The sequence below is a fragment of the Myotis lucifugus genome, unplaced genomic scaffold, assembly GCF_000147115.1.
Source record: "Myotis lucifugus unplaced genomic scaffold, Myoluc2.0 scaffold_1329, whole genome shotgun sequence".
Taxonomy (NCBI): domain Eukaryota; kingdom Metazoa; phylum Chordata; class Mammalia; order Chiroptera; family Vespertilionidae; genus Myotis; species Myotis lucifugus.
The window spans coordinates 1-59,750 of NW_005872377.1; the positions used below are offsets into that span (position 1 = coordinate 1).

Here is a 59,750-nt window from a genome sequence, read left to right on the forward strand (position 1 = left end):
AACAAAGAAACAGAATTTCCGGAGGTATGGAGGCCCAGAAATCAGGATTTTAAAAAGATTCCCAGGTGATTCTAATGTGCAGCCAAGGTTGAGAACCATTGCTCTATGGCAGCCGTGGGCAAACTACGGCCCGCGGGCCGAATCCGGCCGTTTGAAATGAATAAAACTAAAAAAAAAAAAATAGACCGTACCCTTTTATGTAATGATGTTTACTTTGAATTTATATTAGTTCACACAAACACTCCATCCATGCTTTTGTTCCGGCCCTCAGGTCTAGTTTAAGAACCCATTGTGGCCCTCGAGTCAAAAAGTTTGCCCACCCCTGCTCTATGGTGATTCCTCCACCTGAAGCCAAATGTGTCCTTCACAACTTCCTGTCCTTAGGCCAATTCACCTGCGCCCCGCCTCTCACCTTTGCCACAGTACCTTCAGGTGGATGGCAGACCAGGCCAGTCCTTGTATAAGTTGCCTCCATATGAGAAGGAAATTCATTTTCCAGGTGGTTGGCCAGAGTTAAGTCAAACCTGTACCCATGTTATGAAGTTAACAGACAGATGTGAATTGAACCCTAAACATTGTCTGCTTCACTGGGAAGCTAAGATTATCTCACCCCACAGTGATTATGAATTTGAAATTTATTAAGCTTCCATGAAAGTTTGGAATTCACACAAATATCACTAATAAGAAGGCATATGAGATCTCTATAATTTCAATAGGGGAGAGAAGGATCAAAGGTCTGTATAGTCTCTACCACATCCAGCGATCCTGAACTTCTCAAGTGATTACTCCATCTGACAGAGCAGTTGTTTGATTTGTTTAAATTGTCTCGGTTCAGTTGGGCCAGATTGGTAAAGTCACTGAACATGGAGCTGTGAAGACATATAAACAGTTGGCTCTCACCAGTCAGTGTAAGCTGGCTCCAGCACACCCCCGAGAAATGATGGCAAATTGGGGATTTGACTTTTGACTTAGAAATCCTTTTTTTAAAAAGATCTCTACTGTCTGAAGAAAGTCACTGTGCATGTGTGTATACAAATGTATGTACTTACCCATCTCTTTATCTAGTTATCTCAGTTTTAAGCAGTTTTCTAAATTTAACTCTGTCATTTATGAACTGTTTACAAAGGCATGGAGGACTTAATATGCAAACATTTTCTCATTTACTTCACATTCAGTTATAATTCATTGCATGCCTTCTGACTTTTTTGTGTAGTAGTTTTCCATTTTTATTTTTCCAGTATCATTTTTTTTTACTTCTATAACCATAGCTCTCTGCTCCATGAAGTGATTTCTCTCTGTCCTTTTTCCAGTTTTAATAACAAGTATGAGTAACAAGCTCATGAATGGGCTGCTCTTCACTGAATCTGGAGGCCACACTCTCACTGCTGGGCTGTAAAATAGATTCAGTCCATTTCCCTTTCTATTTATTTGCCAACTTTTCCTCATTTGGGTCACTTCAAGTCAAGTGACTCATTTCTTACCAAGATTCAGATCTGAGGCTACATTCAGTGCAGAATAGATAATTCCTTGAAAACACCAAGAGTAAAATCCGCCCCCCATCTTGGCTCGCTTTTCCCTTAATTTAAGTGTCCTCAACTATAGCCTTCATGTGATGAGAGTAAAAAACACCTACTTATAAAGGAATGAGGAATGTCTGTTGAGCTGATTGGTATTTTCATTTCCATTGAGGGCCCCCCCCCTTTTTTTTTTCATGAAACCACTAGTTCTGCTGGTTTTTAAAAATCAAATAGGTATGTGAGAGATAGTGGATTTAGTCTGTTTTGCTAGCACCTGCTCCTCAGCATAATTTCTACATGCCCTGACAACTGTTTCAGTGATAAACAAATACACTATCATTAACTGAGACTTGCCCACCCTGCTCAGCTCAGTAGGGTTCCCATCATCGTATTAGCTGCCCCCAAATGATACTTTTTAAAGCAAGAACACTCAAGGCAAATGTTGGATTGGGGGTTTGCTTTTCTCATCTTAGCCCTAACAGATTGAGCTTTATGAGTGCCGAGGGACACAAAACGTAGAACGCTGCTGTGCTGCTTTAGATCTTGGGGTTTGGTTCAGTCTGGGTCTAGAGGACAGCTTTGCATTCCTTTCATTAATAAATCCCATGGCACTCCTCGCCTCCTGCAGTGAAAGCTCTTCCTTTTTGGCCCGGGGTTCTTGATTGTTTGGGAAGAAGGTGTTTCCAGTGTCTGCGTTTTGACTGCCAGGCCACTGGGCTGAATGTTTGTCCCAGGACATCCACACCCCGGCCTGCAGGATAGTAAGGTCCACACGTCACTTGTCACCTAGAAAGCTGGACACAAAGTGTAAGAGAAGGTGTGAAATCCCTGCACCTGAGAGGTGGGGGGTGCTGGCTGCTTACAGTTTCCATGAGGGAGATTCACTGAGGGAATGACAGCCCACTTTCCCCACTGCAAGGATCTGTGACTTCAGTCAGGGATTTGTTAAACTGCACGACATGCAGAGTATTAGTGCTGGTTTGTTTAGAGAAATGCGAAAGCAATACTGAAGAAAAACACAATTCCCAGACCTACACGAGGTAATGGCCATGAAGATGGCATTTAAATTATCTGAAAACATACAATTAAGCAAAGATTTATGCAATGCAAACCACATAGGTGCTGAAGGCACTCAGGCCCAGCTGGACTTGGGATGAGGCCAATTGATTCATTGAGGGGAGAATTTGTAAGGTTTTTTGGTTGGTTTTTATTGAAGTAACATTGGCTAATAACATTATATAAATTGAAGGTGTACAACATTATTTGATATCTGTATATTCTATTGTGGATCACCACCAAAAGTCTAGTGTCCATCCATTACCATATATTTGCCCCTCTTTACCCATTTCATTGTCTCTCAACTACTTCCTCTTGGGTAACCTCCATTCTGTTGTCTGTATCTATGAGTTTTTTCTTGTGTTGTTTTGTTCATATTTTTTAAATCATTTTTTTTATTTTTCAATTACAATTGATATTATATTATATTATATTATATTAGGAATATACCCCTAGTGATTAGATCTTATATAACTTACTAAGTGATCATCCCAATAAATCTCATACCTATCTGAAACCATAGTTATAGGATATTATTGACTATATTCCCTATATTGTACTTTATATCTCCATGAGTATTCTGTTACTACCAATTTATACTTCTTAATCCCTTCACCATTTTCACTCAACACCCCTCCCATCTGGCAATCATCAAAATGTATCTATGAGTCTTTCTGTTCTGCTTGTTCATTTATTCATATTTTTAGATTCAATTGTTGATATATATATATTTATTGCCATTTTCTTGTTCTTTTTTTTTATTCTTCTTAAAGCAGACCTTTAAAATTTCATGTAATACTGGTTTAGTGGTGGTGAATTTCTTTATCTTTTACTTGTCTGGAAAGCTCTTTATTTCTCCTTAAATTTTAAATGATAGCCTTGCTGGGTAAAATAGTCTTGGTTGTAGGTCCTTGCTTTTCATCACTTGGAATATATTTTTTTGCCAATCCCTTCTGTCCTGCAAAGTTTTTGTTGAAAAATCAGCTGTCAGCCTTATGTGATCTCCCTTATAGGAACTAACTGCTTTTCTCTTGCTGCTTTTAAGATTCTCTCTTTGTCTTTAACCTTTGGCATTTTAATTGTGATGTGTCTTAGTGTGGATTTCTTTGGATTCATCTTGTTTAGAACTCTGCAATTCCTGGACTTGTAAGTCTATTTCCTTCACCAGGTTAGAGAAGTTTTCCACTTATTTTTTCAAGTAGGTTTTCAATTTCTTGTGTTCGTTCTTCTCCTTCCAGCACTCCCATGATGTGAATGTTGGTACACTTTAAGTTGTCTCAGAGGCTCCTTATACTATCCTTATTTTTTTGGGGGGGGAGGGGGGACTCTTTTTTCTTCTTTCTGTTTTGATTGAGTGTTTTTGCTTCCTTATATTCCAAAATCATGGTTTTGGTTCTCAGCTTCATCTACTCTACTCTTAGTTCCCTATAAATTATTTTTCATTTCAGTTAGTGTATCCTTCATTTCTGACTGGTTCTATTTTATGGTTTCTATGTCCTTTTTTATGCTATTGAAGGTCTCTCTACATTTATCTACTCTTCCCCTAAGTTAATTAAGCATTCTTGTAACCAGTGTTTTGAACTCTGCATCTAGTAGATTGCTTGTCTCCATTTTGTTTAGTTATTTTTATGGAGTTTTGTTCTGTTCTTTAATTTGGGACATTTCTTTGTCTCCTCATTTTGGCAGCTTCCCTGTGTTTGTTTCTATGTATTAGGCAGAGCTGCTAGATCTCCCAGGCTTGGTAGAGTGGCCTAATATAATGTGTGTCCTATAGGGTCCAGTGGCACAGCCTCCTCATCCACCTGTTCTGAGCACTCCAGGTGCTCCCCCTTCCCCCCAAGTGGGCTATGCACACCCTCCTATTGTAGTTGAACTTTGATTGCTATTGGCATGTCAGTGGGAGGGATTTGCCCCCAAGCCAATCTGCTGCAAGGATTGGCTGAGACCCCTGACCACCATGGAGTGTCAGCTGTGCAGGGGCCCACACCATACAGCAGGACTTACTTCAGTGGGCTTTGGTGCCTGCTGAGTCTGCCCCTTGAGTGTGTTGCTTATAGAGGTATTTGGTGATGCTTTGATGTGGTTTGAAGCTGTCCACCAGGTGTGTTGGCTCTGTGGCCTCCCAGGAGGTGTGGGTCAAGGTCAGCCACTACCTGTGTTCTGCCTGGATCACCTGGCATGAGCTACAAAATGATCTGTAGATGGCTGCTACTTTTGCTGTGCTTGGAGGTACCCAGGAGAGGCCAAGCTGTGAACCAAGACCGGCTTCCCCTAGTGCCACATGAGAGACCACTTAGCAAGAGGTACGAGGTATACCAAGGCCAGGTGCTGCTTATTTAAGAGATTTTAGGAAAGTCTGAAGCATGAACCAAGACAGGTAATTCATATGGAAAAGCCACTGGAAACAACTTGGGTGGGCCCATGTGTTGGTGGGGCAGGCTCTTAGGGAATCACTAAGGCAAGGCGAACAGTGTTAGCCAGGTTGATGGAGACTCATATATGTCACCCACCTGCCTGCTCTGTGTAGGGATAGCTCTTTAAAGGGACAATGGCCTCTGTCAGTACTTCTATCTGGAAGAAAGCTGCTCACCTCCACCCCCAGCTCTCACCTTGATGCCAGACACTTCAGTTCCTCCCCGTATGTCCCCTATGCCTTTCAAGCTGCTCCCCCAGTGCTGGAACTCAGAGGGAGTGCACCTGAGTAAGTCTGTGCACAGGCCCTTTAAGAGGAATGCCTAGGACTCCAGCAGTCCTCCATCTCACTCAGCCACAATCCCCACTGATTTTATAGTCAGAAGTCATAGGACTTCTCTTCCTGGCTCTAGAACCCTGGGCTGCGGGGCCTGGTGTGGGGTTGGAACCTCTCGATCCTCAGGGAGGACCTCCGCAGCTGATATAGCCCTCCCATTTTTTATCTGCCACACATGGGTGTGGGGCCAGCCCTTTCACATCTTCCCCATTCCTACCTGTCTCAGCGTGGTTGCTTCTTTATATCCTTAGTTGTAGGATTTTTGTTCAACTAGATTTCAGGCAGTTCTGAATGATGGTTGTTCTATATTTTAGTTGTGTGTGTGTGTGTGTTTTTTACGTGGTTGTGGAAGGATATGAGTACCGTATTTACCTATTCCACCATCATCTTGACTGGATTAATATTTTACATTTTTGTTTCATATTTTACGTCTGAGTGAAATCATGAAGTTTTTGTCCTTTTCTGTCTGACTTATTTCACTTAGCATACCACCCTCAAGAGCCACCTATGCTGTTACAGATGTTAATATTTTATCTTTTTTTATGGCTGAAGAGTATGCCATTATGTGTGTGAGTGGTGAGGATATGTGTGTGTGTGGCATTTTCTTTATCCATTCATTCTTTGAATGATACATAAAAAATATAAGAGATAACAAGTGTTGGCAAGGATGTGGATAAAAAGGAACCCTTGTGCACTGTTGTTGGGAATGTAAAGTGATATAACCACTGTGGAAAACAGTATGGAGCTTCCTCAAAAAATTAAGACTAGAACTCCCATATGATCTAGCAATTCCTTTTAAACCACTTTCAGACCACCTTATTTAAAATGCCATCAATCTCTCCCATATGCCCTTTTTCCTATTCCTTGCTTTATTTTTCTCCATAGCATTTATCACCTTCTAACATATTAAAATATCTTCCCTCTGGAATATACGTTCCATTAGGGCAGAGATTTTTATCTGTTTTGTTCACTATTGCATCCAGTGTCTGGTACACAGTAGGTTCTCCATACTTAATTTTTACATAAATGAATAAATGGGATGTAGGAAGAAAGAAGCATAGTCCCCTAGCTGGTTTGGCTCAGTAGATAGAGCGTCGGCCTGTGGACTGTAGGGTCCCAGGTTTGATTCCAGCCACAAGGGCACACTCCCCGGTTGCAGGCTTGATCCCCAGTGGGGGGCGTGCAGGAGGCAGCTGATCAATGATTCTCTCTCATCATTGATGTTTCTATCTCTCACTCTCTCTCCCTTCCTCTCTGAACTCAATAAAAATATATTAAAATTTAAAAAAGAAAGAAGCTTAGTGAAGTGGGCAATGTTTGGGATCTAAGTAACTCTGGTGGGAAATCCAGCAAAATGGGGGCTGGCCCCTGTGTGAGTGGGTGGATGATAGGGTTCATTGGGCTACAGTTTCCTCACTGGGAAGATGGATGTTGGCAGAGATGACAGTTGATACTCCTCCTGGTCCCGAGGTTCCAAGAACCTGCATGGTCAGAGGATGCTAGCTGTTGAGCATCTCAGAATCTACTTTGAGCCACCAAGAGCTGTTACTATGGCAGTAAAGAATGACTGTGGATTTCTGAACCATGGGTCAAGCTGATATTTGTAAAAAGAATTGGTTTGCCAATGTACTCCAACAAGGTTATTTTTAAAAGGGGGTAAAGAGGGTAGAAATAAATTAAATATTTATTACCATTTAATCAGTCCTTCTTTCATGTCCTTCCTTTCCACTCACTTATCTCACCCAACTCCTGCAGACTTGAAGCACCAGCAAGTGTTCGGGTCCCCTGATGAAGGAACCATTAGAGACTGGCTTCTGAGGCTCCTATTTCCGCTCACTAGAACTTCAGAAGAAAACTCAGTAGGGACAACCAGCTGGTTTTGGTTTCCAGCTTACAGTGAGCAAGGCCCCTGTATGTCCCATAGTTGCCTTGACATTGTAAAGCTACCTTCTTCCTGCAGCCTATCCCATTCCAAAAATCCCATCCCCAAGGGGGGATGATTTCTCTGAGGGGCTCAAAGACCTTACCAGCCAAATCTCCAAGACAGTCCTGACCTCTCACAGAGATAATGAGTATTTATTAGAATGGAATTAACTTGCTGCTCAAATATGTCATCATAGAATAGAAAGAGAGAAATTACAGCCTGTAGTAATAGTTAACTTACTGGAACTGAGTTCTATTGTTTTTTTCTGTCAACATTTGAAATAATGTTTCTTCCCCCCTTTATTTTGACAGAACACTCCTACAAGTCTAACCTGTCAGCTGTCTATGGTTTATCTTGTTAGGCATCCTTAATCTTGCTTTGTTCTGCTTTCCGTTTCTGGAAGTCAATAAGCTTGGAGAAGCAACGTGTGATAAATCTGGGTTCAACTCCCAACCCAGCCACTCACTGGCTTGTGTACTCAATCTCTTTGACCATCACTTTCCTAAAATCTATAAAATTAGGGCTAGTTCCTACTTTGCAGGATTATTAAAGGAATTGTAAGTAACCAGGAGAGGGAGCCTTGCACATACCAGGTCCTTAGTTAATGGCAGTCTTCCTCAGCAATTCCCCCTTTGTATTTGCAGAAATAGGAAACTCTCACCCACTAGCCAAATGTCCATTGGCCTTCCTCCAAATACCTGTGAAGTCCAAGTGTCCCTCTCAATGAGACAGCAGATTCTGATGGCCCACGCTGGAGCTGAAGGTTCAGGAGTCCTTTTAATGAAAAGGTTCAGTGCCTACTCATAGAAGGACATTGTTTGGCAGTGCCAGATAATGAAGTGGTCAGGGTTGCTGAGAGAATCATCAGGCTTGTTGAGAGCTCTCTGTGCCCATAGAATAACACGAATAGGAAGAGGGCCAAGAGGAAGGGGCCAGCGGGGAGAGACAAATGTGAGAGATGTGATGGTTCAGCTCCCCAGTGAGCAAGATTTCTTTCCTCAGAATTGAAAGCATTTGTGTACAGTTCATATAATAAAGGATTCATTATTATAAAAACCACAAGGAGAAAATAATGGCGTTCTTCTGAGACGGTATGTGTACTGGCAGACACTCTTAGTTCTGAGTGGCATCATTACATCTGGCTTTTGCCTACAATTCCTTTTTAGTAGGGAGGGTACGAATTATAAACGTTAAACAAGTAATACACACTTTTTAAACATTAAAACCAACCCAAAAAACCATAAACTATATCCTTAGTACATGTGCACCTTATTACTATAAGCTTAGAATGAATGCTGAAGATTTCAAACTCATAAAACTCTCTTCTAAATATTTTTTTTCTGATTTGAGCACATCTCTCTGAATACAGAGATGCTGTGAGGCTTTATTTTGCACAGAAAGCTGTTTCATTAACAATTCTTGTCCTGCTTTTGCTTTTATGATTCTCCACATTGTTTGGGAAACTTGGCATAATAAGGCATCCAGGGCTGGGAGTTGTATTTGGGGATCTAAATTACTCATTAATAAAAAACAACAACATTTTTTAACTAACTAAATTCATATCTCATCATTTAGTAAATGACCTTTATAATAAGGAAAAACTTAATAAAGTGTTTTATGTGTTTAACTTTGTTCTAGTGCTATTGTGTAACATCCAAATAACTAACCAGGATGTTAACTCTTAACGTTTTGTTGCTTTTGAGGGCATTCTAATTATAGAAATGTATTTGAATCATCAGCTTTACTGTTATAGCCAAATCATTCTCATGGGTTTATGGGAATATATGCCACCAGGCAGTAGATTAATAACTATGAAAAAACCACATGAAAAGGTCACTGCAAATCTCAGATCAAAACCTGTGTTTTTCTGGATTTTGTAGTTTACCAGCTTACTGAAGTTTATCTTTGGTAACATGATCTTTATGGCAACATCACTGAGTTCTAGACACTTGTGATAATTCAAACAGCCAGAAGTGCCCCACACTTGCCCGTAATGCCAGCCTTAGCGTAACAAGCATGTGTCCGTTTGAACAGATAAGTCTTCCTTTGGTGATGTACACGGCAGAAAAATACGATAGTGAAGGAAACTCTTTTGTTCTCCTAAAAGGTTGGAAAAACAGACTGGATTGGAGCCTGGACCACAGCACTTGGGAGGGCTCTTTATGGAGAACCACAGCAGAAAGGAATGCTCCTTGCTGGGGAATTCTTCTGGCCATCTGCACTGTCATTCCTCATTCCTGCAGTGTTTCAATTATTCTCTCCAACCAGCTAACAGTCCCTGATCTGTGCGCCCCCCCCCCCACCACCAGTCTTCTTATCTAAACCTGGGCTAGAAACAGGGCCACAGGGGACTTTGAGTTCGGGCACTGGGGACCGTATTGTCAGCTACTCTGGACTTCCGTAGAACACACAAGGAGTTAACCAGAGTGATTTTGGCTTCACTTGGCCCCGAACTTTTTTTGTATAATAAAGACTTGGACACGGGAAAATACATTCAGAATGTGAGCCAAGAATTAAGTTCAATGGGAGGTAGTTCAAGAGGGATAACCAGTGGAAAGGCATGGAACCTTCAGGCACATTCTGCCTGTGGCCTGCTGAATTACAAATGTGCTGTTTGGGCCAGGGTTTTTTTATAACCTAGATCTCTTGGTGGTAAGGGGCAAAACTGCTTCACTTCCTGCACTAGAATCTTACCCGCAGCACTCGGCAGATCCTTTCCCTTGCCCTTCCTACCCCACCCCCTCCAGCAGCAACAGAGTCCCCAGTCTCTGGAAAGTAATGCTAAGAAAACAAACACTACAAAGGCTGCTAACAGGGGGATATCTCTCTTGAATGTTTTTTTGTGACCATCTAGGTTCAAGGAGGAGGAGTCCCCCAGCTACATGAGCCAGCAGGGTCTCTTTGTAGTAGGCATTCCTACATCGCCCCAGCGGAGGGCAGAGAGGGAAAGATAAAACAGAATTCTTATTAAAAATAAGTCTGGGAGGGGGGAGAAAAAACAAGACAGAAAAAGTGTGTCAAGTGGAAAGGGAGGTCAGATGGTGCCATCTGATATTGATTAAATGCTGATACAGTCAGCAATGCGAAGTGCACATTGTGAGGAAGTGACTGTTCTTCAGAATGTGAAGCAGTGACAGCTGGCTGGGAGTGGATGTGCACACATGCCGCGTGTACAAGACGTCCAGTGGAAACACAGAGTGAGCGCACACGGCCGGGAGAGAGGAGGACACCCCTGCATTGGGGGTAGCTTCTGATTCTGCTGTACCTCACCGGCCTCACTTTCCCCATCAGTAACACAATGTCGCTTAACCAGATGCCCTCGAAGCAACCTTCTGGTCCCAGACCTTATTCTCTACCATAATCTCTGCTCTGATTAAATCTCCTGAGGTTCTTCTGATAGAACATAAGAAATAGCGCTGGAGAGGTGTAAAGAACCCACCACGGTCCTAAAATCCAAAAGGAATGAAACACCCCCATCAACCATAAAATTACCTCCCAGCCTTTCCACACTCCCGTGGCATCCCTATGTCTGATATCCTTCTGGGTTTTATAGTTGCTACTGAATCAAGTTTATGGTTTCTGAACGTGAAATGTGGTATGTTCATGGGTCTACCTGTACTTCTCCCTCTCCCAATTCCAAAAATATATTCACTCTAACTGGATGTGAGAGGTCGGTTTCATTTTAAACTGCCAGGTTAGGAAGAGCCTAAGAGCTGATGGGTGTGTGTGTATTCATCCTTAAGTGCAGGATAAGCTGTTGAAAGTTTTTGTTGTTGTTTTCAGCATTGTCATGGGGATAGCGGTATTTCAGTACAGGTGAGGCTGATTCCAGTGGGAGTGAGAGGGGAAGCTTCTGCTGAGATGGAAGAATCTCACCCTAGGATGGTGGCAGTGGAAATGGAGAGGAAAGACTGACCAGAGAGAGGCACCATAGTGTAGTGGAGAGGTCATGGCTTTTGGAGTCAGACCCAGGTTTGAATCCTGGCTGTAATGTCTATGGAATGTTATTTCGGCCCTCACTACCATTCCTCCTTGAAGGGTTATTATGTGGATTAAAGACACTGTATGTCAAGTACCTGATACAATGTAAGCAGTGAGTGAACATCAGTTAGCTGTAGATGAGATGATCATGATAAAAATATCCCACAGAAAGATTAGCAGGGCCCCGTGACTGATTGAATTAGAGATTAAGTAAAAGAGAAGACTTCAGGGTATCTTTGAGTTTAAGCACCTGGAGGGATAAGAGATTGGTAGTTTTTAGAATGGATGGAAATAAGAAAGTTAGGTGAAAGTTTGAGATATGGTTTTGCAGGGCTAGTACCAAGGTTGGTTTTGGACATGAGAGGTGGTGCTGAGACCTCCAGGTGGCAATTAAAAGAGGATGGAAAGGAAAATATGTAAAAGAAATGGGAAAACTGCAATGCAAAGAAGCTGATTTACTCTAGATTTGTTTGAACAATGAGTCTGATTTTATAGCTTCACCTTCTAGGAATTGGTTAACCAAAGGTTGATCCAGCGTGGTCATCTTCTAAACTAGACCTTTGCTCCTCGAAGTGTGTTTCTCTAACCAGGCATCACCTGGATCTCATGTAGAATCTTACCTCCTACCTCAGACCTGCTGAATCAGGCTGCATTGAACAGCGGGATTCATAAGCACCTTACGGTTTGAGAAGCACTGTCCTACAGTACAGTCCTCAGGCCAGCAGTATCAGCATCCCCTGGGAACGTGTTAGAAGTCCAGATTCTCAGGTGCCTTCTCAGACTCCTGCATTAGAAATGCTGTGTTTTAAGGAACTGCTCACGTGAGTCTGATGCACCCGAGTTTGAGAGTCACTGCTCTGAGTCCTGGGACAGATTGAGCACCCCCCCCCCCCCCCCCCGCCCCTCCTGTTGGGTCTCTGGCCCAGAACAACGGCGGGATTGGTTAAACCCTGAAAGTTAAATTTGAATCATTGTTCTATGCTGTTTCTCTCATCATTTTGCATTAAACACAGCTGAAGAACTCTTTTCACTGAAGCAGGGCACTATGGGTAAAATTACAAACCCAAGGAGAGAAACTTCGGTTGTGGCTTAATCCTCACGACCTATCTATCAAAAGTTATTGAGCACAGTTATGGAAGACGAGCCCTTTATGTGCGGTTGCTCCTGGGGGACGCTGTTAGTAGACACATAGGAAAACAGGTCGGGGAAAGAAGGAATCTGCTGGTGCTCCTTACAATGTGATTTTCACATTAAAATGTCCACAGTCTTTGTCTTCTGTGTTTCTAATCAATCCGATGGAAAGTTCCCTGTTACGGGTTTCTGGAGTCACTTGCAGAAGTGATGATGGTTTCTCATTTAGATTAGAATATTTTTCAAAAAGTTGAACTGTGAGCAGTCAAAATTTACCTCTTCTCATCAAAAAGATCTTTTTCTAGTTATTTCATAATTCATATTTAAATAACTGATAACTTACATAAGGGTCTGTGTCTATTTACTGTATATGTGTAATATATAAAAATGGTTATATATTGAGCATTTTAATCTTAAAATTACCTATTTTTCTGTTATAGGTTATAGTACCTTTAGAGCTAGTGGCATGATAGTACACCAGTTCAAGGGCAGGGGTGGGATCATAATTTGTAGTGCTTGCCAATTTCCATGGTGTAAATACTCCCTCCAAGACTGATTTCAAGCTACCAAGAGTTTAACAATCAGCTCCTCAAATTCCTAAAAATTTAGCAAGAGTAAACCAATAGCAACTAGTTCTAGCGTACCACTGAAACAAACATCTTCAGAAGACAAGTCACTTTTTTTTTTGGTTGGTTGAGTTTGAATTGCTGTAGGTATTTGGGTATTTTAAATCTTTTGTCATGTAGAGAAATTATAATCATAATTATCAGAGTGGAATTTGGTTCAAAACTATTCTATGAGACAAAGTTATGTGTTATTTTCAAGTTATATTAAATAGTTATAACAGCATGGTAATATTTAAAGTGCTTGTAGTGCTAAAGAGGTATGTTTAATTTTAAAATACCACTCATCCTGATTAATATTATTAATCATAATATTTAAACCAGAATGTACAAAGATACTTTTCTAAATGATGTTTTTGGCCATTATTATTAAAATTTGACTTCTCTTACAGGTATTCAGGAAGGAACACAATGTACCAAATGTAAAAACAACTGGGCACTGAAGTTTTCTATCATATTATTATACATTTTGTGTGCCTTGCTAACAATCACAGTGGCCATTCTGGGATACAAAGGTAAGTATTCTTTCCTTTTTCTTCCAAATAGTAAGTTTTCCTTCATTAACATGATAAAAACCCATGTTTACCAGTATGAAGTATTTCATGAGTACAACTCAGATGCAAAACTAAGCAACATCCTAAGTTCCTCCTGTGTGTCTTCAGCTTCTTGTAGCTGTGGGATCTGGAAGGAGACAGTAGTAATTCCTTTTGACTCATTTTAGCAATAACAATGATGTCCCTCTCTGAATTATAAAGATTTTTCCTCTTTGTTGTTTTTTCCTACCTATTTCCAGCTACTCCCTCTTCCTCTATCAGTTTCATCTTATCTCTGAATCCTGTGGGAACTCTGGAGTCAGCACACAGGAAAACTATATTGAAGAGGAGAAGCCAAACACAAGATCTCCAGAGATATGACTTATTTCACCCAGGGACTGGCCAACTAATTCCCCTTTTCTCTCCTCAGCACATTTACTGTGGTCACTGTTGTTTGTATAGCGCCATAAAAATCTTGCCCTGTAGAAATTAAACACCGAGACAGCACCACCCCTCAATTATACTTTATGGGACGTTAGGCAGCCTTTCAATGTGCCTGATTTAAGGTCACTGGAGGCTTTTTGCTTGAATCTTCCAGACCTGCAGACAAAGTGGGTTTCCCCTTCCCAAACCCCATACCCAGTCCAGACACCACAGGTAGGTGTCATGACACAGAACCATGAAGTACATAAACGCTTTTATAGAAAACAGCCATGGAAGCCTTCCTGTCAAAGACACGTGAGACAGATATGGGGTCTGCTGATCTTCAAAACCTTCACTCATCTACCATCTCAGCCTTTCCTCAGGAGTGACAGGTTAACAGGGAGAATCCCACACATTCCCTCTCATTTCCTTGGCCTGTAGACTTGGCCTAGGAAGAGAAAGATTAAATGTAAACTCTCTCCAATTTGTACTTCTCCCACCTCTCTCCCAGTGTTTAGTGGTTTCCTGAGAAAACAGTGTATTGGAAGGAGAATGGGTTTTGGTCCTAGATCAATTATTGATTTTGCCATTTGTGATACAATTATGAGTGTTTATGAATGCTGACTGTCGTGCCAAGCATAATGCTAAGTCCTCTGCATAGCTGTGTAACCTGGGTATGAATCGTAACCTCTTAGAGTTTCCGATTTCTTATATGTAAACCGGCAATTATAATGCCACCTTTTAAGGTGACTGGGATGAGCAAAGGTGATGTAATTAAACCACCTGTCTATAGTCAGTCCCAATAGATAAGTGGCTGTATTCCTCTGTTCCTTCTTTCTTTATGACTGCATTTATACAGCTGTAGCCATTAATATGGTACAATATGTTAAAAATACTTAGTGTAGTCAGAAGTCCCCACTTCTAGGGACATATTCATGGAAAAGTTGGGTGCTTCCTGTAGTATGTTGACTGATGAATTTGAGCAATGGCAATTTGGAAAATCACCAGCTCATTGTATCCATTTGTGATGAGTTACTCTACCCTAGGATTAACCAAGTGATTAAGTGCAAGGGCTGGATGAGGTGAAGGAGGAGACCAAGAGGGGGGCAGGAGGGTTTTTATGTCCTAAGTAATTCAGACTGTCCTCCTTACTAGGTTATTTATTCCTCACTTCTCCATGACTTTTGCCAGCAAACCCAGATAAAGGAGGAATTTGGAATCAAACAGCCATTTAATGAATCTTTAGGGCTCAGTACTGTGTGATATGAAAGTAAACATTTTCTGCTTGAAAGGGAGATGAGAAAGGTTTGAAGAGCTTGTCACCATATGATATTTTGTAATTTTTACTTCTGCAAGGAAATACGGTCTAGGGTCTTTATGCCTTCAGAATTACATAGGAAGATCCAAAGGAGAGGCTTTCTTCTTCTTTTTCTCTTTTCTTTTTAAAGCACACGCATTTTCTGCATTATAACATTGGAAAGCCCTTGTCAGCTCTGGTTTGCTTTGTGTGTTGGTCCATTTGCCTGGAAAACCTTTTCTCTGCTCTCCACCTAAATGGCTCCTTCCTCCCCTTCATGTCTCACACATCCTGCGAGAAGCCCCTGAGGGCTGAGTTAGGTGCCCTCCTGTTTGTTCCTATAGCATCTTTTATTTACTTTAGCCCCTGCCACCCTGTATCATTATGGCCAGTGGGCTTGTCTGTCTTGCCACCCAAACTGTAAGTTCCATGAAGAAAAGAGACTACCTTTTATTTGATATACCTCCCACCAGCACCTAGCCTCATGGTACTTCATAGGAACCCGATAAAGTTTACTGAATGAATTAATGAGAGCATCGACAGTGAATGAATTGTGGAGCAGAGCTGACTTCTGTTAAGGCAATCAGTCAATGCCCAAGGACCTCTAAGCCAGTCTGCTCTTAGGGAATTGCGGCAATTTGAAGCCCTACCTAGAAACCTGAAACCCTGGAGACTGGCTTGGCCTGCTCTGGAGGCTGTGGTCTGACCAGGATGAAGGGGGAAGAGACTGAGGGAGCGAGAGAAGTGGAGGCAAAGTGACCACCGTCTGGCTGGTCTTTTACCTCCTTCAAGGCCCTTATCCCTCAGGCCTCTACTGACAAAAATAAGATAAAACAACATGCGATTCTGGTTTCCAAGCACAGCCTTGATGAACTAAAATGTTGATATTTTCCAGATGTGTTTTCTCTTGTACAGTGAATCCTCTTTCTTGCTGATAAGATGCTGGTGACTCCACACTGTAAAAGGCAGAAAGATAAGACTCGGTTTTCCTTTCAGAGATCTCCCTTTGAAGTCTAGAGAAACTCATTTTTTTAAAAAAGAAAGAAAGAAAAAATATTCAGTGAAAGCAGATATTTCTCTGAAGGAGGATTTGAAAAGAAAGAAAATAGAAACTCCTTATTTGTCAGAGTTAGCAAAGGCAACTCCATGGTTTCCTCAAAATGTTCTTTACTTCTTCTGTATGTCACTTACACAGCTGCCAATTAGGACGTCACTTAAGTTCCTTCTAGAGAATCTGCTGAGCCAGTCAGAGGACTGCTGAGTCACCCAGACAGGTCTGCACAGTGACTGTGACCATGAGGCTCGTCAGCTGCTTTCCAGAAAGCAAGTTCTTGGACGGTTACAGCATGGTCCTCTGCCCTGGGCTTTCTATCACCCATCAATGGAGCTTCTGTGGCAGAAGCCAGCTCTTAAGTTCATAGGTCATGTTTCTTTCAGAACATTCCCTGAATCCTATTCATTTGTCCTGCCCAGAAGGCATCCATCTGAAGGTAACAACGAGATAAAGAAAGAGGACAGAAATCTGAGTCTCTCTCAGTAAGGCTCTCCTTTAATTCAATATTCCTATTGTAGAATGTCTACCTTGCTAAGCGCTGCCCAAGTAGCAGTGACAAAGTAGACTTTAGAGTCTAGGATAATACCCTACAACCAGATTTTCTTTAGAGTCTAGGATAATAACCTACAACCAGATTTTCTTTATTTTTGTAATGAAACTGAAATAGTGTTGTTGGTATTACTGGGAAGTCACAGGTACCAGTGTGGGGGGTGGGAGGGGGTTTCCCCTCAGTACCACAGTCAGTTTGGTGTAGGGGGTTTCCCCTCAGTACCACAGTCAGTTTGGTGTAAACTCTCATGAGCACCAGGCAGGAGCTGTGCTCTGCTCTTGTTCCCTGTCCCTCAGACTGGGCCATGAGCTTGTCTTCTCACTGTCTACACTATGTCACATACATAGCGATGCTTAGTAAACATCTGAGGATGATGACTATAAAGAGAAGACAAACAAGACATAATCTTTCCCTTCCAGGGATTTTTCTTGGAGAAAACCATATTTAGGGAAAAGAAATACTAAATCAGAGGCAATGTGGACTTACAGAGAAAGCAGGGATTGTGGAGTTAGATCTCCTAGCCACTTAGTCACTTACTCGCTGTGTGACTCTGGGCAAGTCACTGAATATATCTGAGCCTCAATTTCTTCATCTGTAAAATAGAAGTTGTGGATTAACTGCAGAGATGGTGCAGTGCATCTTGCAAAGGATAGGCACTCAGTAAATGGAGGCTGTTATTATTGCCATTCAGATAAAAAAAAATCAATTGGTGTGGTATGGAATCAAATAACCAAGGAAGGCTTAGCACAATGGGGTGACAAGATTTGGAGTGGACCTTAAAAGATGGGTGAAATCAAGACAAGGGAAAAGGAGGTTAGTGGCCCAAGCCAAAGGATGATACTATAATCCTTTTGTAGAAAAGGTATTATTGTCAGATTATCCTAGACAATTAGGCTTTGGGTACTTGAAGAAGGACAACTCTCCAGCTATAACACTAAAGGCCTGATGATCTGAAGAAAAATTCTCTGTCAAGAAACAATCTCCCATAAAGGGGAGCCCATGAAAAATCAGACTGCTGGTAACCCTTCTATGCTTCATGTTTGTTTTCCTCCTATGAGAACAGTCTACAAGCTGAGGTCTACAGCTCTAGACTCAGAGTTTCTAGGGTGAGAAAGGATGGCTCTGCCATTCTTAGACTTTGTGCTACCGAGTTGGGAGTAAAAACCAACGAAAATGCTGTGTGCTGTTACAGCAAGTGTTGGTTCTGGATCTCCATCAGCATAGTATTTTTATGCAGAAGCAAGCTGCCAGCTTTGCAACTCCAGAGTTTGTAGGAGCTTTATACCCAGATCTTGTTTTTAAACATAGGCACATGCCCCGGTGCATGGAACCAGTTCATTAGCACTTGTGCGCAGAGCAAGTCACTTCCTTGCTGGACCGAAGAGAAAATTAACAGGTTTTGTTTTTAATGAATATATATTTTTATGCTACAGAAATCTGCATTATCTGTCTGTGACAGTTCTGTGTTTCTTAAAACTAAAATGGAAGTAAAATTGGAGAGGCTAGAAAATGACTGCCTGTCAGCATATTTAGAGGTTTCTTTGGCTTCCAGGAAAAAAGGGCAGGACTTAAGATCCTGTGTGTGGTTTGAGGACAGACGGAGGCATATGTTTTGATTTGAGGATCAGAACTGAACCTAAACTTATAAACATTCCCTATTTTATTTTTTAACAGTTTAGCTTTGCTAAAATGCAGAGGAAACATTTTGTTGTTCAGAGTTTCCAGGGATTAGGAGTATGGATGCCCATCAGGCAACCCTAAGGTGCAGATTATCATAACTATACCTCTCTGTCCATATAGTCATTTAAAAAAACAATAATTATTCAACTAGATGTCATACTCATTGCCAGTGCTGAGGCTTTCGGGGTTTGGGTGGTTTGTACATTTGTTTGCATGACCTCCAGCTCAGCGGGTTTTTCACAGGCCTCAGCAGTCAGCAGGCAGAAACTCATTTATTTAAATAAATGGCATAAGTAAATATGAGTTGGACACCTATAAGTACCGCACATTGAGCTAAGAGCTGGAGATAAAACTGAATACAAATGCTCCTGCCTTAAAGGATCTTGCAGTAAACAAGCCAGGACAACACAGTCAAGTAAGTTCTGTAATAAACAAGGGACTGCTGGCCAAGAAAATTCAGCAGAGCTCTCCCACAGGCAGTGAGCTGAGTCTTGAAGAGCAAGTAGGTCTTAGCTTGGTGAAGAGGCCAGGGAAGAACATTCTAGGTGGAAAGAAGGACACGTGGGAAGGCTAGGGTGAGAAAGAGCATTTTGGTGCAGTGTACACATGTCATTATGGCCAGACTGTAGAAGCTTAAGGGACAGCTCAACAGGCTTCTCCAGGGAAGGTGCCAGGAGCCAGGGAGCCGCTTCACGTTAGGTCATTCAGACACATGGGACTGTACTTCCACTTCCTGATAGACACCAGGAGAATCCTCTCACACAATCATGTGTGGGTGGAAACTTGATGAATAAAATGAACTAGACCCATTGGCTCACAATTAATATACAAAGGATAGTCATGCTTAAAAAAATAAAGTTTTTTTAAAATACATTTTTATTGATTTTAGAGAGGAAGGGAGAGGGATAGAAAGATAGAAACATCAATGATGAGAATCATTGATCGGCTGCCTCCTGCATGCCCCCTACTGGGGATCAAGCCCGCAACCCAGGCATATGCCCTTGGCCAGAATCGAACCTGGGACCCTTCAGTCCGCAGGCCGACGCTCTATCCACTGAGCAAACCGGCTAGGGCTAAAGTTGTTATTTTAAAAAGCTATTGAGGGCAAGAAGGATGGACTTCATCTTAACTTGCTAGACGTTGGATCTCACAAGTGTCCCTTACAGAGAAATCCTTTCTTATTAGACGTTACAGAAAGATAAACTTGTATTCATAACCATAGAGAGTTACTGCTTCCTGAGAAAGAATAATAACAGGAGCTTTTATTTAACACTGCATCACTAACTCCCTATCATGTGTCATGAAGAGAATGCTTTTTAAAAGGTCTTCTTTGTAAACTTGGGCATCTAAATGGGAATTGATAAAGTACAGATTCACTCGTCACTAAAGGGAAGCAGATTTTCAGGTCTCAGTGGTGGAACTCAAGACAGAAAGTGGCAAAAACTCTGGATTTTGCATCTCGTCTATAAAGACTTTGTATATAAATGAGCTAGGTGTTCTTTGCCATGAAATCTCCTACTACTTGAGTCCTACCTGCCAGAGGTGGTTGGGAGTATGATGAGTAATGATCCCAGTGTTATGGAAATTAAAGGTGCTCCTCGACTTATGAAGATCAAGTTACATCCGGATAAGCCCATCAAAAGTTGGAAATGCATTTAATACGCCTTATCTACTTTACACCTGCTCAGACCACTTACATCAGCTTACACTTGGGCAAAATCCTCTAGCACAATGAATACACTGTGCAGTATTGGTTGTTTACCCTGGAGATTTCATGGCTGGCTGGGAGCTATAGCAGTATCATGAGATATCTTATCACATATTGCTGGCCCAGGAAAGACCAAAATTCTAAGTACAGTTTCTACTGAGTGCATACACTTTTGCACCATCATAGAGTCAGAGACCATCTATATAGGAAACAATCTAGGTAGAGGACTTGTATAATACATAAAAATTTACAAATCAGTTTCAAACAACTTCTAAAACTACTACAGCAATACCGAAGCATGAGAAGAATTAAAATCATACAATTCTCAGGCATACCAGTAAATTGCCACTGGGTTTTAAGATAAGTAACTGACTTATTTTTCTGAAAGAATGGCTTTTTCCACATACAGTATTTGATTTCATTTATACTCTTTGTTTCAGTCTGTTTTCTTTATTCCGTAATGAAATGCTCTTGTCAAAACTGAAAAATAAAATTTAAGCAGATATGTGTACTAATGAATTGATTTCCAAATCTTAGTTGTAGAGAAAATGGACAATGTTACAGGAGGCATGGAGACATCTCGCCAAACCTATGATGACAAGCTCACAGCAGTGGAAAGCGACCTGAAAAAATTAGGTAATCTGTTTGAGAGTGAACCACAAAGTCAAATCCCCTGACTCTACTTTGTATAAATGACTACAGCTTTTTAGAATGATGCTACTATAAACTCACATTCACCCGAAAGGACATGAAATTTTTGTGTTGTGTGTTGAATCTTTCCTCATGATTTAATTCAGACTTTTAATTTTAAAAATAAGGACCAATTTTGGAGTTGAATCCCCCAAAGAACACTATTATGTGCCCAAAATATCTGAAGGCCAATCCTGATCAGAAAGAACCACAAATACAAAGCTCATTTATAAAATGCTCAGTAAATTCCTATTTGAATCATAGAAGAATCTCTGCATTGAAAATTACAGGGATTGATTTTAAAAATAAATGATTCTAACCTATTGTATCCTTTTATTTTTGTTTTCATTTTTTAAAAAGAGATTTTGGTGACTTTAACAAACATTATGTTATTCCCTTCTGACACACTGCCTGATGGTCTAGAGCAGTGGTTCTCAACCTGTGGGTCGCTACCCCTTTGGGGGGTCGAACGACCCTTTCACAGGGGTCGCCTAAGACCATCGGAAAGCACATATAATTACATATTGTTTTTGTGATTAATCACTATGCTTTAATTATGTTCAATTTGTAACAATGAAATTGGGGGTCACCACAACATGAGGAACTATATTAAAGGGTCGTGGCATTAAGAAGGTTGAGAACCACTGGTCTAGAGTCAGGTAAATACTCATTCCCTTTTTGAAAAAAGAAGTTAGTCTTGGTCTCAGCACCCTTTCCAGTTCCCCAAGACCCAATTTTAATTTTTGTGGTTACACTTGAGACCCATATAATTTTATTTACCAATGTCACCCCAATACATTTAATTTTAAAAATAGATATGTGGATTTTATAATGCAGAGCAGTCTGCGTATACCACAGATTTCATATCTAAACCACAAGGCATACTAGTTAAGTCTCTTTAGAATCTTTGACCTCACCTGAACACTTCTCTGTATCACCAATCTAACAAACATATCTTATTCCAGGGGACCAAACTGGGAAGAAAGCTATAAGCACCAATTCAGAACTCTCCACCTTCAGATCAGACATTCTGGATCTTCAACAACAGCTTCGTGACATTACAGAAAAGACCAGCAAGAACAAAGATAGGCTGGAGAAGTTACAGGCAAGTGGGGATGCAATGGTGGACAGGCAGAGTCAACTGAAAGAAACTTTGGAGAATAACTCTTTCTTCATCACCACTGTAAACAAAACCCTGCAGGCGTATAATGGCTATGTTACGAATCTGCAACAAGATACCAGCGTGCTGCAGGGCAATCTGCAGAGTCAAATGTATTCTCATAATGTGGTCATTATGAACCTCAACAACCTAAACTTGACCCAAGTGCAGCAGAGGAGCCTCATCACTAACCTGCAGCAGTCTGTGGATGACACGAGCCAGGCTATCCAACGAATCAAAAACGACTTCCAAAATCTGCAGCAGGTTTTTCTTCAAGCCAAGAAGGACACGGATTGGTTGAAGGAGAAAGTCCACAGCTTGCAGATGCTGGCTGCCAATAACTCTGCCTTGGCCAAAGCCAACAATGACACCCTGGAGGATATGAACAGCCAGCTCAGCTCATTCACAGGTCAGATGGACAACATCACCACGGCCTCACAAGCCAACGAGCAGAACCTGAAAGACCTGCAGGACATACACAAGGACGCGGAGAACAGAACAGCCATCAAGTTCAGCCAACTGGAGGAACGCTTCCAGCTCTTTGAAACAGATATTGTAAACATCATTAGCAACATCAGTTACACAGCCCACCACCTGCGGACGCTGACCAGCAATCTGAATGAAGTCAGGACCACTTGCACAGATACCCTGACCAAACACACGGATGACCTGACCTCCTTGAATAACACACTGGCCAATATCCGTTTGGATTCTGTTTCTCTCAGGATGCAACAAGATATGATGAGATCGAGATTAGACACTGAAGTAGCGAACTTATCAGTGATTATGGAAGAAATGAAGCTCGTGGACTCCAAACACGGTCAGCTCATCAAGAATTTCACAATACTACAAGGTGAGTGAAAATTCTGAATTTATTTTTGTACCAGTTATCTATTGCTGTACAACAAATTACTCGAAAACTTGGCAATTTAAAACAAGGAACATTTATTTTCTCATAGTTTCTGAGGATCAGGAATTCAAGAGCACCTTGACCAAGTGGTTCTGGGTCGGTATCTGTCATGAGGTTGTAGTCAAGGTATTGGCCAGGGCTGCGGTTGTCTGAAGCCATGACTGGGCCTGGAGAACCTGCTTCCAAGATGGCTCACATGACACTTGGGAGGAGGCCTTAGTTCCTCACTATGGAAAATGCTTGAGTGTCCCCACATGGTAGCTGGTTGCCTCCAGAGCAAGTAATCCAAGAGAAAGAAAAAAGCCACAATTTTTTTTATGATCTAGCCTCAGAAGTCACTGACCATCACTTCTCCCATATTCCATTCTTTAGGAATGAGTGACTCAGCCCAACCTTCACTCGGGGGGTGGGGTGGCGAATTAAATTCCATGTCTTGAGAAGTGGTGTAACTAAGAACTTGTGGACAATGTTCAAAGGTGCTCCATCAAATATTTGAGTAGAAGATTGGTTAATTTGGATTTTATTAGTGCCTAGCTATTTCAATGATATTATAAACTGGACTTCTTTGGAAGCAAGATTAATTCTTTTAGGTCACACAGTTATCATTAAGAGATTCCTATTTCCAGTGACAGAAACATGCATGGATGGCCATCCCAGCAAAGATTTGAGAAGAGATTATTAAGAGGATAATTTGTGAGCTTTCAAGGATGCAGCAATCATTAGAATGCAATCACTAAGAAGGCAGGCGAACCTAACATTTCTTCACATTAATAGGCTTATTAGCTTGATTAGAGTAGTGCAATGAAAAATAGCATGCCTGTATTTCACCAAGAACAAGATAGAGGCTCCGCCCTCTCTATGGAGCACCCAGCGCCTTTCCCCATACCCTTCCTTCAGGGGCGTTTTCCTTGCCTCTCTCTCTTCCAAGCTCCAAGGGCTCTTCTGTTGCCTCTGTAACTTGTTTCCTGAGCCCATTTCTTCTACTGCTCACTCCTACCTCTTACAAAAACAAGTAACAAGATGGAGAAATAGGTGCTGGATTACAGCACCGTTAGATGGCTTTATTAGTTGTATTTTCTGTGCTACATAGCAAATTACTACAAACTCAGAAGCTTGTAACACCCATTTCTTATCTCAGTGTCCGTGGGTTCGGTATCTGGTTAGGTGGGTCCTTTGCTTAGGGTCTGACCAGGCTGCAGTCTCATGGAGGAGCTACAGTTTCATCCAAGGCTTACCTGGGGAAAGATCCATTTCCACACTCCCTCAGGTTCTTGGCAGAATTTATCTCCAAGTCAGATTGAGGTTCCTGGGTGTTTTTTTGGGGGGGAGGGGTGCATCAGCCAGAGACCACTCTCAGTGCCTAGAGGCCACCACATTCCATGTGACTACCCGAAAACATTGCAGTTTCTTCAAAGCCAGCAACAGTGTCTGTCTCCCTCCAGTCTGCTCAGATGGAGTCTTAAACAGTGTAACCTAGTCAGGGGAGTGACATCCCATCACCTTTGCCATATTCTGTTGATTAGAAGCAAGTCACAGGTTCCACATTCAAGGGGGAGGGATTACATAAGGGCACAAGTCATTGGGGGTCACCCCAGGGTATGTCTGCCACACTGGTTGAATGAATATAAAGAGTGATAGTTAATGGGCCCCTGTGCGCCTAGAGGCAGGTCTGGATGGCAGATGGCAGGGTCCTGTTCAACAGCTTTGTCAGTGACTAGTGTGAGGATGTGGATGACCTGGTAATCCAATACTTGTTGACATGAAACTGTATATACTAACTAATGGATGATAGAATCATAATTCAAAATGATCTGGAAGGACGGAACTGTAAAACAATGCCAGCAAAATGAAATAGGGAACATGTGTAAAGTTCTGCTTGTAGATGGAACCAAACACAAATGTTAATGGGTAGCATGGCTTAGAGGAAGTATGCATGGAAAGCAAGGGGGTTTTCACTGACAGTAAGCAACAAATATGTCTATCAGGGAAGCTAATGTGATCTTTGACTATATTAAATAAATGTGATATCCAGAATGAGGGAGATGAAACTCCATTCAGTATGGCAAGACCACCCCTGGAGGATATGGTATACTTTGCAGAGCCCCTTTTAAGAGGGACATTCATAGACCAGCATGCTTAGAAAAGGAACCATGAGCTGTAAGGAAGGATTGAGGGACCTGGGAATTTTAATCTATAAGAGAGGCTGCTTAATGGGGAACAAGGCAGCTATCTGCATGATTTAAAAGGCTAGCATGTGGAAGGGATTTTTTTCTTTTAAAAAGATATGTTTTTATTGATTTCTGAGAGAGGAAGGAAGAGGGAGAGAGAAAACATAGATCGGCTGCCTTCTGCTTGCCCCCACTGGGGATGGAGCCTGTAACCTGGGCATGCGCCCTGACCGGGAATCGAACTGGTGACCTCCTGGTGCATGGGTCGATGCTCAACCACTGAGCAACACAGGCTGGGCATGTGAAAGGGGTTTTAAATGACATCCGAGGAGCTCCAGAGGGTGAAACCAAAATTAGTGGGTATTCACTAAAGGAAGACAAATGTTGGTTTTATATGATGTTCCTTATAAAAATTGGTGATGCCTGAAAATGTAATTGTTTCTCTGAGCAACAGGAGTGCCTGAACTCTAGAGGGGCTGGACAATTGTAGGTGGGAGTCATATGAATAAGGGGTGGGCTTTCAAATGATAGGAAAGTTCTTCCATGTTTGATCTATTTGTTTTTCTAAATTCAGAATGAGGGAACATCTCAGCAGATGTGCAACCTCATAAAATATGAGTTTTCTAAATAGCTCTTGGAATTGTAATACCTTTAGACAATTCGGTCATGGTATCTGGATATTTATTTTCTACTTATAAATTTCATAGTTTTATTATTCCATTAGTTTGTTAGCTTGTCTTCTACAAGGAAACTTCTGGCATATTTAATAGCATGACTTGTCAGCTAAGGAGGTATAGAAAAGCTCCTAGTTGAATAGTCAGACCCTAGCTTTAAATTAGCTAATGTTTCTGTTATTTTGATTATTTTTATCAGCTAATAGTAAGTATGAGTGTACTGAGTGCTTTATACAAATATCCCTCACAATGCACACTCAGGGGGGAAGTTCACATCACATCCTGAGCTATTCCTCTGCAAGCTGTGGAACTGTGTAAGTTGCATCCTCCTAGTACATCTGCTCTTCTGAGCGAGGTATGAGAGTTAGTGGGTGAGAACAGGAGCTCTGGAATCGGATAGACCTAGGTACAAGTACCAAGTTCCTCATCCTCTCTGTGCCTCTATTTCTCCACCTGTGTCTACCTTTTAGACTCATGAGGACTTAATGCAATAATGTCAATAAAGCACTGACCGGGGGCTAGCTAATATTCATACCCAAGTTCAGTTCCTATCCAAGATTCCCCTTCTACTGTAGCACCAGCCAACATATCACAGCAGAAAACAGTAGTTTTATGTGCACAAAGAATAAAATTGTACAGACAGGGTTAACATTGATTTGGGTCCAATTACTCCTGGCTCTCTGGTGCCCAGCCCTGGAATCAGTCTCAGGTGTCACCAACAGCCAGCTTTCACTCATTTTTAAATCCATGTTTATTGAGTGTCTGTGATATGCCAGTCACACTGCTGAGCACTTGGATCAATTGTCTGCTTTCCTTGTTACATCTCTTTACGCTAAGAATTATCAGCACTCCCATTGCAGGGGAGGGAACGGAGGCCCAGAGAGCCTGAGTAACTTACCTAAGGTCAAGGAGCTAGTAAATGGCAGACTGTGCTAAACTCAAGTCTGTCTAGCTCCCAGGCCCTTGCCTCCAATGACACCTGCTGCCCTGCGATGACTCAGAACAGATGACCTATTCAGGGAGGTTGAGATGCAAGAGTTTATTTTCAGGAGAGCAATTGATTAAGGCTTCAGTAAGGGATTGGCATTTGAGCTAAACCTTGGAAGACGCACAGGAAGGCTGCAGGACAGGGGACAAAGCAAAGTGGACCAGGCAGGAGGCCTCGGTTCCTCTCCTGGCCGACCCCACCACTTCTCGATACACTTCCTCAGAAGACTGCTTGTCTGGGATCCTGGAGAACAGGCTTTGAAGGCATAGAAGCAGACTGGCCAATTGGTGAGGAGCAGTTTAAATGTCCCTCCTCTATAGACAGGGAGCTCCCATGACTCTCCAGAAGCCTGTCTTAAACATGAGGTTGAGAAGCAATTTATTCTTCAGAATAATTGCCAAATGATACCTATTAAATTTCCTTTTATTTTTTAATATATATTTTTGTTGATTTCAGAGAGGAAGTGAGAGGGAGAGATAGACACATCAATGATGAGAAAGAATCATTGATTGGCTGCCTCCTGCACGCCCCCCTACTGGGGATTGAGCCCACAACCTGGGCATGTGCCCTTGACCAGCATCTAACCCAGACCCTTCAGTCCACAGGCCAACGCTCTATCCACTGAGCCAAACCAGCTAGGGCAAATTTCCTTTTAATTTGTGCATTCCATTTCACCTCAGTGAGGCAGAATGACTTTTTCATGTTGTAGGTGTTTAATACATGTTTGATTAATTTAATTACAAAGTAGATTTTTAAGTGAGAAGATAAGTCAGATTATATTACTTTTCCTCTGTTCTTCCAACCTTACCACTCATGGTTCTAAAATTGAGTCTCTAAGATTTTTGCTGGCACTAAGAACTAAAGTGGTTTCTCTGCCTTCTGTTAAGCACCAGCAGTCATGTTGGAAAACCAATTGGAAAGTTATCTCAGGGATAGGCCTGCAGTTTGGTTGCAAAACAGAAACAGCACAGTGATTTAAAGTCTCTGTCCTCTTTGAACTGCTTGGTTCCAGGATTCGGGTGTTCCAGGCTCCCAGCTGGAGTCTGGGGAACACGAGGAGGTTTTGCTGGTAGTGCAAACATGGGCTGCTCAGGGTTCATATTCAGGCATTTCGGGAGCTTGTGATGGCTTTACCAGCAGCATGGGTATCCTGGCATTTCAGATCCTGAGCCAGGGAGCCACCCACTTGGCCTTGAAAGCAAATCTCAGCTTTGCTCCTGTGTGGGACATCACACATGCCTCCCTATGTAGCGCAACCCTTCTCTCGACTGAGCTCAAGTTATTACTGCACAAGCTCATAAATACTCCCACATCATTTATCCCAGTGTTTTCGGTTTTAAGGCACTAAAGGTAGCTTATATTTTATTTCATTTTATTTTCACTTCAACCACCACCCAATAAAAGTTTCAAGTAAGACCTAAAAACCTGGGATCATCCAGATGCTAATAAAACAATACTAGCATCCCAGGTCCTGGAGGAAGATATATCCCTGGCATTAATAATCTTTTAACGGGGATCCAGCACTGACTTTTAACATGGGTTTGGCTCTTTTTCTCAGTCATTTCTTTAAAGGAAACAGCAAATTTTTAAGTTTTAATGAGCCAAGTATTATCTTAATGAGCAAAGTATATGAATGATTAATCCCCTTATGTATGGGACACCTACAGTACATTTTCAAAGCCCAGCCTCTGAAGGCAGACCCAGCTTCCTGCTGTAGCTCTGTGATGGGTTCCCTAAGGCTGAGCAGCTGTGGATGGAGACAATGGTGACCATGTGCGCACTAGGATTTTACCCACAGCCATAAATATTAAACCTTATCTTAGATAAACTATCTGTGATGGATATAGTGCTTCAAACAAAAAAATCGGTTTTTATTCTGAGCTTGATTTGAACAAAGAGCTTGGCGCCTCTGGCCCCGAGTTTTCCTCAGATGTGCTGTGGGAATGATATGTCATAACGGTCAGGTGGCATATGGATGTGCAAGTGCCTTGAAAACTGTCATTCACTATACAGAATCTTGGCGTATTTGAATGAAGTTCCCTATCAACCCTGAGAACTTAAGACAGTCCTATGTAAAGTGAGCTGCTTTATGAGATGAGTAGGTATTTGCCTCCCCACCCTGCCCCCTGCCTTTTTCAGGAAGAATTGCTATTTCCTTTTTTTGGTAGAAAAAAAGTCTTTTTTTTCTTCTCTTCCCTGCCAATTCAGTGGTCCACCTATTTTTCCCCTCTAGCCCACCTTCCCTATTTGCATTATTAGAATAACAATCCGGAAAAAGTGAAACTGACCCTCCCTAGGCCTGGCTCCGAGAGCACTTTCCCACCAAGACCTCCTGTCTCTCTGAGCTGGTCCATGATGAGCAAGGCTCACCCTAAGGACAGCAGTGTCGCTGCAGCACCGGTGAAAAGGACAGGAACGCCAGGTGGGATGCAACAGGAAGAGCCTCTCTCTGGTTATCAGGACAGTACCTCTCAACACTTGATAGCATTTTTCTTTCTAAATCAACTATTTAGGTACCACAATACCTTTTGTGGTGCTTGTCATATAACAGCTCATTAATAAATATTTGTCCAATAAGTGAATAAAAGAGGAAGTAAGTGGGAGGGAATCTTGATCCCAAGCTGCCCAGTGGAATAGGAGAACCCAGTTCGATGGTGTGAGTCGTGTTGATGCTGCTGCATGAAGATGTCCCTTCCCCACAGCATCAGTGGGTACTAGAAAGTCCTGTGCCAATAAGAGCTACTCTAAATGCTTGGAGAGGGAGGGGTGGGCTTAGAAAGAAACATTTCTGTTAAAAAGAAAAAAATTCTGTCAACAATAGTATGGTAAAACAGTAAGCAATCCTTAATGTATATATTTTGTATGTCTAGATTTTTTTAAATTGGAAGTTTTATAAAAGGGTGAAATTTTCACTATCACTTACAATGGATTTCATGTTGTACCATTTATATTTTTATGTTTTAGGTCCTCCTGGTCCCAGGGGTCCGAAAGGTGACAGAGGCGCGCAGGGCCCCCCTGGTCCCACTGGCAACAAGGGACAGAAGGGAGAGAAAGGGGAGCCTGGTCCGCCCGGCCCTGCTGGTGAGAGGGGCCCAATTGGGCCGGTCGGCCCCCCTGGAGAGCGAGGCAGCAAAGGCTCCAAAGGCTCTCAGGGCGCCAAAGGCTCCCGTGGGTCTCCAGGGAAGCCCGGCCCTCAAGGACCCAGTGGGGACCCAGGCCCACAAGGCCCACCAGGCAAGGACGGACTCCCCGGCCCCCAGGGCCCTCCTGGCTTCCAGGGACTGCAAGGCACCGTGGGGGAGCCCGGGGTGCCTGGACCGCGGGGGCTGCCGGGCTTGCCTGGGGTGCCAGGCATGCCAGGCCCTAAGGGCCCCCCTGGCCCTCCAGGCCCATCAGGAGCAGCAGTGCCCCTGGCCCTGCAGAACGAGCCAACCACAGCACCTGAGGCCAATGGTAAGTCTGAGCCCTCCCTGGCACCAGGGGACGGGCAGTGTGTGTGCTCATGGCTGCGCTGGCCCCAGTGTGCCCTCCATGCTCCCCCCACACTCGTGGGGGAGGCACTGGGCTCTGCTGCTCTCACAGGCGCGTGTAAACATGACAGGTTCTCTAGCCCTTGTTTATTTAACTGAGTTGGCCCTCAGGGACAAACTTGTCCCCAGACATTTCCTTCGTGAAAGTCCAAGGCTGGCCACTCCTGACCCATCCTGTCCTCACTTTATGCCCTTCACCTGGGGACAGACGTCCCTCACTTAACATGCAGGTGGAACTTTGTGTTACTGAAGCCCAGATTTCATGGCTTCTGAGAAGGTATTATGGTGACTTCTAGCCCTTTTCATAATTAAACCTTTGGTAAATTCTTAAATGCTGGGTTTGCACCCAAGCCTATTTTTCTCTCCTTGGACCCACACCCAATTTCACTTGATTTCCTTCAGTACCACTCGGGTCATCTTTGCTGTTCTGTGAGCCCGATTAGGTTCCGGGTTCTCCCATGCAGTTGTCTATAGGTTCCATATGACTCCAGACTGACGGTGACCATCTGTGCCTGCACTGCCTTTGGTTGTTGTTTCTGTCATTGTAAGGACTAATCTGGATGCAGAAGAACAAAGCACAGATATTTTCCAGATTATGTAGTTTTAACCATAATTGCAGCTCCCTGTACTTGTCTTTGCTCCCAGCATGTCCGGGCTCCACACACGGACACAGGGGGCTGCTCCAGGCCTGTGCGGGAAGCAGGGCCTCTTGCACACAGCTGAAGAAGGCATGGTGCTTTTCCTGTTTTGTTTTTAATCAGTGTTGTGAACCTTTGCACTCCTAGGCTGCCCGCCTCACTGGAAGAACTTCACAGACAAATGCTACTATTTTTCGGTCGAGAAAGAAATTTTTGAGGATGCGAAACTTTTCTGTGAAGACAAGTCTTCACATCTCGTTTTCATAAACACAAGAGAGGAACAGGTATGTTTGCAGCATACTTAGAGTTGGGGAAAACTATAATTTAGGGATAGTTTACATTTGGAAATTGCATGCTTACTGGGGAGTCAAAGATATCAAGAATTCGTGGTCGTATAAAAACAGAAGGCTGTATTATGGAGATTTGGGCTTTATCCAGTGACAAGAAGCATTCCTGGCATGGGAATTGTATCCTCCTGCTTCCACCTGGAAGATTGCTGGTCCAGCCTGGGAGACGTGTGGCTCCTCCTGGTGGCTGTCAGAGCAGTTACGCAGAAGAGAAGCCTGCGGGCTGGCCCTGAGGAGAGAGGGGCACGAGGCATGAGCACCATAGGGGTAGAGTGAGGTGTAAGGGACCAGACATGTGGCCCAGAAAAAGTCCATAGGGACAGAGCCCACACAAGCTAGTGATGGTGAGCACTCCGTAGGCCCTTATGTGTGCCAGGCACCGTTGCAAGCCATTTTCTCCTTTAAACTTTACGACCCTACTGAGGTTCCACGAGGTTTAAATGGTTTAATCATGGATGACAGATAATGCAGAGCTGAGCCTGAAAGTGAAGTCCATCTGGCAATGCCGATGCTCTTTCTTCAGTGCCACACTGCTCCAGTGGCCTCCTTCCTTTTCCCTAAGTATCTCCAGCAAACACAACCCAGAAGATAGATGCTTCCCACAGTAACTGACTGGGATTGAGCATATAATCAGGTACCGGGGCTTTAGGATATACAGAGCTGGGCCCAATCCCAACTCAGCCGCTTATCTTTATTATGTAGGTTGTTGTAAGGCATAAAGACACGTTGCATGTGACATACTGGATGTGGCACCTGGCCCAAGGAAAGAGCTCCATGATGCCATGGCTGTTGCTATTATAGAGAAACACAGGAGGGGTGGGTGGTTGAAGGGGATGGAGCTGGCTGAACTCATTGAGTGGTCTGGGTGAGTTAGAGGAGGAAGAACACCGCTGAAATATTACTTATGAGTTTACTAGGGCCCCAGTGCATGAATTCGTGCACCTTGAAAGGAACCGTGGGCTGTGAGGCTGCAGTGGGCACAGGGGCGGTCTCAGCCCGTTCTCCGCGCCCCTGCCTGGCCCCTCCTGCACGGCCCCTAGTCTGCTGGAGCAGGCCAGCCGGACCCCACCTGTGCACAAATTGGTGCACTGGGCCTCTAGTATAGGATAAGAGGAAAACTGTCAAAGCCCCCAAGACAGTGCCAAACAAAAGCACAATAAAAAGGAGTACAGTGCCCTAACCGGTTTGGCTCAGTGGATAGAGCGTCAGCCTGCGGACTCAAGGGTCCCAGGTTCGATTCTGGTCAAGGGCATGTACCTTGGTTGCGGGCACATCCCCACTAGGGAGTGTGCAGGAGGCAGCTGGTTGATGTTTCTCTCTCATCGATGTTTCTAACTCTCTATCCCTCTCCCCCTCTCTCTGTAAAAAATCAATAAAATCTATTTTTTTTTAAAAAAGGAGTACAGCAAAAGCAGAGTAATGTGCTGACACACATCCTCTTTTAAATTGTCCTTATTTTCTAAATGTTGGGGGAGAAACCCCACAGACATCTGTTCCAAGAAATACTAATGCACTGTCTCTGGTTTATTGCTCAGCAATGGATAAAAAAGCAGATGGTGGGGAGAGAGAGCCATTGGATCGGCCTCACAGATTCGGAGCATGAAAACGAATGGAAGTGGCTGGATGGGACATCCCTAGAGTATAAGTGAGTGCTCAGAAACTTCCAGCTCGGTGGTCAGACTCGCACTGTTCTGTTTTTCACCTCTTGCCTGACTTCCTACAATTTCTTCCTTAACAACTCTATGTCCTAGACACTCCGCACACTGAGGTTCCTGGTACCAGTTGTGCATTTCTATGAAGGGAAATTGTAGTTGGGATGATATATGCTATAAAGTAGGATTTTTCTTTTTGTGGAGTGAACTTTTTTCATTTCTATGAAAGAAAATCAGACTCACAAAAACCACATATGTGGCTGAAGTGTTCTCTTTAAATGCTGCCATGAAGGAGAAGGGAGCCCAGACGACCTCAGGCACATTCAGAGTTCACCCCTAATCTGGTTGGGCTTCTGTCCAGAGCATGATTATGAACTGCAAGTTTTACGGGAAGTTCAGGTGTACTCTAAACAAAGGTGTTTGTGGGGTAACCGTCTCCTAAAGGTTTGAAGGTTCCCTCGTGTGGTCCGATGTGACTTGGGTTCTCTGAAGAATGCAAGCATGTCACAGCACCTTCTCAGAGCTCCTAGGCCCAGCTGCCTACCCCAGGTGTCCACCGTCCCTAATCCTGCCCAAAGGTCTGATGATAACTAACTTCGTGCCAATTTAAATTTCACTTCTTCCTAGTCCTGCCTTGCCTCTAATGGATGTGGAAATATACAATAAACTGTACTAAATGGAGCAGAGTTTCTAAAAACCCACCTCTGAATCCTTTCCTTTGCTGGAGACAAAGAAGACAGGCCCGTGGGTGTGCATAGGGGTGAGGGCATCTCAGCTTCAGGAGCATGTCCTGAGCATGGAGGAGACTGCAGCATCCATGGCACCAGCAGAGGAGAAAGCAAGGGCGCTTCTGGTCTCAGGCGGTGTCACGGGCATTGAGGCCAGACCTGGAGGAGTGGGTCAGAGGTGGTGGAGAGGCCACAGGTACATGGGCTGACAGAGGCTTCTCTGTACTTTTAAGTCATCCATGTGAAAATTACAATTGGAAGATACAGATGACCAGAATAGGGCCTTGTCTTTAAAAAAAAAAAAAGCGAGGGCCCAAAAGTCAAGGTGGAACATTTGAAGATTTTAGATCGGCTGAAGATGAGCCTCGGCCTGGCCTGACAGATATCCTGTCTGCTCGTCTCTGCACCTGTCCTTGGGGAGGGGAAGTGGCACCACACCCTGGTCCCCAGGAACGTGGCCGTCAGCCGGAGGAGAGTGCCCAGCATGGCTGAGGTGCGCTTCAGGAGACTCAAACGGTTGAGAGTTGGCATCTAAAATCGGAGCAGCGCAGGGCTGGAGGTGGTGTGGGAAGCAGTGGTGATTAAAGGAAAGGATGAATCTGACTGACAGGTAAGAATGCCAAAACCTTTTTTTTTAAAGGAGCCCAAGGGGTGCTGAAAAAATACCAGTCTCCCCCACTTTTCTCACAGCCATAAATGCAAAAAAGGTCTGGGTTAGACTCACTAAGAAATTCAATCTTAAGCCTTCCTCCAAGAAAAAAACCAACGGATTGGCGCATATGGAACGGGTTGAGGAGAAACATTACTGTCTACGCCAGCTCTCCCAAGGCGGGACTTTCCGCCTCGTCCCCAGGCTCCAGCGAGAATTACATGATTTGGAAGAAGAGCACCAGCTTTCGTACCTGGGACCCGAGGTACCAAAAGATTACATCACCAGACACCTTCCCGGGACCCTGTCCCAGCCACCCTGGAACCCTCCCTGCGAGCTTTGGCTCTGCATCCCCAGCCACAGCTCCGACTGCGCTTCTCATTTTCCACCCAAAGGAACACATATACGTGTAAAAACCCCCAGGATCAAGTTTTAAAAGCAAGAATAAACTAGGCAGACATAGCATGAGGCCTCCACACTGGAGGCTAATTTAACTTGACATAGAATAATAAACATTGCACAAACTAGAAAGAGAGCCAGTGCCGCTAGGGGAGAGCGCACATGCCCTGGAGCCGATGGTTGGGCTCCAGGCCTTGACCGAGCACTCTCAGCTGTGCGACCTTGTGCGAGCTACTCAACCACGCGAAACCTCATGTCCTCATATAGAAAGGAGTATCACGGAAGGACCTACATCGGTATTGTGAATATTAAATGAGATAATACACATAAAGCATTTAGTACAGTACTTGGCCCACGGGGAGAGCTCAAGAAATGTCACCTGCTAGCACTGGTATTGTCATAATCCCAAGTATTTTCATGCTAGTCAGTAATAGCAGAATACTACTACGTAGCATTTATATATTATACAGTGTCCTGATTGAGATGCCACACACAGTAGCCCAGGTATCAGACTAAGTTTGGAAAGAAGACAGAATGTTCTCTGCCATGCCTTGGCATAGGGGCTGGGTGTCAGGCTCTCAGAGGTCTCCCCGAACACTTCTCACCTTTACCCTCTAGACCAGTGGTTCTCAACCTTCTGGCCCTTTAAATACAGTTCCTCATGTTGTGACCCAACCATAAAATTATTTTCGTTGCTACTTCATAACTGTAATGTTGCTACTGTTATGAATCGTAATGTAAATATCTGATATGCAGGATGGTCTTAGGCGACCCCTGTGAAAGGACCGTTCGACCGCCAAAGGGGTCGCGACCCACAGGTTGAGAACCGCTGCTCTAGACCCTGGCTCGCCTGCCACAGGTTTCCTCTTACCTTTTTTACATACATTCACATGACCTTTTGAAATTGTCTTAGGGTTTTGTGGTTTCTGTTAAAGAGGAAATAGCCCTAACGGGTTTGGCTCAGTGGAGAGAGCGTTGGCCTGCGGACTCAAGGGTCCCAGGTTCGATTCCGGTCAAGGGCATGTACCTTGGTTGCGGGCACATCCCCAGTGGGGAGTGTGCAGGAGGCAGCTGATTGATGTTTCTCTCTCATCGATGTTTCTAACTCTCTATCCCTCTCCCGTTCTCTCGGTAGAAAATCAATAAAATATTTTTTTTTTTAAAGAGAGGAAATAGACAAGGGATAAAAGGCTCTCTCCTCTGCCTCTTGAAACCTCCATGTTTTATGCTGATAGCTGATTGAGAAGGACAGTGCTGGAATACACAGACAAAAGTAACAGTCACATGGAGTGGATGCCACAGGCTGAGCGACACACAAATCTGAGCTAAGGTTTATTTCCTATACAGCATATGACCTGACTCACTGACTTAGGACCAGCTATTGAGGAAAATGACGGCATGTGCTATAGTATCTGCGACATCTCAGAGCAGTGCCCAAGACAGGGTCCCAGATGCTTCAGGTCCACACACCAGTAAAATTCCAAAAGGAAGACTGGAGGTTGACAAACACTGCCACAATTTTATTTGCCAACTATGGACATGGGTTTTAAAAATCACTTATCAACAAATCTCAGCGCTGAAAAAAAAAGAAACCTACAGTCCTTTTCAATAAAAGACTGCTGACCATCACACACACACACACAGAGTCCTTATTTTTCTCCTTTCACCACAAGCCTGTGAAAACTCCATTCCTGCCAGCACCAGCCCCCCGACTGGTGATTGGCCAAGGTCCCATGGTAACAGTCAGTGATTATCCCGGAGCACCCTGTAAGCCAGCCTCCACGCTGGCCTGCGGGATCCTTTCCAGAGTGTGTGGCCAGCAGTATGAGCGAGAGGTGGTATTCTTCCACTTATGTAAGAAAACCTGACTTCCAGGACCACAATCCAGAAGACATATGTACCAACCCTAAGTGTGGCCATAGCAAAGAGCGGGCTTCAAAGGATATTTCAACATTCTCCTCTCAGTAACCAACAGATCTAGTAGAAAAACTAGAAGGGATATAGTAGGCACTACCAACTAACATAACTTCATGCACATTTTGGAACATTTCACCCAGTAACTACAAGTATACATGCATTTCAAGTACATATGGGACGTTCACCAAGATAAACTATATGCTGGGCCCTCAAGTGTTGATAAATTTAAAAGCAGTGGAATTATGCAGAATATGTTCTCTAACCAAAGCAAAATTAAATTAGAAATGGAGAACAAAAAAGCTATAAAATCCCCAAATATTCGGAAATTACAGGACACACTTCTAAATAATCTATGAATCAAAGAAGAAATCACAAAAGAAATTTCAAGTGTTTCAAACAAAATGAAAGTTTGTAAACATATCTAGTTTTTTTGGGATGCAGCTAACAATTTTAAAAGGGCATTTATAGCTTTAAAACACTTAGAAAAAATATTTTAAGTTGAAAAATCAATTATCTGAGCTTCTACTTTCAGAGGTTAAAAGAAGAAGAAGAAGAGCAATTAATTCCACAGTAAGTGGAAGGAAGGAAACAAAGACCGGAAAGAATGAAACAAAAAACGTACAAACCAGAGAGGATCTGTGAGCCAGGAGCATGTCAAAGCCAATCTTTCCACTCTTGAGGGAACAAATGCAGGCACGTCCTTTGACAGAAGTTGTCACTGTTAATGGAGGCTGAGTTAGCACAGGGGAGTCAGACACAAGTGGGATGTGCAGACTCTATCCACTTGTTCAGCGCAGTACTGTGAAATAGCCTTTTAAGGCCTTGCCTGCCCACCCGACTTGCCGTTGCCCACCTAGATCAATCACCAGAGGTGTGATATTCTTCCTGAAGGTTTCCTCAAACACACTGAATCTCCTTTATTCTTGCCCACTTCTTGGTCCCCTGCACAGGACATCACTTGGTGGAAACATGCTGTCAAGTTACGAGTGACAGCTTTCATCTCAACATCACAAAGATAAAACATACGTGCCTTTCTGTCTACAGACTGCTCCAGACAACTTTATATAACAGAGGGCCAAAGAATGGTGGGCACCAGAAGGGAACACTCAGTGCCACCTAACTCAGCAATAACTCACTCATGCTTCATGTTTCTACCAGAGTGGCACTGGCTCAGGCCACTAGAGAGAAGTCTTCCACTGAACAGACCCCTATAACAGGAGAAAATTCTACAGCAAAGAAATACTCACCAGCAAGATTTTTCCTATTTTGAAGCCAGGCTCTTACCAGAAGTTTTTTGGCCACGAAGCCTCAGTCAATCTTGCGGTCAATAAGAAAGTTACTAAGTTGGAAGGGGCAATTCCCAAGATTGGGACTTTGTGTTTTATCTCCAATATGGTCAGCCCAGAATCCTGGGGGAAGGTCACACCCACAAACGGATGTGCTTGTGTTTCCAATTCACTGGAACAGTGAGTCCGAGTGCTTCCGAGGTCCCTGGTGTACTTACAATATGCTATCCAACCACTTCTGTGACATGTGTATTATACTAGGATATAGTATGGGATGCAGGGATTTTTCAGCTTAGGCCTCTGCCATTCTTTTCCCATTCTGTGTCTCCCTCCCCTCCCCTGCCCCCCCATCCTTCCCTCTCTGTAATTATGTCCTTTGGTGGGGATTTTTTTTTTTTTAAAGCATCCACGTGGAAGTCAACTATTTTCCCTCCCAACTTCATCTCTCTCTGGCATCTGGCAGTCTTAAGTTTTTAATTCATTTGTTTCTTGCCTGCTATGTGAGTTCTCTGAGGGCTGGGGCTCTGTCTATTCTCTATTTTGCTGTGTTGCCATCACCTAGAATTATCCCTGACCTCATAGTAGGTGCTCTGTGGATATGTATTGTGTGAAAATGTGAATGAATTCATATTTTTAACTCTCCCTTCTATGACCCTGTTTTTAATCTCATCAGTTGATGGTTTTATCTAAATTACCTTTTCATCACTAGATTTAAGTAAGGTCACTCATTTTTTTTTTTTAATCCCAGAATATACATTTGATGTGGGAAAGTCTTCTATTTTGTTGCCTTATCCTTTAACTATAATTTTCAATTGTCCTTTCCCACTGCCCTCTGATTTTGCTGGTTTTATTGTCAAAAGATGTGGGACAATTGGGCTCTATCCTCGGGTGGCCCTAGGACACTGTGGTTGATGGAATAATGAGTCATAGTTTATGGGAAGCACTGCTGCTGCAGATGTTCTTCCCGACCCTCCACGTGAGGCAAGCTTGTCCTCTCAGGCAGTGACCACAGGCTGCTGTACAAGACCTGCTTCTTAGAGAAAATGTACCTTTCGAGTTTTTAGTCTTGATAGCACATCTAACTTACTGCATGAAAACAGAGTAAAGAAGAGCAAAACTTGGCAAAGTGGTGATTTGAGCAGCGGCATCCAAGTTAATAAGCCCCAAGTGAACTCATCCTAAAGAAAACTTGTTTTTAAGAATCTCTCTTCCAAAAAAGGCAGTGAAATGTCTGAGTCATTTTCAGTAAGATTAAATTACTGTTTCTTTCTAAAGCAACCAACGATCTAAAACTCAGCCACACAACCATAACCAAGTGTCTATAATTATAGGCTCTTGTAAATGTATATCAAGGGCCTCTCACTTTCTCTGCCTGACTCTTTGACTTAGAGAGGCAAGGTATCAAAATGTACAAGGATCCCTCTAGGTTCTCACAAGAGTATGTGTGTGTGTATCATATACTCAGAGTGCAGATAAATTCATGCACAAATATTTACGTGTCCAGAAGTCAGCATTGCAGTACACGAGACCATCTTCATTCATCTAACTGTGTTGAAGAAGGATTTACTCTCAGCATTGTGATGAAGTAGCTCAATGAGTTGATTTCATTCAGACAAAGAAAACAACCTTGTAGGGAGATGCCGCAATACACACTATAGGCACATCTCAGTTCCAGACCACAATAAAGCAAGTCATAATCATTTTGCTGGGGGAGGCTCTTGCCTTCAATTTGTAAAAATATATATATATATATATATATATATATATCTGAAGCATCATAAAACAGAATAAAGTATAGCTGTACTCTGCAAAACAGCTGATTCTTATTCTGAATAAGAGTTATGCATGCGCCCTGGCCAGGTGGCTCAGTTAGTTGGAGGGTTGTCCTTTGCACTAGAAAGGTTGTGGGTTCAATTCCCGGTCAGGCAATTGGTTGCAGGTTTGAACAGGAGGCAACCAATCGATGCCTCTCTCTTTCTCTTTCCCTCCCACCCTCCCTTCCTGCCTTCCTCTCTCTCAAAAAAAAATAAAACAAAATTTTTTTAAAATCAGTAAACACATCCTTGGGTGAGGATAAAAAAAAGAGTATGCATGGATTTTTAAACAATGCATTTTCATTCTAAGACAAATGACATGCTTCAGTTTTGGGGTTTTGTTTTTTTATATTTCCCTGCTGCTTTGGGGGAAAGAAAACTTCTACATGACTTTAAAATAACATTCAATTTCTGTTTTGTTAAAAGAAATTGGAAAGCTGGACAGCCAGATGACTGGGGCCATGGCCATGGGCCAGGAGAAGACTGTGCTGGGCTAATTTACGCTGGGCAGTGGAACGATTTCCAGTGTGAAGACATCAATAACTTCATATGTGAAAAAGACAGGGAGACAGGTAAGCAGTAGAGGGAACTGAAGAGGGAGCTGCAGAGGTTATATCCTATTAAAGGGCAAGAGGGCTCTGAATCCAGTATTGGTTTTGCCACTGAGGAATAATAATAGCATCCTCTTAATGAGGTCGTTGTGAGGAGGCGATAATAAAGGTGCCTAATGTAGAGAAAGTACTCAATAAATGTTAGACTAACTAGCCTAGGTTACACTGTCAGACATTTGTTCTTTAACATATGGCACAGTATTACATTTTTTTCATAGAGTTCCATACACAGTTCAGGTAGCCAAGCATTTAATTCCACCTGTATTTATTTAGCATTTACTATGGGCAAGATGCTGTAGATAATGGAGAGATATAGTCAGTGCCCCTTATAAGTTAATAAGCCAAAGAGGCTTTTAGAGATTTTTCCATTTCAAAAGTACTTATCTAAAGCTTCATTTAATACATGACCTTCTTTAGAATGTGTTCTCTTAATTTTTTTCATCACAACTAGATTTAAAAGTTTTAGGGAGAAGGAGTGAATCTAATAGTTACGGGATTTCTTTTGGAGGTGATGAAAATGTTCTAAATTGTATAACTTTGTGAATATTATAGAAACCACTTTAATTGTATACTCTAAATGATATGTGAAGTGTATCTTATTAAGCCTTTATTTTTTAAAAAAAGTTGGAAGACCTTGGAGGGCAGGCACTATCTTTGCACTCTGCCTCTGCCATGCTGCAGAGAATCAGTATATTTCTAAAGGGTACCCCAGTTTTTTGCAGCTGCTGCCCAGGGGACATGCCTTCATCACCTACTTCTAGAGCTTGCATTCCTCAGTTCCCATGGGCCAGTAACAGAGACACAGTTCTCGGCCAGCTACCACCCCCAGGGCACAGCACACACAGCAGAATGAATTACACCCCAAGTGTTTCTGTGAAAGAAACCTATTTGCTTGTCCTGGAGCTTCAGCAAGGGGGGCAAGGCTTCTGGTTTGGCACACGTCTAGGGGACTTCTGAGGCCAGTGGACTCCATCTTTGCACACTTACTCTGCCTCATTCCAGGTAATCAGTATCTCCTAGAAAGAAGCTTGTACACTCATCTGGTGCCCTGACCATTGCGACAACTGCTCAGGAGACACTTCTAGTTCACCCAGCTCTGGTTGCCAGAGGAACAAACACTTGTGGTCCTACTGTATACATTTACATATCTTAAAAGCAGCTGCCTGAAGATCTGGCTTCCAATCAGTCCAAATCTGGGTGCTGACTGAGATCCTCTCCTTGGGTACCTCTCCTTTGGATCTGCCTCAATTACTGGGGGGCTAATTATAAAATAGGCTACTTGGACAATCAAGAGCTAGGGCAGGGTTCAATGATAAGGTTCATCTCCTACACAAGGCTACTCCCTCAAGACTGGAAAAGGTGGCACTTTAATGTATAGAAACCAAAATGGGGAATCAAGGTAAATGATTCAAGAAAAGAAATATGTTCCAAAAAAAGAACAAGATAAAACCTCAAAAAGTCCTTAATGAAATGGAGATAACTAATATAAGAAAGTGCCAAATAGAAGTCACAGAGCTGAAGAATACAATAACTGCAATGAAAAATATACCTGTGGGATTCAACAGTATACTAGATGAAGCAGAGGAAAGGATCAGTGAACTGAGAGAGGGCAGTGGAGCTCGCTAACTCAATCAACAAAGAAAGAATTTCAAAAAGTGAAGATAGCTTAAAGGAATTATGAGACGTCCAGTGGATCAACATTCACATTATAGAAGGTCCCAGAAGAAAAAGCAAAAGATAAGCTTATTTGAAGAAATAAGGATTGAAAATGTCTATAACTTAGGGAAGAAATGTCCATAAGCTGGATCAGACATCTAATCCAGGAAACCAGAGCACTCCAAATAAGAGGAACCCAAAGAGACCTGAAGCAGGTTTCTTAAAATATCAAAAGTTAAAGGAGAAAATATTAAAATTAGCAAGAGAAAAACTACTTGTTGCCTACAAGAAAACTCCTAAGAGACTATCAGCAGATTTTTTTTTCAACAGAAACTTGGCAGGCCAGAAGAGAGTGGCACAATATATTCAAGTGCTGAAATAAAAAACATCCAACCAAGAACACTACTTGGCAAGTTGTCCTTCAGAATTAAAAGAGATTAAAAAATTTTCCAGAAAAGCAAAACCTAAAGGAGTCCATCATCACTAGACTAGTCTTATAAAAAATGTTAAGCTGAAAATAAAAGTAACAGGGTAACAGATGAACATGTAAATTTCACGGGTAAAGGTGAATATAGTAAAATTCAGAATAATCTCATTTTGTAAAGATGGTACATTAATCATTATAGAGCTAGTATGAAGTTTGAAAGAGAAAAGTAGTAAAAATAACTGATAATTTGTTAAGGGATAGACAATGGAAAAAGATATTCATTGTGACATCAAAAACAAAAAATGGTGGGGGAAGAATAAAAGTGTAGAGCTTTAGAATGTGCTCAAACTTAAATTGTTTTTAACTTAAAATAGAGTGTTATAAATATAAGCTGTTATACATAAGCCTCATGGTAACTACAAAGCAAAAACCTATAGTAGATACACAGAAAAAAAGAGAGAGAGAGAGAAAGGAATCGAAGCATACCACTAATGAAATTCATCAAATCACAAAGAAAGCAAGAGAAAAAAGAGAGAAGAAAGGAACAGAGGAATTACAAAACCACCAGAAAACAAATGGCAATAAGTACATTCTTATCAATAATTACTTTAAATGTAAATGGACTAAATTCTCCAATCAAAAGACATAGTGGCCCAGCCGGTGTTGCTCAGTGGTTTATAGAGCATTGACCTATAAACCAGGCGGTCACAATTCAATTCCTGGTCAGGACACATGCCCAGGTTTTAGGCTCGATCCCCAGTAGGAGGCGTGCAGGAAGCAGCCAATGATTCTCTCTGATCATTGATGTTTCTATCTCTCTCTCTTCCTCTCTGAAATCAGTAAAATGTCTTTAAAAAACTTTTTTTTAATATATGAGTGGCTAGATAGATAAAAATACAATCTATGTGCTTCCTACAAGAGATTCACTTCAATGAAGGACACACAGACTGAAAGTGAAAGGACAGAAAAAGATATTCCATGCAAATGGAAACCAAAAGAAGTTGGGGTACCTATATGTATATGAGGCAAATAGACTTTAAAGATTTTTTAAAATTGATTTTTAGAGAGAAACATTGATGCAAGAACAAACGGAATGGAGCCCACAACCCGGGCATATGCTCTGACCAGGAATCTAACCAGCAACCCTACGGTGCGTGGGATGACACCCAACCAACTGAGCCATACTGGCAGGGCAGGCAAAATAGACTTTAAAACAAAAACTGTAATAAGACCAGGTCATTACATAATGATAAAGAAGTTAATATAAGAGGATAAACATTTGTAAGTATTTATGCATGCAACACATTATATTTGAAGCACCAAAATATGCAGAGCAAATATTAACAGAACTAAAGAGAGAAATAAATAACACTACATTGATAACAGAGGACTTTAATGAATAAATCATCCAGATAGATCAGTGGTTCTCAACCTTCCTTATGCCGCGACCCTTTAATACAGTTCCTCATGTTGTGGTGACCCCCAACCATAAAATTATTTTCATTGCTACTTCATAACTGTAATTTTGCTACTGTTATGAATCATAATGTAAATATCTGATATGCAGGATGTATTTTCATTGTTACAAATTGAACATAATTAAAACATAGTGATTAATCACAAAAACAATATGTAATTATATGTGTGTTTTCCAGTGGTCTTAGGCGACCCCTGTGAAAGGGTCGTTCGATCAGGTTGAGAACCGCTGAGATAGATAATTAGGAAGGAAACATTGGCCTTAAACAACACATTAGACCAAATGGACTTAACAGATATATACTTAACATTCCACCCAAAAGCAACAGAATACATATTCTTCTCAAGTATATATGGGACATTGTCCAGGATATATCTTATGTTAGTCCACAAAACAAGTCTTAATAAGTTTAAGAAGACTGAAATATCAAACATCTCTTCTGACCACAAGGATATGAAACTAGCAATGAGTTACAAGAAGAAAACTGGAAAATTCACAAATATATGGCGATTAAACAGTATGCTACTGCACTACAAATGGGTCAAATAAGAAATCAAAAGAAATAAAATATCTTGAGCCTGGCCAGTATTCTCAGTGGTTAGAGATCAGCCGAAACACCCAAGGGTCACAGGTTCGATTCTGGTCAAGGGCACGTACCTGGATTACAGGGTTCACTCCCTGCCCCGTCGGAGCGAATACAGAAGGCCACCAATGGATGTGTTTCTCTCACATCAATGTTTCTCTCTCCCCCCTTTCCTCCCTCCCTTCCACTCTCTCTGAAAAGCAATGGAAAAAATATCCTCAGGTGAGGATTATTAGCAACACAACAAGAATACCTTGAGATAAATGAAAATGGAAACACAATATACCAAAACTTATGAGATTCAGCAAAAGCAGTTCTAAGAGGGAATTTCATAGCAATAAATGGCTACATCAAGAAACAAGAGAAATCTCAAATAACCTAACTTTACACCTCCAGGAATTAGAAAAAGAACAAATAATGCCCCAAATGGATAGAGATAAGGAAATAAAGGTAAGAGCAGAAATAAGTGAAATGGAGACTAAAACGGCAATAGAAAAGATTGATGAAACCAAGAGCTGGTATTTGAAAATATTTTTTTTAAATGACAAGCCTTTTGTTAGACTCGCAAAAAAAAAAAAGGATGGCCACACAAATATAATCTGAAATTAAAGAGGGGATATTACAACTCATACCAGAGGAATAAAAAGGATCATAAGAGACTACTATGAACATTTATACACCAACAAACTGGACAACATAGAAGAAATAAGTTCCTAGAAACATAACCTATCAAAACTGAATCATGAAAAAATAGAATCCAAATAGATCAATTATTAGTAAGGAGGTGGAATCAGTATTCAGAAGCCTCCCAACAAACAAAATCCAGGACCAGATGGCTTCACTGATAAATTCCACCACCAGATATTTAAAGAACTATAAGATAACTGCTGAATGAAATTGAAGAAGACACAAATAAATGGCAAGATATTCTGTAATTATGGATGGGAAGAATTAATACTGTTAAAATATCCATACATACCAAAGGAATCTATAGATTCGGTGCAATTCCCATCAAAATCCCACTGGCAGCCCTAACCAGTTTGGCTCAGTGGATGGAGCATCGGCCTGTGGACTGAAGGGTCCCAGGTTCGATTCCAGTCAAGGGCATGTACCTTGGTTGCGGGCACATCCCCAGTAGGAGGTGTGCAGGAGGCAGCTGATCGATGTTTCTCTCTCATCGATGTTTCTAACTCTCCATCCCTCTCCCTTCCTCTCTGTAAAAAATCAATAAAATATATATTTAAAAAAAATCCCACTGGCATTTTTCCACAAAAGTACAACAAACAATACTAAAATGTGTATAGAACCACAAAAGACCCCACGTAGCCAAAGTAATCTTGTGAAAGAAAAAAAAAAGGGCTGGAGGCACCACACTTCCTGATTTCAAACTATATTACAAAACTATAGTAATCAAAACAGTATGGTGTTGGCACAAAAACAAACAATAGCCCGGTCGGTGTGGCTCAGTGGTTGAGCATCGATCCAGAAACCAAGAGGTCACTGGTTTGATTCCTGGTCAGGGCACATGCCCAGGTTTTGGGCTCGATCCCAAATAGGGGCATGCAGGAGGCAGCAGATCAATGATTCTCTCTTATCATTGATGTTTCTATCTCTCTTTCCCTCTTCCTTCCTCTCTCTAAAAATCTATAAAAACTTATTTTAAAAAAACAGAATAGATCAATGGAACAAAATAGAAAACCCAAAAATAAACCCATGCATTTATGGCCAATTAATTTATGACAAAGGAGCCAAGAATATACAATGGGGAAAGGATCATCTCTTCAGTAAATGGTGCAGAAAACTGGACAGCCATATGCAAAAGAATAAAACTGGACCACTATCTTATACACAAAAATTAACTCAAACTGACTTAAAGACTTGAATATAAGACCTGAAACCATAAAACTCCTAGAAAAAAAACAGGCAATAAACTCCTTGACATCTGTCTTGGCAATAACTTTTCGGATTTTACACCAAAAGAAAAGGCAACAAAAGCAAAAATAAACAAGTGGGACTATTTCAAACTAAAAAGCCTCTGGCATAGCAAAGGAAACCATTAACAAAATGAACATGCAACCTACTGAATGGGAGAAGATTTTGCAAATCATAGATCTGGTTGGGGACTAGTATCCAAAATATATTTTTAAAAAAACAAAACTCATACAACAACTCTAGCAAAAAAAAAGTGTCTAATTTAAAAATGGCAGGTGATCTGAATACTTTCCCAAAGACATACAGATGGCCAACAGGCACATTAAAAGATGCTCAACATCAGTAATCATCAGGGAAATGCAAATCAAAATCACAATAACACCTCATACCTATTAGAATGGTCATTATAAAAAGAAAAAAAGTGTTAGAGAAGAACACAAATATCTAAACAAGAGACTACAATACAGTAGCAAGTGACAAGCTTACCCATGTGTGTTTGTTTCCCTTGTTTGGTCACTTGGGATTTGAGTTGGGACTACACTTCCCCAGAATAGGCTCCTTCAAAATGAATCTTAACTTTTACTTCACCTGAATAAGAACTGCTAGGCATTTCTTTGAAAAAATAAACATTATTAAATTATGTATTTTGGAATCTTTCCTATAAAAAAACACGTTTTTTTTAAAATTATACATTAATGTTATTCTTTAAAAAAAAAAAAACTAACACCCATCCTTTTCCCTCTCTTTTAGTACTATCATCTGCATTATAATGGACTGTGATAATAACATGAACAAATTTTCGGACAGTTCTCAAAGGCAAAGGATACTTCCTTCTGATCGTATCACCTGCTCACCAGATTGGAAAAAGCACTGAAAACCAATTCCTGAAAAAATTGACAGCTAATGTTCTTTACCATTTGCCATTACTCAAGGACTTTGGAACTAAAATGTTCCCCCAGTATGAGATATTGATTTTTAGTATGGACTGAATCACATAGATTTATCAGCCAGTAACTGTACAGTGTATGCAAATCATATCTTCCAAAACATGGAATGCTCCAATTATAAAAAGATTATCATTGATTGATGAACTTTAGGAAGAACTTACACATATACTGTGTAAACAGTACCTGACATTTCTAAAATCCCAAATGTAGGAAAAATATGCAGACATAGAGATATATAGGCCAACTCTTAATAATATGAAATATACTTAAAGAGCTTTTCAAACTGTATTTTTGTACAAAATATGTGCCTTTTTTACAATTTTTTTCCTTTTTATTTTTGTCATCGTTGCCATTTTACCAATATAATACATGGAGCCAAAGAAAACAATATGGTACTAATAAAAACTCATAGGGTTTCTTGTCAGATTTAATTTTACCCAATGGCAAAGAATCTTTTAGTTGTGGTTTTAAAAAAATAATTAAATGTGTGTGTGTACATATATATTTTTAAACGTTATCATTTCCTCAGAGGAGTCAATCATGTGAAATATCTAGAAATACCCTTACAGATTTTGCCAGTGTAGTTAAGCCTGAGCACATACATGGCTCAGTCAAGTGGGCTGTGCATTGAGCCCATCACCAACCAACACCCTTGCTGTGTGCCTGGCCAAGCCCAGAGCTTAACTCAGGATGTGCCTCTCCTCACTTTGGTGGGGCCGGGGGTGGCGGAGAGGCATCTGTTGGGAAGAGTAGATAGAGCACCTGAATCTGGCTGTCTAGAAGATCCTGATTTATGGCTGAGGTATGAATATACTTGGTTTTAGACCCATACCAGAGCTGATACTGACTGTCAAGAATGCATGGCATCACATCAGCCAAAGGCAGAGATGCTAGAAAGATGGGGACAGCCACGTGCTACCTGGAAAGTTTGTTTTAAGTCAAGTTCTAAAAATTACATAATTCGAAAAAAATAAAAATTACGTAATTCCAAGGCACATGCATGATGAAATGCAAGAATAAACTTTTGGCCACTTTGAACTTTTGCAAAGAACCTTTCCTCTGAGCCTATCTTCCATCTACTCCTTGATTTGCCATTGAAAAGTCTAACATGAACTGTGCTTAAAATAAGCACCAGGTATAACTGATGCTCAATGGTAAGATTTCCATCCAACAGATTCCCTCCCTCTCCTCCCCTCCCAAGCTCCCCAGGCAGTGCTGCTACCCATTCCAAATACAATGGTAAAAGAATAAAGACAAGTTGACTTTCACATCTGCTGCGCGGACTGTGTTGCCTTGCTCCTGGTCCCCATTCGTGCTGTCTCTGCAGCACGGAACGGCCATCTCCTCAGCACCTTTATGCCCTGCTGTCCTGTGCATGTGGCCTGGACAGGCTGGCAGGACCAATCATCGTCTGGGCCCTGCATCTTCAGGCTCATAGACTCAACTCAATCCTCTTTTTCATCAGAAGCAACTTGAAATTAAATGTCTGATGCTGTCATCAGAAAAGAATAGTGCCAGCTCCAGCACTATCCCAGCCCTAATGACTTATCGAGTGTTTATCATTTGTCTGCCCCTGAATGGAGGGCTTCAATCAGATGACCTCAAGTCATCCTCCCGGCAGTCCAATGAAGTAGGACTTCCTACATTCCCCATTTTACAGAGAAAGGAGGGGCTCAGGGAGGTGACGTGATTTGCTGGGTCACCATCACCAAGGAGTGATGCAGGGTTCAGACTTGAGCTTTGAAAATGTCCTAATTTTCTTTAAGTACCAGGATCCTTCTTAATAGGCTCAGTGAATAAAATCAGATGAATATCGCACATTATAAGAAGCCTCGTGTACGTTACTCCGTTGGATATTAAGCTATTTACACAACAGGTTTCTATTCACCTACTCACAACTCATACTCTTTGGGGGAAAAATTTTAGTAACTATGATGAGGTTTTCAGGCACTTGGCTTGCTACATGCTATGAGCAGATGGAAAACATTTTTCTTTTCAAATGGCTCTCGAAAGAATGAATGCACAATTGGGGGGGTGTGGGAGGCGTGGACCTTTTTTTTCCTCTTCAATAATCAATGTTCATCAGCTCTTCCCCTATCCTTCCAATTTGTAGTAGAGTTTAAGCTAAAGCAGACAACCAAATAGCAATAGCTGCTCCCATTAAAAAAAACAAAAACCCCACAGATGTTTAAAAGCTCTATAAATCAGGTATCACTACCAAGCATATGTATTTTGCCTCCAATCACAAAGCTGATCTCTTCTTAAAAAGTAAGCATGTTAACTCATTTATGACTCACACAAAAATAATATTAGTTTAAATATATTTATTACTTTCACAGACATTATCTTTTCTAATCTTGGTGCAAAACCGAAAGTCCTTACTCTAGAAAATAGGAAAGGGAGGTTAAGATTTGCCTGTGCTCACATTGCTGTCACAGCTGTTTTCAAAAATTCAAATCCGATCAGGTTCCTCATTCTTCCATCCCTAAATCCAAGTCCATCCTACCCTTTACCCCCAGCTTACAATCTTCCACAGGAGGACATCCATGCAGGGGCCATAAGGCCCTTGGTGACCAGGTTCCCAGAAACATCTCTCACCTTTCTCCCAGCTGCAACTCCACTTGCCCTCACCAAGCACCAGAACAGCCTTACAGTCCACCTGCACTTTCCTCCATGCTCTTTCGTACCCCATACTTTACCTGGATTTCCTCTCCTACCCTTTTTACCTGGAAAGTACCTCCTTTAAGACTGAGTTCAAGCATCACTTCTTGCCTGAATCCTTTCTCAACAAAACACCCTAAAGGTAGAGCTGGTTCCTTCTTTCAGGCCAAATGCTATGTACAAGTGCTTGAGGCAATATGAAAGATAACTGTACTGCATTAGAAAATCTACAAGTTAGCTGAGAAGCCTAAAAATTACTGAATTAAGAAGAAAGGTGAATGTGGCCAGTCAATTATGAAATATTAAAAGAACTGAAGAATGAGAAAAGTCATGAGAAAGGAAGGAATTTATGTTGATATTAGTTGGTTATTTCATAGCCAAGATATTGAATGTATAATATACATATTACTCCATCAAAATGAATGGAAGATTGAGTGAAAAGAATCAGGTGGTAAAACAGATTTCATTCTATTGACCAGCATATAGCCAAGTCAGGGAAAAGCTCTAGAAACCGTTTCTAAATGGCAGTGGAATAGAATCTCTTCTCTTCCTGTTATACTCAACAGATTTAGAAGTACAGGCAAACTCAAGCTTTTTAACAAGATGTTTCTTTGAACAATAGCAACATTTTCCTGGGAAGATTCCCTTAATGGCATGGCATTATATCCCTTTTATAAATCATAAAGCAGATGTTGAAAAGTTTTTGCTCCACCTATTCATCCTTTTTCCTTCCCTAAATATCCTTGTTCAAATAAGCACATATCGCCCCATGGGCAAAAGTCCAGAGAAAAACAGGTTTCTGGAAAACCTATGTTACTTTGCCAGAGGCAGAGCCCTTGGTTTTCAAATTTTCAATGAATGAGTTTATGAATGAACTATCTCAGTCCAGCCCTGTCTGCCATGGCCAGGATTGTGTCCCAGTCTCCAGCCTTCCTCCAAGGACTTATTAGCCCTAAATCTGCAAAGCAGGGATAACCCATGCAACTTAGGCAGGAGTCAGCTGCCAGTGAGGAGACTCCTGCCAACAGCTCATCCAAAGAGGTCATTAAGTGGGCTTAGCCAAAGGGTCTCCATTTAGTCCTCTTGGCCAGGAATGGAGAATTGCCCTTTGGCCAGTCTTCCAAACTTTGGTGCCAGGGTCTGCTGTATTCTTTAATCATTGCTCATTGCCATGCCCCGTAAAATCATGCCTGGAAGCTGCAGGGAATTATAAGATTCTTAAAATCAATGGCTGTGCCCTGGAGCAAAGGAGCTAGGCCAGGCCCCACATAACCAAGCACAAAGTGCTGACTGTATAGTAGTTATGAGAGCACCTACTATGGGTTAGGAACATGACATATTCTATCTCCAATCCCTATGTAAAGAAACTGAAAACCAGACAACTTAAGTAATTTTTCCAAGAACTGAGATTTGAACCCATGGCCATCTAGCTCCCATCCCGCCATGCTGTCTCCTATGCTCCAACAGTGATCTTCCTTGTCAGCCTGGGCTGCTTGCATTGTATTTTGTTCTTTGTCACAAGAAATTGGCCGAGTCACCAAGATGACCTCTTTCCTAAGAGAATCAGGGAACTGATGGAGGAATCCCAATTTGCACACTTTAGATAAAATTACTAAACCCTTAGTTGTCAATGAGCAAAGAGGCCAAAGACAACTTGGTGCCCAATGCCACGGAAGTCCAAAGAGATAGTTTGCAGAAAGCACCTAGATTCTAGAGATGCTGGACTTCACAGTTTTCTGATATAACTAGAGGCCCGGTGCATGAATGTGTGCACCAGTGGGGTCCCTCGGCCTGGCCTGTGGGATCGGGCCAAAACCATCTCTCCGACATCCCCTGCGGGGTCCCAGATTGCGAGAGGGCGCAGGTCAGGCTGAAGGACCCCACCGGTGCATGATCAGGGCCAGGGAGGGACACGGGAGGTTGGTCAGCTGGGGAGGGATCACAGGAGGGCTCCAGGACATGTCTGGCCCATCTTGCTCAGTCCCGATCAGCCGGACCCTGAGCAGCAAGCTAACCTACCAGTCGGAGTGTCTGCCCCCTGGTGGTCAGTGCATGTCATAGCAAGCGGTTGAGCGGCCTTAGCATATCATTAGCATTATTTCACTTTGATTGGTTGAACAAACAACCGGACACTTAGCATATTAGGCTTTTATTATATAGGATTAGTGTCAAATAAGAGATGGGCTTTGGAGCCAAATTTTCTTATTTTCTTCAAATCCGTACCTTCCTCCACCCAGGTATCTTATGTAATGTACTGTATATTCTTGCTGACATTCTAGTCTTTAGAACCTTCCTCTACTGCACACCCAAAAATAAAATGCTGCAAGGACACACCACTCCTGGGGAGCTCTTCACAATCAGCAATACCTCAGTGGTACATCTGGCCCCAGAATCAGGACTTCTGAGCATGCATGGACAGAGCACAGCCCTGTCAGAGGTAACCCATGAGCCCCTCATCCAAAAAACTGTCTTCATTCTTATCTTACTGGGCTTCTCTACAGCATTTGAAACTGCTGAAACTGCAAACTCCTTTTGCCACTCCAGTGTTTGTTTTGGAATCAGGCAGACCTGGAGCTGACCCAGTTAGGAGCCCCGCATCCTCCACTCTCTCCAGTGTGGTGTTGGGCCAACTGGTCAACCTCTCAGGACCTCAGTTTCCTCATAGGTGAGGATGCACAGAGGATACTTTGGCGATGCTATCCAAGGTTTCTCCTGATTCCTTGTGCCCTTTCCCTTGCCTTCATCATTCAGACAAAGAAACAAACAGAATCCTAAACTGATCTGTATTGAATGTGATCTTAAGCTTTTCATAATATTTATCTCTAGGGGAAAAAATGAACAAACTAAACGAAAGCAGTTTTCCATAAACACTGTTCTTAGGGAAAAGGCAAATATGCTGAAATCAAAGAAATAACTGCTCACCTGTGAGTTTTAAAATTAGGCTTTTTTGGAGCCTAGAATGGAGACAATATATTGAAAACAAAGCAATTTTTTTTGCTGCAGCAGGCAGGGGGCTTAAGAGAGAAAAATGAGAGAGACAATGTTGAACTCTTAAGGGATTAGGATCTAGACCAGTGGCTCCCAACATGGGGCACACGCCCCACAGGGGGGCAATTTGATTTTTAAGGGAGACAATTTGAGAATGAGTTATTAACACTGAATTTTAACAGTTCTTATGGTTCTAGGGGCCTCATATACAGTATATAAATATATATTGTGACATATTTATGCATTTTTCTTTATTATATGTTTTGAAACTTTATTTGCTACTTTTTCATATCATTTCATACTATTACTAGAGACCCGGTGCATGAAATTCGTGCACAAGTATGGTCCCTAGGCCGGGCCGGCAATCAGGACCGATCGGGGCCTTTGGGCTGCTGGCCGGGGCCTTCCTTCGTTCTGTGACACCCCCTGGTGGTCAGCACATGTCATAGCAAGCGGTCGAACTCCTGGTCGGTTGAACTCCCGAGGGGACAATTTGCATATTGGCCTTTTATTATATAGGATTTTTTTTAATTTCTTAGTGATTTCTTCCTCAGTACTTCAACTGTCCTTTCATTCTTTTATTTTTCTCTTTCATGGATGCAATGTTCTTTGGAAGCTTGTTTAGACCAAGTTAATGGCCTTTTAGGCTTCCTCCATGTGAATAGGAGTTCACTTTTTGAATAATAATAACTATATGTCCAGGGGGAGGGGGGCATTAGGATTTTAGAGATGCTTAGGTAGGGCATGGCCAAAAAAAGGTTGGGAACCACTGACCTAGATAATTCTGCAGAGTTTATACTATGAGCTGAAAAACAGGGGAAAAAAATGTAAGATGACATAAACAGATTTTTTTCTGCTTAAAAAAAGACAAAGAGGAATTCATCAACTGTGGGAAAAAGGGACAGCAGGGCTATAGCCAACATTTAGGTCCCAAAGAAGTACCCCCTCCACTTATCAAAAACCTTGGACAGAAGGGGCGAGAGAAGAAAGCCCAGATAATCTTACAGGGTATCCAGGGCCAAAGAGACCATTGCCTGGCTCAGAATTCAAGTCTTATGAAGAAGATTCATGTCCAGCTTGGCACCAGAGGAGCAGCCTAACAATGGCTGAGGGAACTTCCTGGTCAGGGCAGCTTCATAGAACCATAAGCAAAAGGTTCCTGAGTTCCTGGACAAACAGGTAAGTGACTGAGCAGGAGCCATAGTCCCAGAGCAGCCAGGGTGTGAAACGAGGAGGAGGAGGGTATGATCCCACAGACATGACAGGAAACCACGAGGACCATGAAGACTAGAAAAGACAAACTTCTACTCAGGAAAATGCCACAAGGACGGAAGCCGGTGTCCACCTCTCCCCTCAAGACGGTATTTAAGCCAGTGACCCAAAAACTTAGCTCACCTCCAAAGACAAGGGGTGAAGGAGAGGAGTGGGGGAAACTTGCATTCATTGGGTTTAAAACTGTACTAGTGACATTTAAGTCCAGAAGTAACTGAGCTACCTTGAGTTGACAAAATAACTTTCTACTCTCTATGGAAATTGGCATGTCCTGACTATGGAAGAAATGTACATATCTGGAAAGCTGAATATTCTAACTACAGAATTTAAACTTGCCAAATGTAAAATGGGTGTGCTAATACCTATCTCACAGAATTACTGCCAGTTTTAAGTGAGTCCAATACAAAAAGCACCTAGCACAGTGTCTGGCTCATAAGATGCAGGGAAAGATCTGAAGTCCTTTTCCTTCCTGCTTCTCTCTGGTTCAGCTCAGGATATAACAGGGTTTTGGTCATCCCAGACAATCATATGGCCCAGGAGAGTGCGTGATCAGTTTTATGTATAGACAAAAGTGGTAGTTCCTACAGAAGAGGGTTGGCTCCACCCACAGAGAAGATGGGACCCCATGTAGAAAGCAGGGAAGTAGATGTGTTTTTTAAAAAGCTGGGCTGTTAAGTAACTCAACCCACCTAGGGACTTTGTAGTCTATGAGTCAAGACTCAGGGAATTACTGCATGTCCTCTCCAGCACTGTATTTGGGAGAGATTTCAGGAAGAAGGGAGCAGGGAGTGGTTTATGTTTTTCCATGCTTATTCTAGACAAGAAGTCAGCATACTACAGCCTATGGGCCACATATGGCCCACTGTCTGTTTTTATAAAGTTTTATTGGAACACAGCTGTGCTCATTGGTTTATGTGCTGTCTGTGGCTGCTTTTGAACTACAAGGGCAGAGCTGAAAATATTTACTATCTGTTTCTTTACAGAAATTTGCCAAACCCTGTACTAGACAGTAATAACTTATCCGCCTATAGTGCTTAGAAAGCATGTCATACATATAATTTCATTTATCTCAGAAAAACATCTCAATGGATGAGTATATTTCATCAGTCAGAGTATCGCAGTGTCACTATGTTTCCTACTTTACAAAATGAAGAAGCTAAGGCTCAAGGTGTTAATGGACTTGGCACTGAGTAGCAGAAAGGTCCTCAAACCCAGCACTGTTTCCATCCCACTGTCCCGCCACTCTCCCTATAAGAACAATGTCCTTAATGTGACCTGATAGAAGTCTGAAGGGCACACAGAACCATCCTGAGCAGCTTTAAAAGCAAGGTCATACTTTCAACAACCTCTCTTGTAAGAGGTCTCCAACAATAGCACCAATCATCAGAAATGTTCCCCTGGGGCTACCCTTAGAAGTGCAAAGCATGTGGAAGCAGGTGTGGCTCAGTGGTTGAGCATTGACTCATGAACCAGGAGGTCACAGTTTGATTCTGGTCAGGGCACATGCCCGCTTTGGGGCCTCGATCCCCAGTAGGGACATGCAGGAGGTAGACTATCAATGATTCTCTCGCATCATTGATGTTTCTATTCCTCTCTCCCTCTCCCTTTTTCTCTCTGAAATCAATAAAAACATATCTTTTTTAAAAGTGCTCACCCAATCCAAGGCCACATGAAGGTCCATGCCAATGGATATAAGGTTGATGGCCATGACCTTGAGGTCATGCAACATGTGTCCCAAGCTGCAAAAGAAAATACCTTACTTATATCACCCCAGACACGTTATAAAAATAGCATGTCAAGGTATGGTTGTCAAAAAGGTTAAGAACATAATTCTCACAGAAATATACACTGAGTGGCCAGATTATTATGACAGGCCAGATTATTATGACCACCCCATCAGTACTTCGTTGGGCCACCTTTTGCCTTCAATACTGCGGCAATTCTTCTTGGCATTGATTCCACGAGATGTTGAAAGGTGATGCGAGGAATCTGACACCATGCCTGATGAATAGCATTGTCCGGTTCTGTGAGATTTGATGGTTGTGGAACCAGCTGCCTGATGGCTCTTTTAACTTCGTCCCACAAATGCTCAATTAGATTGAGATCTGGTGATTGTGGGGGCCACCTAAGCAAGGTAAAGTCTCCCTCATGTTCTTGAAACCACTCCTGCACAATACGAGCACCGTGGCATGGCGCATTGTCTTGTTGAAAGAAGCCATCTCCATTGGGATACACCATCAACATGATAGGATGAACTTGATCAGCAACGATACTTAGGTATGTTGTGCTATTCAGACGTTTATAATGGTCTGGCCCTCTAGCAACTTCAGCGAGAAATTATAGCTAATTTGCCTACAAATGTCAGGTGGTCATAATAATCTGGCCACTCAGTGTATAGTGGGCACATGTTATTAATGAAGAAACTAGCAGGATGGAAAAACTGGTTCAAAGAAGTACACAAGTCATGAGTGTATATATAGTTAGTAAAAAAAAAAAAAAGTTTCTGGCATGAATGTTTATAGCAGCTTTATTCATAATTCCAAAAACTGGAAGCAACAAAGATGTCCTTCAGCAAGTGAATGGATAAACTGTGGTACATCCATGCATGGAATATTATTCAGTGACAAAAGAAATGCACTGTCAAGCCACAAAAAAACACGGAGGAAACTTAAATGCATATTGCTAAGTAAAAGACTACATACTATATGATTCCAATTATATGACACTAGAGGCCTAGTGCACAAAATCTGTGCAAGGGGTGGGGTGGGGGGACAGTCCCTCAGCCCAGATTGCGAGATGGTGCAGGCCAGGCCAAGGGACCCCACCAGTGTACGATCGGGTTCAGGGAGGGACGTGGGAGGTTGGCCAGCTGGGGAGAGACCGTGGGAGAGCTCCAGGGCATGCCCGGCCCTTCTCACTTAGTCCTGATTGGCCGGACCCTAGCTACAAGCTAATCTATTGGTCAGAGTGTCTGCCCCCTGGTGGTCAGTGCATGTCATAGTGAGTGGCTGAGCAGCCTTAGCCTATCATTAGCATATTGCACTTTGATTGGTTGAATGGCCGACTGGACACTTAGCATATTAGGCTTTTATTATATAGGAAGGAGGATTCTGGAGAAAGCGAAACTTCAGAAACAGTAAAAAGGTCAGTGGTTTCCAGGAGAGAGGGGAGAGGAGACAAACGATAGGTGAAGGATAGAGGATTTTTATGACAGAACTGTTTGAAACTATAATGGCAGATACATGACATTACACATTTGTCAAAACCCTTATACACTTATATGCATAGCTCATGGACACAGACAATAGGGTGGTGAAGGCTTGTGGGGATAGGGGCTGGATGGAGGGGGGTAAAGTGGAGAAAATGAGAGACATCTGTAATACTGTCAACAATAAATATATATATATAATTTGTACCTATGTGTGGTGATGGACGTTAACTAGGCTTATGGTGGTAATCAATTTGCAATGTACACAAATAATCAAATCATTATGTTCTACATCTGAAACAAATATAATATTATGTCAATATCTTAGTTAAAATGTTTTTTAAATAATGCTGAGCAAAATAAGCCAGACACAAAAGAGCACATGCTGAATGATTCCATTTATATAATGTTAGAAAATAGGCAAAACTAATCTGTGATGTTCGAAGCCAGGATAAGGGTAACTCTAGGGTAGGGGAAGTAGCAACTGGAAGGGGATACAAGGGAGGGCTTCTGATGGCTCTTAATGTCCTGTTTATCTATCTAGGTATTAGTTTCAAGGATGTGTTCACTGCAAGAATTCATTAAACTATATATTAATGATTTGTGTACTTTGATAGGTGTGTTACACTTTAATAAAAAATATTACATGAGCTAAAAAAAAACACAACACCCATAGAACTTTACAGCACAGAGTGAATGTTAATGTGTGCAAAATTTTCAAAAGTCATTTATAAGATTGGCGGGTCTAGGAAGGAAGGCAAACTATGATGTGAGAATCTGTATTATTAATGTACTAGAGGCCCAGTTCATGAATTCGTGCATGGGTGGGGTCCCTCGGCCTGGCCAGCGATCGGGGCTGATCGTGGGGGCTGGCCTGCGGGGGGAGGGACCACGGGAGGTTGGCCCCAGCAGCAAGCTAACCAACGCCGATTCCGCGAGGAATCGGGCTCCCTCCTCCCTCCTGTCTGGGTCCGGGGTGCAGGTGAACCAGATTCAGGGCTGTCAGGGCCCCAGCAGCAAGGTTTGGGTCAGTGCACATCATAGCTACTGGCTGGTCATTCGGTCATAATGGTCGCTTAGGCTGTTTTATTTATATATATTAGAGCAACTTCACTGAAGAAGGAAGGGGAAGGGTGCTGGCCTAAGTAGCTTTGGAAATGACTGGAGTCTGCATGACTGAAGGCAAAGGAATTGAACTGCACTCTAGCAGATAATATGGGTTCCCATCAGGGCACAGATTAACAATTCTGATACTACTCAGCATATATCCTGGAACTGAATAAGGAAGTGGATGGTGGCTAGTGGGATACAGGCTTCTCACTCTTGAAGAGAGGATTTATAGGTAAGAAAGGGGAGGAGGTCAGAATGATCCAGGTGATTAGAGTTGGTGACATCGGTCTTTTTTTTTTTTTTTTTTTTATATTTTATTGAATTTTTACAGAGAAGAAGGGAGAGAGATAGAGAGTTAGAAACATCGATGAGAGATCGATCAGCTGCCTCCTGCACAGCCCCCAGTAGGGATGTGCCCGCAACCAAGGTACATGCCCTTGACCGGAATCGAACCTGGGACCCTTGAGTCCGCAGGCTGACGCTCTATCCACTGAGCCAAACCGGTTCGGCAACATCGGTCTTAATACTAGAGGCCCGGTGCACGAAATTCGTGCATGGAAGGGGGGTGTCCCTCAGCCCGGCCTGCACCCTCTCACAATCCGGGACCCCTCAGGGGATGTCTGACTGCCAGTTCAGTTGGACATCCCTCTCACAATCCGGGACTGCTGGCTCCTAACCGCTCACCTGCCTGCCTGCCTCATCGCCCCTAACACTCTACCTGCCTGCCTCATTGCCCCTAACCACTCTACCTGCCTGCCTCATCATCCCCAACCACTCTTTTGCCTGCCTGATCGCCCGTAACTAATCTGTTCGCCAAAAAAATGATTCCTAATGATTAAATGAGTAACACTTTCATTGGGGTGAGAGAATCTGCCGCTGACAATTGCTCCGGATGAGTCAGCTGGGTTACTAGTATACCGACACCAATTACCTGCCTGACTGAATGCAGCCTAATTAAATGGCTTCCTGTTGTCTCAATACTAACCAGCTGCCCGCCTGTTCTTTCTTGTTAATGGAAGAGCAGGGATGCTAGGAAACCCATACACCAAAGAGGCTGCTGTCACACCCCCAATCAAGCGAAAGGGTGGAATTTCTGTACCTAC

At 42.3% G+C, this 59,750-nt stretch overlaps 1 protein-coding gene across 1 annotated transcript; it reads left to right on the top strand.

The window, feature by feature from the left end:
- Window positions 1-13,373: 13,373 nt before the first annotated feature.
- Window positions 13,374-48,676, top strand: COLEC12 (collectin subfamily member 12; the record flags this gene model as incomplete). Its single annotated transcript, XM_006107661.3, has 8 exons — window positions 13,374-13,496; window positions 20,764-20,862; window positions 21,882-22,928; window positions 29,780-30,268; window positions 31,131-31,267; window positions 32,866-32,975; window positions 40,202-40,347; window positions 47,212-48,676. Coding segments are annotated over 8 exons (2,171 nt in total), but the record flags the coding sequence as incomplete, so codon positions are not given.
- Between the last annotated feature and the right edge of the window lie 11,074 nt (window positions 48,677-59,750).